General features: G+C 43.2%; 1 protein-coding gene across 1 annotated transcript; it reads right to left on the bottom strand.

Moving 5' to 3' along the window:
• Positions 1–14,455: 14,455 nt before the first annotated feature.
• On the bottom strand, positions 14,456–33,604 carry upk3b (uroplakin 3b). Its single transcript, XM_072242874.1, has 6 exons — positions 33,432–33,604; positions 27,832–27,993; positions 25,550–25,778; positions 21,292–21,380; positions 19,159–19,285; positions 14,456–17,411 (listed from the first exon to the last, which is right to left on the bottom strand). Exons 1-6 carry the CDS (start codon positions 33,490–33,492, stop codon positions 17,288–17,290), a joined length of 792 nt encoding a protein of 263 aa, XP_072098975.1. The 5' UTR covers positions 33,493–33,604; the 3' UTR covers positions 14,456–17,287.
• Between the last annotated feature and the right edge of the window lie 38,485 nt (positions 33,605–72,089).

Here is a 72,089-nt window from a genome sequence, read left to right on the forward strand (position 1 = left end):
AGTGGCCTGGAATTATTACATGATGAGGAAGATGCATCAAACTAGTGGAAGGAGCTTTGTTTGTAGGCCCCTCTCTGTAAAATTCTAACACACACAAGGACAAAATATTTGTGCACAAAATAAAAGATGGAAGCAAGAGCAGGCTGCTAGACTGTTCTGTCATGGGTTTTGGTTAATCTATGGAACTGAATCCATATCTTCCAATTTGCTTAATATTCGGGAATCAATAAATCTGTGTTTTCATTAAACACAATGTCTAAACCTTCGCAATTTTTAGAATTCTAAAGATCTGCCACCCTCAGCAAGAAGAAACGTCTCTTCATTTCAGTCTGCTCCTTGTTCTGAGACCATATTCCTTGGTTCTGGGTTAGTCAAGTCACTGATTAACTGGACTCACACTTGTTCCTCAAACACACTTTACTTACTTGTGCACGGCTCCTGTCATCAACTGTTCTGAAGCTTGAACGAAGAAATGCCATTTTTACACAGAATTATGGATATGGATATTAGCCAGTGGGTAACCTTGTGGGTGGTCAAATTCCTTATTTATATGATCAATCCAAAAGAAGATGGTGCCGGTGAACAATGCTACTGTAGACGACGTTCTCCAGGTGGTCCACAAAACTCTTCCTTTCACTTCTTTTGCATCTTCTTCTTCTTTTGAATGTGGTTCTCGTACTGTTGGAGCCTGTGATCTGCAGCTTGATGGCACGCTTTCGGGCTGACTGAGCGATTTGTTGATTTGCTGTCTCCAACGTTTCAGGAGTCGAGCAGCCTTGAAGACAAGAAGTTTAGAGACGGGGCACGAGCCCAAGATTGACCCCATTTCTCACTGATCCCACCGCTTAAAGCGTCGAGGAAGACTGAAAACCTCGAGGTGAGTGTTCAAGCCGAGCAAGTCTTCATCGCATCTCCCAGCCTCTCACTCAATGCTGCCTGAGGAAGATGTCTGTATGTGACAGACTCTTTCTCGCTGCTCCTGAGGGAAGGGTCCTGTGTTTGTATGGTCTCTCTCCCTCGATGCTGTCGGAGGATGGTGCCAAATTTCTGGGTCTCCAGTTTGTAGATTTGACTATAGCTCCTGGTCTCTCGTTCTTCTGTTGCTATTTTGCTATTTTAGGCAACTTTGAATCAGGGCGGCCTGCCGATAATGAACACTGAGGTGAACTGAATATGGACTCTTTTGATTTCGTGTTGTATTTTCTGTGTTTTTACTTGTTCTTTCTTGTTATTTTTGCGCGATTTTTTTGCACGAGGGGGATGTTGATGTTTTTGTTGCCGTTTGTGTGATTGCTTTTTGTTCATGGGGGGATTAATGTTTTTGTTTCTTTGAATAGGATGCATGGTTTTCTTTGTTTTGTGGCTGTCTGTGGGAAGATGAATCTCAGGGTTGTGTACTGCATACATACTTTGATAGTAAATTCAATCACCTGTCAAACCACAATAACGCAACTGTTAATTATCAATAAAAACTACAAGCTAACAACCAATGATACTTTGAAGTTAGCAAAGTAATTTGCCCCTTAGTTGTTATGTACCTTACATCTTTCAATTACATCCTTACTTTGTCTCCGTTTGCCAAATGGCTGTGTTTCCTCGTTGTGCAAAGGGAAGCCATGTTAAACGACCTTTCTTGCCTGGGCAGAATGCACACTACAGTATCTGTAAACTATTCTTGCCTGGACGTTGTCTTAGCCTTTGCCTTGTTGCAAATTCCACACTCAGTCAAGGGCAACATTCACTTCTCCATCCAACCTATCGAGTCTTTTATGAATTTAGTAAGTTAAAAAGATGTCTCCTCTCCTACTTCTAAAGCTAAAGGACAAAGGCCTAGTCCACTCAATCTCCATTCATACAGCAAAGCCACCATCCTGCTCCCAGACTAGTGAACCCTGGCAGCACTGACCCTATGGCAAGGAGGCAGAAGCATACACAATATTCCAGGTGTGGTCTCACCAAGGTCTAATGTAATTGTAGGAAGATAACAATACTCAGATCGCTTTGAAACAAAAGCTAACATACCATCTGTTTTCCTAAATGCTACCTGTACCTTCATGTTGATTTCAACGTGTGCAAAACTACCCAGGTCTATTTGAATATCCAATGTGTCACGACCTAAAAATGATTGTTTTCTGTTCTGTGCACCAAAGTGGAAAGCTGACATTCTCCCTCATCATATCATCTGCCATGTTCTTGCACACTCACTCAGCGTGCCTACAACCACTTTGAGGCTCTTTACAGCACACTTCCTACTTACAACCTCAGCCGGTTTTGTATCATCAGTAAACTTGCTGCCCTCAGCCAAACCATTGATATAGGTTATGAATAGCCAATGCCCAAACAGAGATCTGTGCAGTACCCCAGTATTTCTACTAATATTTATTCTACTATTATCCATTATCGATGGTGCTCTCACCCACAACTCTTCCATTTCCCATACATCCGCGCTTACCCTATCTTCCTGCCGCCTCTTAGAGTTCCTCATGTCCTTACCTACCACCCCATCAGCCTCCACATCCAACACATCATCTTCTGCAACTTCTGCCATCTCCAGATGGAACCCACCACTAGCTATATCTTTAACTCGCCACCAAGAACCGCCTCCCCCACCGCTTTCTGCAGGGCTCACTCCCTCCGCTGTTCCCTTGTCCGTTCTTGTCACCCCACCAGTCTCCCTCCCAGTACTTAACGACACAAGTGGCCCAAGTGCTACACCTGCCTGTACACCTCCTCCCTCATCTTTAGATGGTGCCCCAAGCAGTCCTTCCAGGTGAGGCAACATTTCGCCTGTGAGTCTGCTGGGGTCGTCGAGTGTGTCCAGTGCTCCCGATGCAACCTTCCCTACGTTGATGAGACCCATCGTAAGTTGGGGGACCGCTTCGTCGAGCACCTCCGCACCACCCACCACAAGTGGAACTTTCTGGTGGCCACACATTTTAATTCCTGTTCCCATTCCCGTTCTGACATATCAATCCATGACCTCCTCTTGTGCCAAGATGAGGCCACCTTTTGTAGGGAGGAGCAACGCTCTATATTCCATCTGGGTAGCCTCTAACCTGACGGCATGAATATAGACTTCTACTTCCAATAAGCAAATTCGCCCCCCTACCCATTCTCCACACTGACCTTTTACCTCTTCTCACCTGCCTATTACTTCCCCTGAGTCCTCTCCTTCTTCCCCTTCCCCTATGATCCTGTCCCTTCTCCTACTAGATTTCTTCTTCTCCCACCCTTGATCTTTCCCAACTACATGGCTTCATCTATTTCTTTCCCACCTCCCCCCACCTTTTTATGCTGGCAGCTTCCCCCTTCCTTCTCATTCCTGAAGAAGGGTCTCGGCCCAAAACGCCGAGTGTTTTTTTCATTTCCATAGATGCTGCCTGACCGACTGATTTCCTCCAGCATTTTGTGTGTGTTGCTTATTTCCTTGATTTTTAAATTCTCTCTAGATTTGTGCTTGCCTGGTTACTTCCTACATGTTTTTTGTTCTTTGTTCCATGAATCAGATGTAAGTTAGCAGTTTAATTCCTCTGCCATCTCTCGATTCCCCAGTATCCATTCTCGTGTTTGTCAGTAAGGGACCCAGAGTTGTCGTTGTTAGTCTTTTCATTTTTATTAACCTAGAGAAGCTGTTACCATTGGTTTTCACATTCCTTTATCTTTCACAGTGGAACCTTTCTTCCATCCTTGGAGGGGAGGAGAAGATGGCGACGCGATGCAGCATGCTTGGCTGCTCCGAAATGATATCGTATTTCTTAAGTTGGTACCGTGCACAATCCTGATTTGATGGAGACAGACGTGAGAAGCACGGAGGAACATCTGGAGAAACTTCTGAAATGCCCTGTTTGCTGCCGCTGCTACTGTGCGATCGAGAATCTCCGGAGGGGAAGGCCCCAAATCCTCGGCTTTGCCTATTGCCTATTGCCGGGCCCGGGGTCGAAGCGCTTGGCAGAGATGGTGCTCGGTGCTCGGTGTCGGAGGGCTGGTCGGAGGCTCGAAGTTTTCAGATGGACTCAAGAGTTGGCTGTGGTCGGGTGCTTCCAGGGTGCTGCATCGGCAAGTTTGCGGCGCTGGAGGTTCATGGCAGGGAGAGTTTCTCCCTTCTACCGTCTGCGTGAGATGATGGGACTTTTGAGAGACTTTGAGACTTTTTTTTACCGTGCCCATGGTCTGTTCTTTATCAAATTACGGTATTGCTTTGCACTGTTGTAACTATATGTTATAATTATGTGGTTTTTGTCAGTTTTTTTAGTCTTGGTTTCTGTGATATCATACTGGAGGAAAATTGTATCATTTCTTAATGCATGCATTACTAAATGACAATAAAAGGGGACTGCGTGTCCTCATAATCTAGTCTAATCTAAACTAATCCTTGGCACACAAAGTGCTCTTATCTCCCCCCGCCCCTGCCTTTGAGAGTTCTGGCAGGATTTCAGGGACTCACCATGAGAAGAGACCCAGAGAGTGATCAGTTTGGACCTGAAGAGTTGGATTGCGGGAATGAGTCCAATCAGTTGGGAGGAGGGCATCGAGTCATGAATGGCTGCTGGATTTGGGTTGACACCAGAGGTAGATTTGGAACTGGGTTGAGATCTGAGATGGGGGGCAAGTTCTCAGTGAGAGGTATAAGACATAAATGAGACCTAGAAGTCTGCCACCTCAGAGGCCAGTGTCTGTGTGAATGACGTGTGTTGAATGTGAGGAATGCACACTCTCAAGAAGTGGCCTCCACATTACCATTGGCACCATTGCACAGGTCTGGGTGGGTATGTGTGTGTGAGCCCTGTGCATGGAAGATCCAAAAACAGATTACCAGAGGAATTATTTAGGAAGTAGGCAGCATGTACACAACCTCCTTTTCACCACTAATTTCAGATAGAATATGACCGAACAGTGCACGTAAATAACAAGTTGCACTATGGGTTTTCTAGGCCTGTGACTGGTAAGGACGAGGTTAAGTTTTCCTGACAACCTTCAACCAGAAATGATATATACTCTGATAGTCTTAAAACTTAAGCATGCTATTCAAGCAGCAGCATTGCTAAAGAACTTTGAAATCAGAGGAAAACAGAACAAATACTCGGAATCAGAATCAGATTATTATTATCAATGACAACCACCAGCACAGCCCGCTTCTCCTTCCTTCTCCGCTTCCAAGTCAGGAACTTTATTGATTTGCTGAAATGGTGCAGGAGCATTACACACAATATACTACAGATTACAACAAGAAATATAATAAATAAATATATCATGCAAACAGAGAGCAAAATAGTCAGGCAATATTCAGAGATTTATAGACCGTTCAGAAATCTGATGGCAGAGGGGACAAGAAACTACTGTAACACACATCAAAGTTGCTGGTGAACGCAGCAGGCCAGGCAGCAGTCAGGTTAGTCCTGACGAAGGGTCTCGGCCTGAAACGTCGACTGTACCTCTTCCTAGAGATGCTGCCTTGGCCTGCTGCGTTCACCAGCAACTTTGATGTGTGTTGCTTGAATTTCCAGCATCTGCAGAATTCCTCATGTTTGTGTTTTTAAAAGAACGACTGTATTTTACCTTTCAGGGTTTCTGTGTCTTCTTTCTGATGCTCGTATTGAGAAGGGGACTTCTGAAGAAGTACAGTGTCACTGGGAATATTTCTCTGCTCCAAAGGTGTGGTGATGAATCTGTGTCACTCCCTGACTGTACTTCTTTGTTGCTTGCTTGGTATGAATGGAATCTTGTAAAAAGCCTTTGAAGTTGAGTAAAGAGTAAAATGAGGTGTTTTGTTTCATCAGCTACCTTGGGCACCTTCACCGAACATTTAAAGGCTCTCAGTTTTTATAATTACTCTCCTTTCCCGCTTTGCTTCTTTGCCCATTGTCAAAGCATCAGACCTCTGGTAGCTAAACAATGCCCTTTCCCACTCTCACACACAAACAATGAATCATTTCTGTCTCAATAATAACGCTTTAACCTCAGCCAAATAATTATGGAGTCATGCCCAAATAATGCAGCAGCCAGAAGACACTGAGCAATCTGTACAAGTGTGGTTCGATTAGGGAATTCAGTGGTGAAGGGATGCAAGTACTGCCTTGTGCATTAAGCACAACAAATGGTTAATCTAGGATCAGTATCAGGCAGTAAGTAACTACATTCTCCTACTTCCATGCAAGTTAACAAAGTTCTATTAAAGTTTATATGAGACTGAAACATGCACACAGGCAATATAGACCAATTCACATTCAGTAGGTGAACCAAATCTAGCAGGTACTCAATTAATGAGCAGTTAATATTATTAAATATTTAAAGTTTCAATGTCCTGGGCTATGTGTTAAATTTGCACTTCCAGGTTTAGAGAGTCAGCTCCAGAAAATGCAATAAGAATACATTTACTGCATTAAAAGAACAGTAATAACTACAGTTAAGATAAGAATGGTGGAGTATGGTAATCATGCATTAATTAGAATATTAAAGTTCAAAGTACATTTATTATCAAATTATGTATACTTTATGCAAACTTGAGTTTCAGCTCCTAACAGGCAGCCACAAAACCAGCAATCACTGATCAGGGTTCAAATCTCCCTGCATTCTATAAGGAGTTTGTACATTCTCCCTGTGAGTACATGGGTTTCTTCCGGGTACCCTGGTTTCCTCCCACATTCCAAGGATGTACAGTTAGGGTTAGTGAGTTGTGAGCACGCTATGTTGGCACCGGATGCATGGTAGATTTGCGTGCTGCCCCCAGCACAACCCTTGCTGATTTGACTTGACGTAAGCAGCATAAGTCTCTGTATGTTGCAATGTTTCGATGTACAGTACACGTGATTGATAAAATTGCTCTTTAAATCACTTTAAATCAGTTCACTGCATTCAAAAACTGCATACCAAGTTCAAGAACAGCTACTTCCCTTCAGCCATTCAGTTCTTGAACCAACCTGCACAATCCTAATCACTGCCTCAGTGTAACAACACCATGATGACTTTTCACTACAGTAGATTTTGTTTTATTTTATTTGTGTCCTTTCTTGTATAATTTTGCATAAATTTATGTCAAATTTATGTTTTTTTGTGAATTATGCAAATCAGGAAGTGTATGGCCAAGCACTCTCATTGGAGAAATAGAAATGTAGACGGTTTTCTAATTGGAGAGCAAATTCAAAAATCTGAGGTGCAAAGGGACTTGAGGGTTCTTGTGCAGGATTCCCTGAAGGTTAACTTGCAGGTTGAGTCGGTGGTGAGGAAGACAAATGCAATGTTAGCATTCATTACAAGAGGACCAGAATATAAAAGCAAGGATGAAATGAAATAAAGCTCGGGCGAGGCTTCATTTGGAGTATTGAGAGCAGCTTTGGGCGGCTTATCCAAGAAGGAATGTTCTGATGTTGTAGAGGGTTCAAAGGCTTCTGGGATTGAAAGGTTTGCGTATGAGGAACGCTTGATTGTTCTGGGGCTCTACTCACTGGAATTAAGAAGAATGAGGGGCGACCTCATTGAAACCTATCAAATGTTGAAAAGCCTCAATAGAGTGAATGTGGAGATGGTGTGGGAGTCTAAGACCAGAGGACGCAGCCTCAGAATAGAGGGGCATCTTTTAGATTGGAGTTGTGGGGGAATTCTTTTAGTTAGAGTTGTGAATCTGGTGACTGTGGGGACCAAGCCATTGGGTATATTTAAGGTAGAAGTTGGTAGATTCTTGACTAGTCAGGGCATGAAGGGATATGGGGAGAAGGCAGGAGACTGGGGCTGTTGGGAAAATAGACCAGCCATGGTGAAATGGCAGAGCAGACACTGCTTCTATATCTTATGGTCTTATGGTATCTGACGCTACATGCCTGTGTAGCTGCTGCAAGTCGGGTTTTCATTGTATCTGTGCATACATGTACTGGTGCACATGACAATGAACTTGACTTTGACTGTGGCATGTCCAGATCCCTCGGGGAGCACATTCCCATGGTTCTCCATTGCTCCTACATCGGATCATGAGCAACACTTCCTCTGCAGCTCGCACTGGGGACGCTCCGTGAAGAACTGGGTCGTGGGACTGCACTGCTGGGTTATGTGCTCAGAATGGAGAGAACTTGTTACACAGTTCCGATGCCCGACCACCTAACCCGGGTGCGAGGTTGGATCGCTCCGAGCACCAAGCTGATTTGATGAAATAGAGGATGGCTTCGGGCTGTGCCGTGGCCTGGGACCCCGAGCGTGGCACTACCCAAGGGTGCTTTGACAATTCAAGTTTAAATGCCGGCCCAGATAGACCGGAAAACCCAAGTGTGGGGGCGAGGGTGGGGTGATTTTGCTCACTCTCCCGCGATGTTCTTTCCTCTCTCTTGTGGTTGTCTCTGCCAGTTACGCAGTGTTTTTGGGTGTCCTAACCCTCCTACAATAACAGGACCATGCAGTGATTCTCCCTTCCCTCTAGTCCACAGATGGGTCATGCTGGGATAGCTGAGGGTACTTCAATGGAATGTGAAGTGATATGGCCAGGTTATCAGGGAGCCAAACATTGGCAGATAAAACCATAATAGCTTAGGCACTGGCAATAAGATTTTAGGCAGAGGCTAGGTACAACTGGAATGGCGCTGAACTCTCCTCAAGACTGTGGAACAGTGGTTACCATTATTTCATTCCCCGTCATTGCTTCACCAGAGCTGCAGCTGTGGCCCAGTGAGCCCTAGGCTTCTTGAAGTGCCTGAACCCTACCAGGCCAGCAGACAGGCCCGATTAGGCCTCACGCCCCACTCGGTCAGCAGATGGCGCGGTAGTACAACGCTTTACAGCACCAGATCCCACCAGTGCCCGTAAGGAGCGTTCACCTTCTCCCTGTGACTGCGTGCGTTTCCTCGCGGTGTCCCAGTTTCCTCCCTCAGTCCAAAGTCACACTGGTAACTGATTTAACTGATTGTTGTAAATTGTCCCGTGATTAGACGAGGGTTAAGTCCAGAGTTGCTGGGCAGTGTGGCTAGAGGAGCCAGTGGGGTCTGTTCTGCACTGTATCTCAATAAATTGTCATAGTCATATTCATAGTCATAGTCATAGTCATAGTCATACTTCATTGATCCCAAGGGAAATTGGTTTTCATTACAGTTGCACCATAAATAATTAAGTAGTAATAAAACCATAAATAGTTAAATAGTAATATGTAAATTATGCCAGTAAATTATGAAATAAGTCCAGGATCAGCCTATTGGCTCAGGGTGTCTGACCCTCCAAGGGAGGAGTTGTAAAGTTTGATGTCCACAGGCAGGAATGACTTCCTATGACGCTCTGTGCTGCATCTCAGTGGAATGAGTCTCTGGCTGAATGTACTCCTGTGCCCACCCGGTACATTATGTAGTGGATGGGAGACATTGTCCAAGATGGCATGCAACTTGGACAGCATATAAATACATAATGCTGAAGGAACTCATGCAGGTACATGAAGTTTATGGGACCTATCTGCTCCACTGGCAAATCTGTCTCCACCACAAACTTGAGATTGTATTTATTGATAGCTGTTACCCTGCCTTAACAAAACATACTTCAGATACTCTAGTTGCAGATCCCCTGCAGTCAGCGGGCTTGCAGCAGCACCAGTGACAATATTGTCCATGGTGTCTTCATCTGACAAGGAAGCCACCCATGTCCAACCAATAGCTCCTGCAGCAGGTGTCCGGGAGGTTCTAATGAACATTCCCAGTTCTACGTCTTTGCTTTGCACTCTTGGTACTCGGAAGGTCCCCAGTGGGACTCGTCTACACCTTTGACCCCTACAGCAAAGGGAAACTGGGACTTATTTTAATAGAAAGAAAGGCTAATATTTAGCTTAAATAGGAACAGTTTGAAAGGTAATAGTGGTCAAAGGGACTAGGTGTCTTTGGACACATATCACCGAAAATGAACAACTGCTGCAGCAGGAAATTAAGAGGGAAAACATTGTGTTGTGGTTTATTGCAAGAGGACTGGAGTTGAGCAGGTTTCAAACTCATGGGAGTACACATCTTGGACAAACTCTTATGGTCCCAGTACACATCCTACACAATCAGAAACGGTCACAATGATCTCTATATTCCGAAGAGGCTGAAGTGAGCTGGACTAGGCACATCTAACCTCACATCCTTCTACAGATGTGGAGTTGGGGGCATCCTACGAAGGTGCATCACTGCATGGTACGGGAACTGCACTGTGGCAGACCGCAAGGCTCTATGTTGGGCGCCCAAGACAGCCCAACACATCACCAGCACCAGCCTACCCGCCATCAAGGACATCTGTGCAGAAAGGTGCCAGGAAAGGGGCACTAATATCATGAAAGATCCCACCACCCTGCTCATTGACTGTTTGTCCCACTCTCATCAGGGAGGCGGCTACGTAGCATCCACGCCAGGACCACCAAACTCAAAAACAGTTACTTTCCCCAAGCAGTAAGCCTGATCAACACCTCCACCCCACCCCAACCACCACTGCTTTATCATTTCCTGTCAGTCACCTTATGTACAGGCACTCCTGTGCCTAGCGTCACCTTATAGACATACAATCGATTTATGTATATATGCTATCTTATGTATTTATATTTATTGTGTTTTTCACTATTATGTTCTTTTTTCTTGTTGTGTATTTTCTGGCGCTGCATCAGATCTGGAGAAACACTTATTTCATTTTCTTTTACTCTTGTGTACTGGAAATAACACTAACTAATCCTGTAGAGTGGAAGTATCTTGTTCTGATAGTGTTGGGCCATGTTAAGACCTTATCAACAGGTTCAGCCTTCCTCTGTAAGGAAGGACAAATGATGGTTCTGCCTCATTGTCCTACTCTTACCTCTACCTCTCCTGGTTATTCCACTGTTGTTAAGTTAATGTTTCCTTTTGTACTACTTCAGACTGTAATACTTCATTAAACGTACTGCAGACTACAGCGAGTGGTCCACTCAGTAGAGAAGATCATTGACTGTCAACTACTGACATTAAAAGAGCTGAAAAAATGGCAGCTGACTCTGCCCGCCTTAGCAGTCACCTATTCATAGAAACGTAGAAACATAGAAAATAGGTGTAGAAGTAGGCCATTCGGCCCTTCGAGCCTGCACCGCCATTCAGTATGATCATGGCTGATCATCCAACTCAGAACCCTGTACTAGCCTTCCCTCCATACCCCCGATCCCTTTAGCCACAAGGGCCATATCTAACTCCCTCTTAAATATAGCCAATGAACTGGCCTCAACTGTTTCCTGTGGCAGAGAATTCCACAGATTCATCACTCTCTGTGTGATGAAGTTTTTCCTAATCTCAGTCCTAAAAGGCTTCCCCTTTATCCTCAAACTGTGACCCCTCGCTCTGGACTTCCCCAACATCGGGAACAATCTTCATGCATCTAGACTGTCCAATCCCTTTAGGATTTTATACGTTTCAATAAGATCCCCCCTCAATCTTCTAAATTCCAATGAGTATAAGCCTAGTCGATCCTGTCTTTCATCATATGAAAGTCCTGTCATCCCAGGAATCAATCTGGTGAACCTTCTTTGTACTCCCTCTATGGCAAGAATGTCTTTCCTCAGATTAGGGGACCAAAACTGCACACAAATATTCTCCAAATTCTTGAAACATCAGGGAGATGTTACAAGCCTATCACCACCAGGACCACACCTCAACTCCAAACCTTCTTTCCAGAAGCTATCCAGCTTCTCGATAAAACTCACTCAGGTAAAATCCCCTAACTGTCCCTGCACAGCATTCACTAAATGGTCAATCCTGTTCTCCTTGTTCTGTTGATAATTATTTAATCTACTCATATGTTCACAATTATTTAAGTTTGATTATTGGCAATTGTGCTAATTGTTGGTTGCTTTTGTGTTATCTGTTATGGTATTGTCCTCTGTTTTATGCTTGGCACTGAACCACAATCAATTCTGGTATGTTTCATATACTGGCAATAATGTATTTCAGATTCTTATCTTTGCACCATTATTTGGATTTGTGTTCATCACTGTATTTATTGTTGTATTTATTATTACCATTGTTGTATATTTTATATTTGTAATATTTGAGTAATCTTACATAAATATTGCTTGATTAAACATTCTTGTTTGCCTAAATAATTATTATGTGTTATATGTTAATTGCATACATCATCACAATACTATGTGATACGGGAGAGCCTCGTTTAAAGTAAACTCGAAGTTGGATCTGCATTCCTGACTCCCACATCTCCGTTTGAAATAGTTTAATGTTTTGAAGTTACAAAACATAACCAAGTATACTGTTTATGACCTGAGCTTCATGCGAACAAGGAATTTCATTATCTCCTGGCATACACGACAGTAACCAAATCTAATCTGAATAGAGGAAGTGAAACTAATGTTCACCAGCTTTATTCCTGGAGTGGTGTGTTGAGAAATTAGGCAACCAGCATCCATACTCTCTTGAATTACAGAGTGTAAATTCTCTGGAAAAAAAAAGAATATCTTGTGAGTCTTGGCAGGGTAAATGCAGGGTTACATTTCTTCTGGCTAGGATGTCCAGATCTAGGAACTGGTTGTTCCGGACAAAGATGAGAATGAAAATCTCTACGCAGAGAGTAGTAAATCTTTGGAATTCTCTGCTCAGGAGGGTTGTGGAGGCTCAGTTCTGGAGTATATTCAAGAATTTGGAAGCAGCATGGCATCAAGGTTTAGTAGAGGACCTTATTTATTGATAGAAAGGGAATATAGGACAATGGCCTACTCAAGAACTTCTATAGATGTACTGTGGAGAGCATTCTGACAGGCTGCATCACTGTCTAGTATGGAAGGGCTACTGCGCAGGACCGAAAGAAGCTGCAGAAGGTTGTAAATCTAGTCGGCTCCTTCTTGGGTACTAGTCTACAAAGTACCCAGGACATCTTCAGGGAGCGGTGTCTCAGAACGGCAGCGTCCGTTATTAAGAATCTCCAGCACCCAGGCCATGCCCTTTCCTCACTGTTACCATCAAGTAGGAGATACAGAAGCCTGAAGGCACACACTCAGCGATTCAGGAACAGCTTCTTCCCCTCTGCCATCCGATTCCTAAATGGACATTGAAGCTTTGGACACTATCTCACTTTTTTTTAATATACAGTATTCCTGTTTTTGCATGTTTTTAAAAATCTATTCAACATGCATAATTGATTTACTCATTTATTTATTATTATTATTAAATTTTATCATTATTTTTCTCTGCTAGATTATGTATTGCATTGAACTGCGGCTACTAAGTTAATTTCACATCACATGCCGGTGACAATAAGCCTGATTCTGATTCTCTTTCTATTTCTTATGTTCTCGTGCTCTTATCTACAGTATAAGCTCCATCTTTGTCATCCTCTCTCTGCATGGTATCCTGAACTCACTCCTTGATGACCGGCTTATATTTTATCATGTTCTCTGGATGTCAACTGCTTTCAAAGGAATTTGGTTCTATGTATGTATAAGGCCTCGGCAGAGTGGATGTGGAGAGGCTGCTTCCTGTGGTGGGGGAGTCTAAGGCCGGAGGACGGAGCCTCAGAGTAGAGGGGTGTCCTTTTAGATGAGGAGGAATTCCTTTAGCTGGAGCATGGTGAATCTGTGGAATTCATTGCCGCAGGTGGCTGTGGAGGCCAGGTCATTGGGTGTATTTAAGGCAGATATTGATAGATTCTTGATTAGTCATGGCATGAAGGGATACGGGGATAAGGCAGGAGATTTGGGCTGAGAGGGAAAATGGATCAGCCAAGATAAAATGGCGAAGTGGATTCGATGGGCCAATTGGCCTAATTCTGCTCATATAGCGTATGGTTATGGTTATTTAGCTTTTATCATTTTGGACAGCACATTTTAGTTTTATTCCTTCATTACATCTCTTTTTTGCTTTTCATAATCACCTGCTGAATTTGAGGAAATGAAAATACCTAATTTCTGATTTAATTGAACATAAAATGGTTTCTCTCATTGAAATCGGCAAATGCCTCCACTGTGTGTATGCCAACAGTATATTGAAAATCTAGCATTGCCACCTTCTCATTTCTGTCATCCCTCTACGGTTATATGGGGCCTGGGAGCTCAGGGACGTTTGCAATAAGAACCCTCTAAAATAAATTGGGTCAACAGGGAAAAAAATATTTTGAATGTTTTTTTCATATTAGTTGTACAATAAACATAGTTCAAAGATTGTCAGTCAAGACTTCTATTGTTACAGTATATAATGAAGCATTGTTCTGCTTGTAATTGGAATGGTCGTGAGTCAGATGTTGGGTGGGAGTGATTGATAACAAGAGGCCAATTAATGAAACTCCAAGACCATATTCAACTGGTTCATCTGAGTAATATCAACAACACAAGAGCGAGTCAAATTGGGAAAAGACTAATTTGAATAGAATAGCTCTGATAAAAAGTATTTCTTTATTCCCTTACCTTACAATGTGTGGGTTGTTAGGCAAAATTATTGTGGAGTGCTTCCTTTATTATAGTTCAAAGATAATATTCACACATAATTTTAAGTTGTTCTTTTATTATTTTATGTTAGGAATTAGTTTACATTTTACATATACAATACCCCCCACAGTGTTAAGAATGAACAAAAGAATCCTGGTAACATAATAATATACAAAAGTATTGCATAAAATATCATGCAGAATAAATGTTACTTTATAGAACTGGGCAGGTTTTCTTAGCACATCAATCTGCCACATATCTGAGATTGGGATCTTCCATTGTTACTGTATTGTGCAAGCTCACAGAACAAATCTATTTTTTTTTTTAAATGTTGTTAGCTTCAGGAAGAACTGTGATACTGCCAGTAGGCAGCAACTTCCCTGTATTTGTGTTCAAAGCGCTCTCAAAGTCACAAGTCATATTGTGTTTCAGAAACTCCTATAGTGTTGCAATTCTAATCAACGTTATATTAACAACAAGTTCTTTCAGCAGACTTCTGTACCACTACAGCTTTCCCCTTCAGCCAATAGTCATGCTTATCATTCTGCAATCCATGAATTCTCTCTGTCTCCATTGAGCCTCTGATAAACCTCAACAGTTTCGCCTTTACCTGCTGCTAACATCATGTTTAACCTTTAGGCATGTTTCTCCATGTCCCTTCCTGGGTGCACATTTTGTTCCTCAGGTCACCATACCTCTACCCACTTGTAACATATCCCGGTCTTGAGGAAGATTCCAGTGATTCCAAAATCTGCAGTTTTTGGGGATTTTCCTACTCTTGTCCTAAGGATGGTAATGCTCTTCACAAAGCTACTGAAGGGTGGATTGTCTGAAATGTCACAAGGCATGTGATTGTACACTCTGGTGTTCCAAAGTTTACTCTTTGGATCCTCAGTACACCTGAATACAGTGCTTCTCAATGCAAACCAACCATTCAGCATTCCCACCTCTTTTCTGTTCAATACTTCAACATTCATTCCATTGTTTCTGCAGTTTCTCCTCTCTGGGCTTTCTACCTTGACTTCATAAATATTGCCTGAACAAGAGTTGATTTATCTGCCTTTCCCTGTCCTCTACTGCTCTTGAAGTAAAGGTATCTAAGCTGCAGACATTTGCTGCTTCACTGTAGGAAGAAGCTGGGCTGGATTATCTCTCCTTTCTAACTCAATCTACCTTATGGGAAAACAGTGAATGCTTAATACTCTGTGTGTTAGCACATCATCTTCAACAACTGTAATAACACCGTGAATGTAATGCTGGGTGTATTATGTTTAGAATTCTTTGGATATCCAATCACAATTAGAAAGGTTTGAATTCTTGAAGTCATTAGCTTGTTAGACCCATCTATAAAAATCCAGATAGAGATGGTGCCAGATTAATAATGTGCTCATGATTGAAACGTATGGAGTTAAGCACCTTAACCTATTCTCACATAATAGTATCATTCATAGGTTCATTGACATTAGGTAGCAAAGGCGAGGCTGTGAAATGAGAAATGCCTCTCGCCTGCCATATATTTCACTCTTAGTCTCTTCCTATCTGAAAGATTCTCAAACAAATCTCCACAATATCCACTTGGTTTTGAATCTTTCTTTATTCATGTAGTGCCTTGCTGGCAGCAAAAAGAAAAAATGTTCAAAATTGTACAAGTTTTAAGAGTCTCCCTGGCAGTGGGGAAAAATTTCCATCTGGAAATTTAGAGATATGGTCAGCTCTCCATTCTAGCACAAAGTTGTGTGTGATTAGGCTAAGCAGTTGTGTTTTCATCTCAATACTGACTCAGTTACGTGATGGAAGTGGAAAGTCCGGTGTGAGATTGATACAACATTACTTTGACCTAGCAGCATACTGATCAAAGAGCTTCATAGTGGAAAAGAGTGTCAATTGCTTAGAAAATATTTAAAAAAAATTGAGAGAGAGTCGGGCAGCAACGAGGAAGTAGAAGTTCATCTATTGGACTGCAATGAGTTCCCAATCCACAAGAAAACTCTAATGGAACTGAACCCATTCCTTGGCACAGCGATCCAGATAACAGGCACTGGATGAAGTGGAAGGCTTATCAGAAACACGTTGGCCAACTGTTGGATAAGGAAAGGCAGATGCCCAAGTACACAGGAACACCTTAATGGAACAGCGATTCAGGAACAGCTTCTTCCCCTCTGCTATCCATTTCCCAAATGGACATTGAACCCATGAACACTACCTCACTTTTTTTAGTATATATTATTTCTGTTTTTGCACGATTTTTAATCTACTCAATATGCATATACTGTAATTTATTTATTTACTTACTTTTTTTTCTACTTCTATCTTATGTATTGCATTGAACTGCTGCTGCTAAGTAACAAATTGATGACACACGCTGGTGATAATAAACCTGATTCCGATTCTGAAAGGCCAAGAACTGGGCAGCGACGTTATTGCTCTGCGAACCAATGTCAGATCAGGCAATAGTAATACATTAAATCAAACTTTTTTGGAATCTTTGGGACAAAATAGGCTTCATATAGATTCTATAACAGTGGAAAGGTTTCCCTTTGCTGTAAGGTTTAGGATGATGTGTGCAGCCAGCGTATCAGGCAGTGCTGGAGTGTACAAGTGTAGGAGGTTTAAAACAGTCGTTCGTCAACTTAAATACAAAACATTTTTCTATCACTTTGCATGCATATTTTCACGTTGAGAAAGGAGACCTCTGTTATCTAAAAGGGAGAGAAACTGACCATGGGATTATCCACAGTTAACGTCTGGATCATCAGCATGTGGGACACTTCATTGTTCCAAACACCAGCACAGCAAAGTTACCTGGGATATTCTGCTGTGTGATCAGAGAGTGGGTGAGGTTCTCAGGGGGAGGAAGGCTGCTGGATTCATGTAGATATAGTCAGTATTAGCATCGTTCTCATTGCTTTAGAAGTTCCCTTTTGCAGTGATGATGTTTCCTTTGTTTTGCAAGCTGTGGGTGTTGTATCGGCGAAGGGAGCCAAATGTGGTTATAGGTTCAGAGAAGTTGCTTGAGGTGGACGGTCTGCAACTGTAATGTAAAGGAAAATGTACAAAAGTCAATATCTATTGATACATAATGTGGAACAGATTAAATGAAGTGAATATGAAACCATCATCTGAGAAAAATAAATTAGGCTAATTTTATCTTTTTTAAATTCTTTCTCAAGATGTTGCACTCCCACCAATATCCCAGATTGCAAATACTTAAACTAAGTAACCGCTTTGTGTGTAGTTGAGTAGCCATGTGTGATCTCAGGCATACATGGCAAGAGATCCTTTGCCCTTCCACTTGAGGGGAAGCGGTGTGACACTTCACAGCAGATTCCATTGTCACCCCAACGTGATGACAGGTGGATTTTGGAAAAGCTTTGCTCTCTAGCACCCAGTTCTGAAGCAGGATCTTCAAACGGAAACGTTAACTCTGTTCCTCTTTCCGCAGATGCTACCTGACCAGCTGAGTCCTTCCAGCATTTTCTGTTTTTAGTTCCAGTCTCTGCCCCTCAGTTTTACGCATGGCAACGCATTAGCTGACTGAGTTTGGAGGGATTTGTGAGGGAACTATGCAGTGAGTAGCTCAACGGTGTCTGTGACAAGGAATTGTACTCAACCTACTGCTGTTAATTGGTTATGTATGTGATACAATCTCAGTGAAAATGGACCTCCAGGGTTGCCTTAAAATCCTTGGGAAATTAAGGCAGGGCACTATTACAAGCAAACACATGAAAAGAATCCTAAGAGCTTGCAAAACTATTGATGTTTATTTGATTTTTCTGAACTATCATTTCTCATCAATTACAAAAATATAGATGTAAGTAGGGAAAAAATGGTTCAGAAGCGTAATACTAGTGAAAATCTGAAGTAATGACCGGGTGTGCTGGAACCACTCAGCCTCACAGGTGCACCAATGGAGAGAGCAACACGCACAAAATGTTGGAGGAACTCAGCAGGCCAGGCAGCATCTACGGAAAAAGAGTAACAGTCGACGTTTCTGGCTGAGACCCTCTGGCAGAACGAAGGATTTCCAGCATCTGCAGATTTTTTCTTGCCAGTGGAGAGTATTGCTTTAGGTCTATAATCTCATGCAAGGCTATCGACACCTAATTGCCCACCATTGAGAACATCTACCATAAACGCCACCTGGGCAGGGCGAAAAGCATTATCAGGGATGCATCTCACCCTAACCATGGACTTTTTACTCTCCTCCCATCCGGTAGGCGCTACAGGAGCCTCCGCTCCCGCACCAGCAGGCACAGGAAGAGCTTCTTCCCTGAGGCTGAACCTCTCATCACAGCGCTAAGCAGTATTGCATCCGTATTTTACCGTCTCAGTACTTCTATATTTGTGTGCTGTAGCACCTTTTTGTTCACAATTATTTTGTAAATAACACTATTCTTTGCATTTCTGGTCAGATGCTAAATGCATTTCATTGGCTTTGTATCTGTACTCGGCACAATGACAATAAAATTGAATCTAATCTAATCTAATCTAATCTAATCTAATGAGAGCTCCGGAGTGGAGAAGCCAGTTTGCAGTTAATTTAGCGTGGGACGGTACAAGGGTGGGAGCACATTGACTAAACTCCTGAAGAAGCTGCCAACACCTGAGGCGAAGGTAATAAAAGCTCCTCCTTTCAGGGGAAGTAGTGAGGTAGGATTGGGTTGGGGAGGGAAGGCAGATTATCTTCTGTAGAAAAGAACCTAATGTTCCCAGAGCCTATAGCTGCCAAAACCTCCCATTTCAAGAGCATGACTGAAGCCCCAGAAAGTTTAACTTACCAAGCCATGGCGAGCAAAGTGATAAACAATAACAGCAGCAAAAACAGCAGGATAGAGAGTATGGTTGTTATGACAACCATGCCTCCACTGCGCCTTGTCGAGGTGTTGAGGTTATTGTAATCCACAGCTGAAGGTAAAAAACAAGACTAAAGTTAAAAAAAAATACTTGGCATCCACTTCCACCTCTCCCACAAATGTCAAACACAAAGCAGAAATAGCAACTGGCTGACGATACAATTAGTTTGAGAAAACAAGAACCTGGCAAGCCCTTGTACAGAAGCTGATGAACCCTTTCTGTTTTTATTCCAAATGTTTCCAGCTTTTTCTTTTTGTATATTTTGCATACAGTGAAGTCAACATCAGACATTTTCCAAACTGATCTCAACTTGCGGCTATAGAGGTTTCATCTAAAATGTCATTTAAAAAGAACAGGGATACTTTTTGAAAGGGAAATACAAGAAGTTTTTCAGGAGAAAGTGAAACTACAAAAGAGTTCCCAGCACTGGAAATCAATGGTTTCTGCATTGGAACTTGTAACAGATCCATGGATAAGAAATGTACCCTGTCAACAAGATTGCTCGGAACTTCTCAGTGTTGTGACTAACTTTCTGCAAGTTTCTACTGACGCCAGCAGGAAAGTGCAGTATTTAGTACAGCTGCTTCACAACTCCGGTGACCCAAGTCTGATTCTAGTCTTTAGGATCTGATTTCACTGGAGAATGTGCATTGTAGATTCGCCAGCATGTTTCCCGGAGAGGGGGAGAGGGGGAGAGTGGGAGAGTGGGAGAGTCTGGGCTTGTTTTGACTGGAGTGAAGGAGGCTGAGAGGTGACCTGGTAGAAGTACATGAGATCAAGAGGGGCAAACATGAGGAAAACTGCAGATGCTGGAAATTCAAGCAACACCCACAAAAATTGCTGGTGAACGCAGCAGGCTAGGCAGCGTCTATAGGAAGAGGTACAGTCGACGTTTTGGGTTGAGACCCTTCGTCAGGACTAACTGAAAGAAGAGGCTGCCCTCCCCCTTTCTTTCTCCCTAGGCCTCCCGTCCCACGATCCTCTCCCTTCTCCAGCCTCATATCCCTTTTGCCAATCAACTTTCCAGCTCTTGGCTCCATCCCTCCCCCTCCTGTCTTCTCCTATCATTTTGGATCTCCCCCTCCCACTTTCAAATCTCTTACTCACTCTTCCTTCAGTTAGTCCTGACGAAAGGTCTTGGCCCGAAACATCGACTGTACCTCTTCCTAGAGATGCTGCCTGGCCTGCTGCGTTCACCAGCAATTTTTGAGATCAAGAGGGGCATGGGGTAGTAAAAATCTTTTTCCCATGGCAGGGGAGTTACAGGTAAGAGAGCACAGGTTTAAGGTGAGAGGAAGGAATTTCAGTGGGGATCTGGTGGGGGCAAGTTTTTTTTTTTTGTTTTTACACAGAGGGTAAATGCTATTTGAAACACGTTCCCAGAGGAGGTGGTGCAATCTGATGCCAAGAGGCTTTTAGAAAGACACTTCAATTGGCAAGGCATAGAAGGATACGGACCTATTCCAGGCAAATGAGAGGATGTGGAAGGGTGTAACAGAGGTAATGGGCTGAAGGATCTGTTTTTGTGCTGTACGGCCCTCTGACGCTGTGACTCCAGTGTTGTCTGCACAGAGGCTGGAGACACACTAAGGGCCTCCCCTGGTTTCTCTGGTGGACAAAAAACTTCCAACAAAGATATTCAACTGCAGAGAATCCGTGAAGTGGACATGACTTATTGTATTTATTAAGATACATTGCGGAATAGGCCCCTCTGTCTCTTAGAGCCGTACCGCATAGCAATCCCCCGATTTAATCCTCGCCTAATCACGGGACAATTAATAATGACCAATTAACCTACCAACCAGTACACTTTTGTGCACAGAGAGAACGTATAAACGCCTTACGGGCAGCGGTGGGAATTGACCCCAGGTTTCCTGTACTGTAACGCGTTCTACTAGCCACAACACCACCGTGTTGCATACGGGTCAATATCAGGGTTTATTTGGGAGCCTCAGTGCCCAAGTGACATATAACTTCTTGACTCCCTATTCCAGCTATACAATCAGTAGTATTGGTGTACAAATATAATCAGTCTCTGCAAGGTCATTAACACTTACCATCCAGGAGCTTGATACTGGCGGACCACTTTGTCATTGCAACAACATTGTCCGTGTTTCTAAATGGATGCCTCAAAATATAACGCACTCTGAAAACAAGAAGAAAAATTAAAAATTAGTATTGAATTTGGCCTCCACATCACAACTTGGTTAATCTAATCAGCTGCAAAGTCTAGGATGCTAATAGTATTCAGTAGGTCAGGCAGCATCTATGGAGAGAGGTTTCCAGTCAAGGATCCTTTTTCAGAATTGGAAAAAAAAAGAGTAGACAAGCTTGTTTAAAGGTACAGAGAGGGTAAGGGCTGGAGGGAGAGAGGGAACGTTTGGAACGAGGTGCAGACCAAAGTTGTCAAGGTGATAATTACTTTTTTTTAAAAAAAAACAGCATTTGGGAGAAAATGAAACCTGAAGTGTAAAATAGAAATGAAGAATTACTGCCACAGGTGTTGAAAAAAAAAAGGGTTTACCTGAAATATTAAGAATGTCAGCTCTTGGACATCTCCTATCTCCCACTGCAGCATGACACCACCACAGAACATCAGGCGATTGACTCCCAGACACCTACCAACCTCATTCCTTCCGAGGATTATCCCTCTACAGTCCCCAGCCTCATGCTATGCATCTGTCTTCTGGCTCTTCCCTGGAATCACAATCAGGATTTTCCTGGTGGACCCATCATTTCATAATGCTCTCACCCATAGAACTTACAGGACTTACTATAATTGTCCTTACATTCACAATGTTTCTGATGCCTACACCATTTCCAGATTCTTGTTCCCAACAGGTTCACTTTACAATCGTACAATCCATCCACACGGTCAACCCCAATCAGATTAGTTCTTCCCTGAACAGAGGCTGAACAAGTCCCCTCCTTCACCTGGTTGAACCTGTACAACCACCTTCAAGTCCACTCACTCCTTCCGATCAAAGGTATAGCTTTGGGCATTCCTATGGACCCAATATATGCCCTTCCCTTTGCTGTATATGTGGAACAGTCCTAGCTTCTGTTTTCATTACCCTCCTTCCTCAGTTGTTCTGGATTATTGATGACTGATTCTTGCAATCATGTAAAATCAAGAATTTAATTTACTTTCCTACTAGTTTCCAACTTGCCCTGACAGTCACAAGATCCATATTTGACTCCTTCCTTCCCGTTCTTGGCATCTCAGAGTCAGGGGAATAGGGTAGCTACCAATATCCACCGTTAATCCACAGCTATCTCAGCACACCTCTCAGCCTACATGCTGTAAGAATGCCATTTTATTCTCCCAACTCCTTCCCACTTTGTACCTGATCCAGTAACCAGTACCTCTGAGATGTCTTCCTTTTCCCTTAACCAGGACCTTTTCCCCCATCACAGTTGAAAGGAATCGCAGAGTACCACCCCTCCCAGCCAAGGTAGGATAGGATTCCCCTCCTCCTCTAGCATGCCACCAGATTTTTGTCTGTAATTTCCACCAGTTTCAAATTGGATTGTGCCACCAAATTCATCTTCCACTCCACTCTTCTCCCCTTTCAGCCTCCACATCTTCCTCCTTCTGCACCTCCTTGGTTCACTCTTCCATCTCCGCCTAGCCCTCACTCTACCCTAGCACTTTCTCAAGCTGCCCCTCTTCCTTCCCCACTTTTGTGAACATAAAACAGTCCTTGCTGGTGAAGCAGCAATTCACTTACACTTCTCCGAATCTTGTGTTCTGCATTCAGTGCTCCTAATATGATCTCCTGTGCACTGGAGAAGCCAAGTGCAGATTGGATGATTGTAGAACATCTCTATTCAATCTGCCAAGTGACCCCAAGCTTCCGGTGTTGGGTCACATTAATTCTCTGTCCCACTCTCGTTCTGTCCTCTCTATCTTAAGCATCCTATATTGCTCCAATGATGCCCAGTATAAACCTATATAAAAGTACCTGATCTTTAACCGGGCGCAGTGAAACCCTTAGACTTAATAGGGAGTTAAACAATTTTAAGTAAGTTCTTCTTTATTTCACATGGTGAGTACATTTTATTTCACCGATTTGCTCCATTTCATGTTGCCTCTGTAACATTTGTTCCACTGTTGGCTTTTAAACTATTGGCTTACAATTAGTCTTCACGCCATCACAGATATCCTCTCTACCCTTGTCCCTCCATTGCTACTTAAAACAAATCTGTTTCCTTACTTTTCCTGTTCTGATGATGGATCCCTGACCAGAAATGTCAACTCAAGTTTCTCTCCTCACTGATGCTGCCAGACCTGCTGAGCATTTCCAGCACACCATGGTTTTGTCTCGGATTTCCAGCATCTGCAGTGCTTTTCCCCAACATAAGTAGGTTCTCTAGCAAGCAGCAGACTTTAACCAGAAACCGCAGGTCCTGAGCTTACAGTGCAATCAGCCCCAGTTGTTTGTTCAATCAGCAACTGTTTGTTTCGGGAGGACATGCAGCTGGAATGTTTCGTGCTGTAGACCCTACAAGGCACTAGAATTGACCACAGAGTTACCTGGCTTCATTGCTGGTAGATGCCAAACACACCTGCACAAAATTGAGACAAGGCACTGAATACTGAACTGTAAAATCCCAATGCATCTTGCCCCTCCTCCCCCAACTTATTTCCCCACTCTCCCCAGACCACCTTCCTGTGACTGCAAGATTTCTCAAGGTTTTGTCAAATGAAATAAACCTCGCCCGTTTTGCTTAGGTTTGTGGTCATCAAAATTACCAAGATCGTTTTAAGTTCAAAGTTGATGCAACACTTTGTCCAATAGCTGAGACCATTTTTTAAATATATCCACTCATGGTATATGGATTTCACCATTAAAATCAGCACTTACTGTGTATCCCTGAATTCCCCTCTTAACTGAATAGCTTGTAACTCTTAAAAGAAATTCCATGATTTTACAGAACTAGTGGATTGCTATAAACACACAGCCAGATCATTTATATTCTTAAGGGAAGAAAAGTTTTTATCCTTAACTAATCTATGGATGTATGTGGTCCTCTCGTATGATAAGATAGACTCTTGATCTCACAATCTACCTCATTATGATCTTTTACCTTACTGTCTACCTGAACTTCAGTTTCTCTGTAATTGCTGCATTTTATTCTGCATTGATTTAACTGTACCACCTCAATGCACTAATGGTTTTAAATTTGTGAGCAGTCCTTACATTCCACAATTCTTATGACCCACACAGCCAACACACTTTTCGTCCCTCTTCCCTCCGGGAGAAGGCTCAGGAGCTTGAAGACTCGTACGGCCAGATTTGGGAACAGCTTCTTTCCAACTCTGATAAGACTGCTGAACGGATCCTGACCTGGATCTGGGCCGAACCCTCCAAATATCCGGACCTGCCTCTCAGTTATTTTGCACTACCTTACTTTCCATTTTTCTGTTTTCTATTTATGATTTATAATTTAAATTTTTAATATTTACTATCGATTTGTAATCCAGGGAGCGGGAAGTGCAGAATCAAATATCACTGATGATTGTACATCCTAGTATCAATTGTTTGGCGACAATAAGTATAAAGTACACTGCACAAGATTTTCACTGTACCTCAATACACGGGACAATAATAAACCAATTCCAATATGGCCTTGGATCACAAGACCATTTCAGATGAAGTTAACAGTCAACCCAGCCAGAAGTTTCATGGTCAACATTGTTCCAGATCAAAAGTCTAGGACCTTGGATTAACCACTATAATGCCAATTACTATCTGCTTCCATGTCCAGCAAATTGTCCTTTTTGAGCCATGTCAAGTTGCAACAGAATAAAGGCCTTTATACTTAGTCTGGTCTATAAAACGACAATTGGTTGATGTTGATGATCACTGCTCTAACTTCCGCTAAGGCCCCACCTCTCCCTCGTACCCCATCTGTTACTTATTTTTATGCACACATTCTTTCTCTCACTCTCCTTTTTCTCCCTCTGTCCCTCTGAATATACCTCTTGCCCATCCTCTGGGTCCTCCCCCCTTGTCTTTCTTCCCAGACCTCCTGTCCCGTGATCCTCTCGTATCCCCTTTTGCCAATCACCTGTCCAGCTCTTGGCTCCATCCCTCCCCTTCCTGTCTTCTCCTATCATTTTGGATCTCCCCCTCCCCCTCCAACTTTCAAATCCCTTACTCACTCTTCCTTCAGTTAGTCCTGACGAAGGGTCTTGGCCTGAAACGTCGACTGTACCTCTTCCTAGAGATGCTGCCTGGCCTGCTGCGTTCACCAGCAACTTTGATGTGTGTTAATTGGTTGATGTACCTCTTTCATGATATATCTTACCTGAAAGTCGAACCAGTAGTTAAGGGCTTGTTGCAGTTGTCAGAAGTACAAGATGTTTCATTTCCAACTCGAATGACGTAGAGCATAGTAGTATTAGACATATCCATAGGACATCGATACTGATCTCTCGCAGTCTTTACAGTCAGGTAAAAACCATTCTTCGCAAAATCTTTGGACATGTAATCAGCAGGATTCACATGTGAATTATTCCTGTCAAAGCCTAAATTCGCTGTGTTTGAGAGTGAACAAAGTTGTCGGTCAGTTCGAGGCTTCTTAAATTCAGGATGCAAGCTATCATCAGAACTGCTGAAATCAACTAGGTGTTATGATATGAAACACTGCTATTCATTACATTCTTCCACTCACAGTAACCATTTGCAATTTATTCCAGGGTCTAGATCAGGGGTTCCCAACCTTCTTTATGCCACGGATGAATACCAATAAGCAAGGGGTCCGTGGATCCCAAGTTGGGAACCCATGGTCTAAATAGAATAGTGAATTAGAAGAAGCTGTGAGTACACATTGAAAAAAAATTAACACTATCAATTGATGTTGATAGTGTTAATGGATTGCCCAATCTATTTTTGGGGGGTTATTTCTAGAGGGGTAGAATTGGAAAACAGGCAGATTCATATTAAATGTTTAGAACCTTCTTTGGATCACATTTGAATGTATTGTGATCAGTTTTAGTCTCCACAAGAAAAACTAGATGGTAAAACTCTGTAGACAGTCTGAGAAGCATTTGTTGGAATGCAACCAGTAGACCTTTGGACCATAAAACAGAGGTTGAATTAGGCTATTTGGCCCATCAAGTCTACATTCTCCTATCTTCTCACTTTAACATTTGACACCCTTCATAATCAAGAACCTATGAACCTATACTTTAAATATACCCGTTGGGTTGACTTGGCCTCCACAGCCATCTGTGGCAATGAATTCCACAGATTCACCAACCTCTAAATAAATTCCTTCTCATCACTGTTCTAAAGGGACATTCTTCTTTTTCTGAGGCTGTGTCCTCTAGTCTTAGACTGCCAGACAAGAGGTAACATCCTTTCCACGTCCACTCTATCTAGGCCTTTCAATATTTGGTAGATTTCAATAAGACCTCACCAATCCACCCCCATTCCTCTAAACTCCAGCAAGTACAGGCCCCGAGCCATCAAATGCTTCCCATATGTTAACCTTTTCATTCCCAGGATCATTCTCCTAAACATCGTCTGGACCTCTACAATGTCAGCAAATATGGGGACCAAAACAGCTCGCAATTCTCCAAATGTAGTCTGACCAATACCTCATAAACCCTCAGCATTACATCCTTGCTTTTATATTCTAGTCCTCTGGAAATGAGAGACGTACTCATTCTCTAGGAAAAGAGAAGAACATCGATGACATAAAAGAGATTTTGAAAATTTTACAATGGATTTGATCAGACAGACAAGTGTTTTCAAATATAGGGGAATCTATAAATATAAGTCAGTAAGAGTTCTGGAAGCACTTCCTTGCCCTCGAGCTGGTTACATTGATTTGTTGAGGTGAATAGTATGGATGAGCTTAGAGGCAAGCTACAAGAGAGAAAGGAACAGTAGAAGATGCAGATAGTGTTTTAGATGAAGTAGACAATATGGTGTCATAAAAATGTTAACTCAATTGAGCTGAATGCTGTGAATTCTATGCAATTCTTGACCTAACTACAAATCTAAGTAGCATAGTTCTATAATCAGGTACAATGGACATGTTATCCAATGGCAAAAATAATACTCACTCTGCAACAAAAATACAATTTCTCCACTGTCCAGTGAACACCAAAGTTAACTTTTAACACCAAACCAACTGTGCATCAAACTGTTTTTCTTATACAGGCTGGAAAATTAGAGCCCTGGCTGCAATTCTCAGCTCTCACTCTGGTGCTGGCTGACTGTCGGATTTACTGGAATCGTGCATTTGAAATTTGTACAACTGGTGAATACTACAGGTGGAAATAACTCAGGTTAAGCAAGCCTTAAACATTCGGGGGATAACTGCAAAATGACATTTCAAGACGGAAATTTTGTGGAGTTGGACTGAGATTCTGGCATCCTTTGATTCTGTAACAGTGAGGATTAAAGTGCGAATCAGAACCCTGTGAACACCTTTCCCAATACCTTGCGAAGCATAGATCCTTAAGGCTAGTAAAGCTTATGAAGAATTTTCATCAGCTGTAAGTAAAAATCTTACAACTAACCAGAATGTATAATCACTTCTAAAGAAAAAAATATAAGGCCTAACAACAAGATACTTACTTATTGCGTTATCGACAACCAACCAAATCTCACAGAAGTTGCAGGAAGGAGCAATTTGATCAAATACACAGAGTGGTTGTTGAAACGCAGCTGTTGTCTGAGTGATTTTTCCTTCCGCGGGAGCTTGCAATAATTCAGGGACATAATCTACCAGCTGTGGAACTGAAATTTTAAAAAGAAACTAATTTAATACTAAATATTCAGATGCATTCTATCAGGCTAAAAGCGGTCAGTGAGTTTTTTAGTCTCAGTCCATCTAAACCAAATTAAAATTCCCAATGGCATATCATCTCAGCAAACGTATTTCCTCTCCAGTGCTATATTTAAATATACCCTTACAGTACATTCTCTGAGAAAGTTGCAGTTGGAAATTTTCAAAGTAACTAATATATTGTAGCAGCGAAAACAGATTTGATTACCCATTTTTCCAAATTAACACCTCAGCATTCCCACCTAGCACATATTTTCCTGTTTCCCTTTTGCTTATCCCTTTCGCTCCTGATGCAGGTCACTCTTGGATAATGAATGGTTCTGTTTTTAAAGATATTCATAAGTGGATGTTGTTCATAGGTCAATATAGTAACCATAACTCTATAACATTGTAATAATTGGCTTCAAATGCACATAAGACAGATAAGAAAGAAGAGTAACCAAACCTGGAAAGAGAGAGGAAATTAATTCTGCTATTCATAGGAGCAAATGCATGTACCTATGTACAGTATTAGTGTTTCCATAGTTCTAAGTTCTAGAATGAAGACACTCACAAACAACAAACCAGACAAACTAGGCAGTTGGTAACACTAAAGTGATCACATAAAAAGCAGTTGATATTAATAAGGAAATTGAAAAGGAGAAGTTGATGGATCTACAAGCCAATAAATGTCCTGCAATGGAAGTCCTTAAAATTTTACAAGTTCTAAAAGATATGGAAGGATAATATTTGTATTGGTTGGTGATTTCCAAAATTCCTCAGATCCTGGAACAGTCCTAGTGGATTGAAAGGTGACAAATGTAACAACACTAATTAGGAAAAGGAGACATAGATCTGAAAGTCGATTAACTTATTGGAAAATTGCTAAAATGTATTATAAAGGGCACTGCAAAGCAATAATATGACAAATTGTGCTGGAGCCAGTTCACACCCTGCATACACCCTTTGCATGAGCCTCATGGTTCATTTAACACTTACAACTGTGGGGCTTCCAAAACTCTCCTGGAATTTCTGCCCTGACCTTCCCACAAAGGTGACGGCTCTGGGAACAGCAACTAAAAAGATTTCACAGTGGTTGCATTAAAATCAAAGAATAACAAGATCTTAGGATCAAGAAGATTCCAACTTCCAAGCAGCAGAAACCAAAATCCCTCCCAGGGGCTTCTTAATGTCAATGGCCATTCCATCATTTCTTAATGTCTCTAATGATGAGACACATTTAGGAAAAAAGGAAGAACATGTAAATAATCTTAAAAAGAGATAACAAAACAAGTTTGAACACTAATAAGCTCGCAAAATTGCATTAAACATGTAAAGTATTTAAAGGCACTATTAATAACTTAAATACAATTTAAAGAAAACTATACAAATGAATGGAGCAGCACCAGATCTACCAGTTATTCTTGATTTAAGATAAAGGGCAGATACAAAGTGACCTTGTTCCTCAGTTGAGATCACTAGGACATGTACCTGGATTCATTACACAGGTGGGAAGCTCTGCAACCTTTCAGCTCACATATTCAGCTAATCCCCTGAGTACATTATCCATTATGATAAGGCAGAGTCATAATGGTTTTATGAAAACGAATTGAATTTTCTAAGGATGTAATCAGAAATGTAGATAAAATAAAAGCAAATAGTTAATGTGACATATTTGATCAGAACTAGCCGTCAGAAGACCATGAGGGAGTTTTTTTTGGGGGGAGAGGGTGACTTAGTTCCTGCAGCTTAAGGTTTGGAAGATGTTGCTGCACAAAATAAAAGCTCAGAATATGGGAATACCACATTAGTATTTACAAAGCAGGAAAAAAAAGCAAATGTACGAATAAATGTGTCTTTTTGAGATTAGTGGGCAGGGATGGTAAACGACCAGTGTTGTGTCCTCAGCTATTCAAAACGTATGATCTTGAATGTTTGTGGATGTCACATTCAAACTGCTTGGCAGCTTTGTCAGATGATTCAGCCTAGGGGTCTGGATTAACCCACTTTCTGTGGGATTCAGGCATAGAACGCCCTGAATTGCCAGACAGATTGGAGCCAGCTGTGGGGTCATTTTGCCACGGAAGCCTCACTCAGGGGTTGGGAGAAGGTTTGCTAAGCAGAAGGGAGGTGACCATGGAAGGCTCATTGGAATTCCGTAACTACTACGGGGGTGGCTTCAGCAATGTAAAATGGAAACAAATTCTTGTACAATAACACATGTAGAGCAGGAATCCTTAGCTCTTCTACAAGGCTGCAGAACCTTTCACACTTGCCAAGAAAATTGGTTCACTTCCCTTGCTCAGCTCTCCCAACACAGCCCTTCCTCAATCCAATATTGAGTTTTATGACAATTTGGATTATATGACAATTCTTGAATGGGGTTTGAACCCAAGGCTTAAAAGAAGAGGCCTTACCAACTTGCCATTGTTGATTCAGCAGCAGATAGCAGAGGGGGGAACACATTCGCTCAGTGGCCATTTTATCTGGTCTCTCCTGTACCTAATAAAATGGCTGCTGGGTGTATGCTCCTGGTCTTCTGCTGCTGTTTGGGAACGTCCACTTCAAGGTTCAATGTGTTGCAAACTCAGAGATTCCCTTCTGCACGCACACTTATAATGTGTGGTTATTGAGTTGCTGCCACCTTCCTGTCAGCTTGAGCCATTTTTCCCTGATCCCTCTCACTAACAAGGTGTTTTCACCCACAGGATTGCCGTTCAATGAATTTTTTTAAAATTGTTTTTTTGCACCATTCTCTATAAACGCTATAGACTGTTGCGTGTGAAAATCCCAGGAGATCAGAAATCTCTGAGATACTCAAACCTCCCCCATCCGGCACCAGCAATCATTCCATGGTCAATGTCACTTGGATCACATTTTGGTCTGAATAACTACTGAACCTCTTGGCCTGTAGTTGATGCATTGAGTAGCTGTAACACGACTGGCTGATCAGATATTTGCATTAACAAGCAGGTGTACAGGTGAAGAAAGTGGCCCGAGTGCACAGTGCTCCAGAGGTGCGATCACTCATAGATGATACCCACCCAAAGCTCCATTACTCTCTCAGCTGAAAACCACTTTGATAAAGAGCAGAGGGATTGTCTGATCAACACTTACCCCACAACCAGGTGGGCTGAAACAAATTGTCTGTTCATTAATCCACATTGTTTATGGGGCCTTCAATAGCACTTTGAGATGTATTATAGCTCTGAAAGGCACGATACAATGAATCCACACATGGAGAAAAACGAAAATGGGAAACCATAGATAAGGAAGAAATATGGAGTTCATTAGAGCTGTGGCTACCAAAATCTGTACTATAACAACTGTAGTACATTTCCTCACGCTTGAGTTCAATAAGGGAAATAAACATGTATGGTTTGTCTGGTTTTGGTCAACCATAAACAATTCACTATCTACAATGGCCCAATGGTTAAATTCCTAGTTGATGGATGCAGACTATCTCCCAATCTCATAAGAATTTAGGCTTCAATTGGTTACTAAATTCTGCAGCTGTAAATACTGCCAGATGTCATAAGGAATGATAATTGCTCATCAACACCAAAACCCTTTGCCTCTGACCACAAGTACCCTGCTCACACAAGCTGCAAACCAGTTCTGAGGGTTTGTCAGCACTGCCGCCATACATGTTCCCCTTTAGTTCACGACTTTCTTCCAAGATCGAGTAAGAGCTAGTAATAAAAGAGCCAAAGTCATGAAGGTAACTGCCTTGAAGGTCACTCAAACATATTTATCCAAGGGATTTTACAACTGCCCATCACTTTTCAAACTCTCTCCTGACTGATTCAGGAGTTCAAACTTCTACTACCTCACCCAAAATCTACTCCCAATACCAATCACACTTCACAGCGTTACAATCCTAAGGCATGAATTCGTTTGCTGCCCCCCAGCACTATCTCATCAATCCTGTTGCAAAATGAACTTGACTTTGAATCACAACATTCTTTCTTTATAGTCATGGTTTCAGCTGAAATATTGCTCTGATTTCACCTCTTCTGCTGCAGAACCTTACACAATACCATCAGAACACGCTGGAGGAACTCAGCAGGTCAGGCAGCATCCGTGGAAATGAGCAGTCAACGTTTCAGGCCGAAGCCCTTTGTCCTGATGAAGGGTTCCAGCCCGAAACGTTGACCGATCGTTTCCACGGATGCTGCCCGACCTGCTGAGTTCCTCCAGCATGTTGTGAGTGTTGCTTTGACCCCAGCATCTGCAGAGTATTTTGTGTTTACAATACCACCAGTTTAGCTCTCATTCACTCTCCTTCAATGTTCCATTTTCCCTCACTTAATGTTCAAAGTAAATTTTGTAATCAGAGTGCACATGTGACATTACATACAACCCTGAAATTCTTTTTCCTGCGGGCATACTCTGCAAATCTATAGAATAGTAACTCTAACTGGATCAATAAAAGATCAGAAGACAAGTCAATTATAAAGAATTGGCCACTTTCTTCACCTGTACTGTGAGGAAGTGGAACATGAGGTCTGGCACGGTGGAATCTAGGAAGCTAACTTGTTTGGTGTCAATAGAGGATGTTCTTAGGCTAGGGGCTGGCTGAGTTAATAATATTTGATATCAGAGATCTATAATTCCTCAAGTAAAAAGAGAAAACGTAGACTGGGAGCTCTTCCACCTCTCCACAGATGTTGCTGAGAGTTTCTGGCATTTTATATTTTATTTCAACAATTTCTGTTTCATTTTGCCTCCACGATTCCTCGCACCGATACCGTGGTCAGCCACCGGAAAGTTCTTTACACCGAACTTTTACTGTAACCAGTCTGCCGGCCGGTCAGGGAAGGTAAATTACGAAGCTAGAACAGTCCTTTGTTCTGCACTGAGCGTTACAAATCAAGTCGGCAGCTGACCACGCCTGTCTCCGATTCACTCGGAAGGACTTAAAGTCATGGAAAGCAGAACATTTATTTCAATTATACTAAAGTTGCAATTATAAATATGCCCTTACACAGCACCGCAGCTAAACCCTGCTGGCTAACATCCACAAAATACAACAGATATAACAATAATATCACAAGTAAACGAGTGGACGCGAACCAATCTGGAAATTCTAATCGGGAAACGTCAACCCCGTACTTCCCCATGCACCTGCACCGATAATGTGGAAACTTCAGATTTGAAACATTTAAAAAAAATCCCTGAAAACAATTTGCCAACTTGTGCAACTTTCTGGAAAAGTTCTCTCCTTTAGTTAGCAGCAGAAATCTACACTGCAATTACAGCAATCTAGGAACCAGTGCAAAACGGAATTCCCCAAGTATTTTTGATGTCTGTCGGCACCCCGGGTAACAGCGAGTGGCTAAGCCTGGCCATTCGTTGGAAATGAGCCTTAAAATGGAATCGCTGTAGGAAAGAAAAACACTTTATTTACCTCCATATCCAGCACCACACATAGCACAGAGAAACACCAAGTATGTAAGCGACTTCATCATTGGCTGGGGACCTGAGTCCTTTACTGGTCGGGATGCTTGCTGGGCTCACCGTTGCTCGGGTAATCCTTTCTGCCCCTGTGCGGTTTGAACAGATACTTTTCACTCTGGAAATTGTGGCCGAACGAGTTTATGAGTAGCGTCTTCCGAAAGGCGTGGTAGGTCTAACAACAATTAACCTAAACAAAAGCCATACCTACGTCAGTCCGGACCCGAGCAACGCAAAGTTCAGGGTTTGGTGTCTTTATTTATGGTTCGCCGTATCTATGCTTCACGCTGTTGTAATTGATAGTTATCAGTTATCTTAAAAAGTTGATTGAATCACGTCTGCCCTTAGCCAGAAGCAAAATGCCACCAAAGATGTTGAAAATCTGGAATAGGAAGTGCAAAAGGTGTTTACCAGCTATCCTTCACAGCCACTGCCTACTCTGCTCCTTCCAATAGTTTTTTTTTCATTTGTAAGGTACTGCCTGGTCAGTAGCTACATAAAGATCTAACTGTATTGAATAAATAAGGCATAATCTGGCTGCCATCTTTCTTCAAGGACAGGATGGAGAGATTGGGAGCCACCAGAACCCTACCTACCAGGCTGATTAGTCTACTTGCTAGTTTCAATCCATCACACTACCAGAATGGCCATCCTTTCAAAATGAAAGGGGCATTTTCAACCCATTGGGGTAGTCATCAATTCATATAGAATGGGGCAGTCTGACACGTCCGTCCCTATTAATCCCACCTTCCAACACTAAGCCAAAGGCATTCAATGCCTGAGCAACGCAAATGCTCATCTAGGCACCTCTTCAGTGCAGTCAGTGACTCTGCTTCCATTAGTGACCCTAGCAATGGACTCCAGGCACTCACCTGTATCTGGGTGAGAAAGGTCCCAGTCAGATCCCCTCCTCTGTTTTGCCCTCAGTCTATGTCCTCTACCTTCCTTTTCCTCTGATAAGGGTGAAAGAGTCCTGCATCTACCCCAGCTACATCCCTCATAGTATATAGTTCAGCCAAGTCCCCCGTTAACCTCCTTCACTCCATGGGGCACAGACCTAGTTTAATCAGTATTTCCTCATAACTAAAATGCTCTGTCTGAGACCACACCTTGGTGGATCTCCTTTGCTCCTTCTCCAGTGCTGTTATATTGTTGCTGGTTTACACAGAACATAGAATAGTGATCAGAGCTACATACAGTCCTCTAGCGGAGACATGCCCAAGTGTTTTATAACCTCATTGCTCTTGTATTTGATGCTCAATCTAATGAAGGTCAGGATCCCAAATACCTTCTCATCCTGTATACTCATGTGTCCTGATGAAGGGTCTTGGCCCGAAATGTTGACTGTACTCTTTTCCACAGATGCTGCCTGGCCAGCTGAGTTCCTCTAGCATTTTGTGTGTGTTGCTTTGATTTCCAACATCAGCAGGTTTTCTCTCACTTGTGAGAGAGCTTCAGGTTGGAAGAGACAAAGCAGGGCAGGGTGGTCTCCAGCTCCTGATTCCCTCTCTCAGTCTGCCCATTAAATTGGGGGTGAAAACCTGACAAAAGGCCGGCTACAGCTCCCGAAAAAGAACAGAATGCCGTTCAGAAACAGGATGTGATCTGAGGTACTCGATCAGACACGATGCCCTGAGGGAATCCGTGCAGCCTGAACACACACTAAACCATGAGGCTGGCAGTTTCATGGCTGCCGGTGGCTTGGAGAGAGCAGTGAAGTGGGCTACTTTAGAGAACCAGTCTATATCTATCAGATTGGTATAGTGTTCCCAACTGATGGAGGCAGACCAATGATAAAATCCACTGAGACGTAGGACCAAGGATGGTGAGGAACAGGCAAGGAGCAGAGCAGACCAGAAAGGTGTTGACATATTGGCTTGTTCTGGGAACAAGTGGGACAGGCAGAGATAAAGTTGTGGACATCTTCGGACATAGACAGCACCAAGAAAGAGATAGCTTTTTAGAGCAGTTTGTCATTGAACCTACTAGGGGATCAGCTATACTGGATTGGGTGTTATGTAATGAACCAGAGGTGATTAGGGAGCTTAAGGTAAAAGAACCCTCAGGAACCAGTGATCACAATACAATTGTATTCAACTTGAAATTTGACAGGGAGAAAGTAAAGTCTGATGTAGCAGTTTTTCAGTGGAGTAAGGGAAATTACAGTGGTATGAGAAAGGAACTGGCCAAAGTAAACTGGAAGGAGCTGCTGGCAGTGATGTCAGCAGAGTAGCAATGGCATGGGTTTCTGGGTAAAATGAGGAAGGTGCAGGACATGTATATTCCAAAAAGGAAGAAATACTCAAATGGTAAAATAGTACAACTGTGGCTGACAAGGGAAGTCAAAGCTATTGTAAAAGCAAAAGAAAGAGCATACAACAAAGCAAAAATTAGTGGGAAGGTAGAGGATTGGGTAGTTTTTAAAAACCTACAGAGAGCAACTAAAAAAATCATTAGAAAGGAAAAGATGAAATATGAAAGCAAGCTAGCAAATAATATCAAAGTGGATAATAGAAGTTTTATCAAGTATGTTAAAAATAAAAGAGAAATGAGAGTGGATCTAGGACTGCCAGTAAATGAGGCAAGAGAAATAATAAAGGGGGACAAGGTGATAGCTGATGAAATAAATGAGTATTTTGCATCAGTCTTCATTGTGGAAGACACTAGCAGAATGCCTGATGATGTAGTGTGCGAAGGAAGAAAAGTGGATTCAGTTCCTGTTACAAGAGAGAAGGTGCTCAAAAAGCTGGAGGACCTAAAGGTACATAAGTCACCTGGATCAGATGAACTGCACCTGAGGGTTCTGAAAGAGGTAGTGTTAGAGATTGCGGTGGCATTAGAAATGATCTTTCAAAAATCATTGGACTCTGGTATGGTGCCAGAGGACTGGAACATTGTAAATGTTACTCCACTCTTTAAGAAAAGAGGGAGGCAGCAGAAAATAAATTATAGACCAGTTAGCCTGACCTCAGTGGTTGGGAAGATATTAGAGTTGATCGTTAAGGATGAGGTGACGGAGTATTTGGTGATACAGGACAAGATAGTGCAAAGTCAGCCTGGTTTCCTTCAGGGAAAATCCTGCCTGATGAACCTGTTGGAATTCTTTGAGGAGATTACAAGTAGGATAGATAAAGGGGATACAGTGGATGTTGTATATCTGCACTTTCAGAAGGCCTTTGACGAGGTGCCACACATAAGACTGCTTACCAAGTTCAGAGTCCATGGTATTACAGGAAAGTTAATAACATGGTTAGAACATTGGCTAATGGTAGGAGGTAGCAAGTGAGAATAAAAGGATCCTTTTCTGGTTGGCTGCCAGTGACTAGTTGTGGTCAGCAGGGGTTGGTTTTGGGACCATTTCTTTTTATGCTGTATATAAATGATTTAAATGATGGAATAGGTTGCTTTGTTGCCAAGTTTGCAGATGATACGAAGATTGGTGCAGGTAGTGTTGAGGAAACAGCTAGAATGCAGAAGGACCTAGACAGATTAGGAGAATGGGCAAGAAAGTGGCAAATGAAATACAATGTTGGAAATACATGGTCATGCACTTTGGTAGTAGAAATAAATGTGTGGACTATTTTCTAAATGGGAACAAAATCCAGGAATCTGAGATGCAGAGGGACTTAGGAGTCCTTGTGCAGAACACCCTGAAGGTTAACTTGCAGGTTGAGTCGGTGGTGAGGAAGTCAAATGCCACGTTAGCATTCATTTCAAGAAGTCTACAATACAAGAGCAAGGATGTGATGCTGAGGCGTTACAAGGCACTGATGAGGCCTCACCTTGAGTACTGTTAACAGTTTTGGGCCCCTCATCTTAGAGGAGATGTGCTGGCATTGGAGAGGGTCCAGAGGAGGTTCACAAGGATGATTCCAGGAGTGAAAGGGTTATCATACGAAGAATGTTCGATGGCTCTGGGTCTGTACCCACTGGAATTCAGAAGGAAGAGAGTGATCTCATTGAAACCTTTTGAATGTTGATAGGCCTAGACTGAGTAGATTCGGATAGGATGTTTGCCATGGTGGGAAAATCTAAGACAAGAGAGCACAGCCTCAGGATAGAAGGGTGCCCTTTCAAAACAGAGATGTGGAGAAATTTCTTTAGGCAAAGGGTGATGAATTTGTGGACTTTGTTGCCACATGCAGCTGTAGAGGCCAGGTCATTGGGTGTATTAAGGCAGAACTTGATAGGTTCTTGATTGGAGATGGCATTAAAGGTAACAAGGAGAAGGCCGGGAACTGGTGTTGAGGCGGAGATAGAAAAAATTATCAGCCATGATTGAATGGTGGAGCAGACTCATTGGGCTAGATGACCTAATTCTGCTCTTATGTCTTATGGTCCATGGTCTAAAATCGTCTCTTTACAGATTCCAAGGTCTGTTGAATTTTCTGGATGACCTACCAGATGGGAAGAGTTACCCCACTCCAACACTCTGGTGCACACAATGGCAGGGACAAAAAACTGGTTGGGAGGTCGCCCACCAAGGCCTGGATCTGATTTTTGGGCATCCTTCATCTCTGCTTCTACTCTCCATATCACCGGAACAGGTATGCACAAGTGATGAAGTATGGGTTCTGGATTGGAATTGTCCTCGGATATGTCAGGCTGGTTGGAGAGAGCATTGGCCATGGTATTCTTGCTGCCAGGATGGTAATTACTTAACTTACAACCTGTTACACCGCTGGCATTTAGGGCAGCAATGAAAGCCATCCAACTCTGTCATACACAACTATAAAAGGATTCTTCATCACTGTTTCCGTAACAATTTTTTTTGACCGGTCAGAGTTGTTAGCCCTGAGCTGAACCCTTGAACCTTGAGGACCGGTGGACCAGTCTTGGTCTGATCTCTAACCTTTGACCTGTTTGACATGGGTGACCTTACCAGGAGCCAAAACACAAAGCCCTGACTCCAGCCAACATAGCTCTCCGAGTCATTGAGATACACAAGCCTCCAAACCCTATGGCAAGTTTGTGGTCATCTTGGAGGGCCAGGATGGTAGGTGAGGGTGGAATTAAACTGGGCGAAGAAGGGAGCCCAAAGGACTTGAAGGGAGTTGAGTCTCTTGGCATCCTGAATGTAGGAGAGGTTCTTGTGTTCTGTCCATACCAGAAAAGTGTTCTCTGCCTCATCCAGCCAGCATTGCTATGCCTCCAGGGCCTCCTTGTCTGCCAGAAGTTCTCAATTCCCAGCATCTAGTTACACTCTACAGTCGTCAAGTGATGAGAAAGAAAAGCACAGGGCTGTAGACGATTACCTACAGAAGAACAGTGGGAGGGTACAGTTCAAAAGCCGACATCTGAGGCATCAACCTCGACGATGAGTGGAAAGGATGGGTCTGGCTGTTGCAGTGCTGGGGTTGCTTTAACTCTGAGAATGCTTGGTCTGTTTCACTTGTTCAGAGGAATCCTGCAGAGATTTTCTCGTTGAGTGTATTTATTGGAGCCGCGATGGAACTGAAGTTTCTGATGGAAATTTGGAAGCCCCTTGTTTGAGCGTAGATGGTTTGGGCCACGCTGTGACTGCCTGAACTTCACATGGGTCCATTTGAACACTGTGAGGATGTAGACCAAGAACAACACTGGCTCTTTGTGGAACTCACATTGCTTTGGCCTGGCATAAAGGTTGTACTTAAGGAGCCATGTGAGAACCCTTCAGGCCTGCTGGACATGTTTCTACCCAGAGTGGGAATAGATAAGAATGTCATCCAAATACACAAAAACAAACTGATTCAACATGTCCCGGTGCACATCGTTGACCAGGGCTAGTAAAATAACAGGGCATTGGCAAGACCAAATGGCAACATGAGGTACTCATAATGGTCAGTGGAGGAGCTGAATGCTGTCTTCCACTCATCCCCCTTCTCAGATGAGAACCAGGTAGTAAGCATTATGCAAATCTAGCTCAGAGAATATGGTCGCTTCCTGGCGATATTCAAAAGCAGAGGCAAGCAGGGGAAAAGGGTAGCACTTCTTCTCCATGGTGTTGTTGAGGGGCCGATAATCAATGCAGTCATCCTTCTTGCTCGCAAAAAAAAATCCCACCTCTTCTGGCGAGGTTGGCAGATGGATAAATGAGAGAGAAAAGAGCTAGCCCTGTATAGGGCTAAAAGTGAGTAAGAGGTCAGTGGTCGGTCTGGTGACAGGGCGTTGGCCTTCTTTTTACTGAGGACCTCAAGAAGGTCAGCATATTCAGCTGGAATACCAGACAGGTCCGCACTAGCAATTGGCACAGGAGGGGATAAGGGCTTGAACTGGACCCATCAGACAGGCATGGCATGCCGGTCCTTACTCTTGAAGTGCCTTTCGGGAACCACTTGATCCGTGGGTTGTGTTGAGATAGCTAAGGAAGTCCAAGCACCAGCAGCAGTTCAGGTGAATCAATAAGACAGAAGGAGAGCTGTTCCCTGTGGTTACCCTCTCGCACGGGTTGGAGGGGTACTGTGGAAAGATGAATCCCACCCATGGCCAAAAGCTGACTATCCAGGGCCTTGACATCAATATTCTCTCCCAATTGTTGAGTAGGAACTCCCTATTTTTGAGCCAGGACATGTCCCTGAGATCCCCGGCTGCTCAGTAATGCTTGAAGCTCATGGGCCTGGGACCCCCACAACAGGGAGTCTGTGAGCATTACTTGATTAGGGGAAGATGCTTGCAGGGTGAATCAACTTACCAGAATGACCCTTCTTGCTGACGGGTATCATCTTTTACATAAGAACATAAGAAATAGGAGCAGGTGTAGGCCATCTGGCCCATCGAGCCTTCCCCGCCATTCAATAAGATCATGGCCGATCTGTCCGTAAACTCAGCTCCATCTACCTGCCTTTTCCCCATCACCCTTAATTCCCTTACTATGTAAAAACCTATCTAACTGTATCTTAAATATATTTAGTGCGGAAGCCTCAACTGCTTCCCTGGGCAGAGAATTCCACAGATTCACCACTCTCTGGGAAACACAGTTTCTCCTCAACTCCATCCTAAATCTTCACCCCTGAACCTTGAGGCAATGTCCCCTTTTATTGGGTGCTTGGGACATAAGACCATAAGACTATAAGATATTGGACAAAATTAGGCCATTTGGCCCAAGGAGGTTGCTCTGCAATTCATCATAGTTGATCCATTTCCCTCTTAACCCCATTCTCCAGCCATCACCCCTGAACCTTTCATGCCCTGAATTATTAAGAAACTATCAGCCTGTGCCTTAAATACACTCAATGACTTGGCCCCCACAGCCACCTGAGGTGAAGTATTCCACAGATTCATCACGCTCTTGCTAAAGAAATGCTTCCTCATCTCCATTCTAAATGGATGTTCCTCCATTCTGACTTTGTGCCCTCTAGAGGAAATGCCCTTTTCACATCCACTCTATTTATGCCTTGTGACATTCGATAGGTTTCCATGAGATACCCCTTCATACTTCTAAATTCCATTGAATACAGGCCTGGAGCCATCAGCTGCTCCTCATGTAATAAGCCTTTCAATCCGGAATAATTTTCGAGGCCAAAACAGCTCACAATACTCCAAGTGAGGCCTCACCGGTACCTTATAAAGCCTCAGCATTACACCCTTGTTTTTATATTCTAATCTTCTCGAAATGAATGCTAACATTGCATTTGCCTTCCTCACCACTGACTCAACCTGCAAATTAACCTTTGGGGAATCTTGCACAATGACTCCCAAGTCCCCTTGCACCTTAGATTTTTGAATTTTCTCTCCATTTAAAAAAAAACGTCTATGCTTTTAGTTCTTCTACCAAAGTGCATGCCATCTGCCACTCCTCTCCCAATTCTCCTATCTGTCTAAGTCATTCTGGGGCCTCTCTACTTCCTCACCTGGTCCACATGACTTATCTGCCTTCAGACATTTCAGTTTCCCTAGCTCCTTCTCCCTAGAATAGTAACTTCACACACTTCTGCCCCCTGACATTCTTGAACTTGCAGCCTACTGCTAATGTCTTCCACAGTGAAGACTGATGCGAAAAAACTTATTCAGTTCGTCTGCCATTTCCTTGTCCCCCATTACCAACCTTTCAGTATCATTTTCTAGCAGTCCAATATCCACTCTTGCCTTTCGTTTACACTTTATGTATCTGAAGAAGCTTTTGGAAGAAGCTCTTTAATTTTATTGGCTAGTTTACATTTGGATTCCATCTTTTCCTTCTTAATGACATTTTTAGTTGCCTTCTATTGGTTTTTAAAAGCTTCCCAATCCTCTAACTTCCCGTTCATTTTTGCTCTATTATATACCCTCATTTTTGCTTTTATGTTGGTTTTGACTTCCCTTGTCATCCTATTTTTAGAATACTTCTTCTTTGAATCCCACACCTTCTGTATTGCTGCCAGAAACTCCAGCCATTACAGTTCTGCTGTCATCCCTGTTAGTGTCTCCCTCTAATCAACTTAGGCCAACCCCTCTCTCACGCTTCTGCAATTCTCTTTACTCCATTGTAACACCATACATCTGACTTTAGCTTCTCCCTCTCAAATTGCATTGTGAATTCTATCATATAATGAGCGCTGTCTCCTAAGAGTTCCTTTACCTTAAGCTCCCTTATCAAATCCGGTTCATTGCACAACATGCAATCCAGAGTAGCTGATCCGCTAGTGCAGGGGTCCCCAACCTTTCTTGCACTGCAGTCCGGTTTGACATTGACAATATTCTTGCGGACCGGACTTGCGCGGGCACCTGTGTGCACATGCGTGACATGCGCATGCAATGTGCGCATGTGTGTATGTGCCAATCTTTTTCCCCCACAAATCGGTTTTGCTTTCATCTTCCCGACTACACTGTACATACATTATTTCCACTTTATATAGGCTGTGTATTTATCATATCATTCCTGCTTTTACTATATGTTAGTGTTATTTTCGGTTTTATGTGTTATTTGGTATGATTTGGTAGATTTTTTTTGGGTCTGGGAATGCTCAAGAATTTTTCCCATATTAATTAACGGTAATTCCTTCTTCGCTTCACGCCATTTCAGCATGAAAGGTTTCATAGGAACGCTCTACCTTAGCGGGGGAAATACAGAAAAAAACAATTTAGCCCAATATACGGGATGTCCTGGCAAATACGAGACAGTTAGCAACCCTATGTTCAAGTTCAACAGTGCATGACAGGGAATGAGGAAAAGTACAGCTGACTCATATCGTTTCCTCACAACCCGGTAGCACATGCTCTGCGGCCTGATACCAGTCTGCGGCCTGGTGGTTGGGGACCGCTGCCCTAGTGGGCTCAACCACAAGCAGCTCTAAAAAGCCATCTCGTAAGCATTCTATAAATTCTCTCTCTCGAGGTCCAGATTCAGCACCAACCTGATTTTCCCAATCTACCTGCATATTGACTGTCGTAACATTGCCCTTTTGACGTGCATTTTCTATCTCCCATTATAATTTGTACACACATCTTGGCTGCTGTTCAGAGGCCTGTAATAAACTCCTGTCAGGGTCTTTTTACTCTTGCAGTTCCTTAACTCCTCATCTTCCAATCCCATTTCACCTCTTTCTAAGGAGTTGGTTTTGTTTTTTATCAATAGAACTATGTCATCCCCTCTGCCTTCCTGCCTGTCCTTTACAATTTGTATCCCTGGGGTGGTAAGCTCCCAACTATAATATTCTTTCAGCCACGACTAAATGATGCCCACAACTTTATATCTGCCAATTTCTAACCGTGCTGCAAGATCATCTACCTTATTTCATATGCCGCGTACATTCAAATATAACACCTTCAGTCCCATTCCCATCACCCTTTTCAATCTTGTCTCCCTGTTCCACTGCAGCTCATTCCACTGACTCAAATTCTATCCTATCATCTGCCTGTCCTTCCTGACAGTCTCACTACATGCTATCTGTGCCTACATGCCAACTGCCCTATCCACAGCCCTATCAGTCAGTTTCCCATCCCCCTCCAAAAAATTAGTTTAAACTCTCCCCAACAGTTCTACCAAACTTGTCCATTAGGATATTTGTTCCCTTGGGTTGAGGTGTAACCTGTCTCTTTTGTGCAGTTGATACCTCCCCCAGAAGAGATACCAAAGATCCAGAAACCTGAAACCTTGTCCTTTGCACCTGTTCCTGAACCTTGCATTCATCTGCAAAATGATACTTCTCTTACCCTCACTAGTGCGTGGTACAGGTAGCAATCCAGAGGCTAACACCCTGGAGGTCTTGCTTTTCAGCTTTTTACAGAGCTCCCTACATTCTCTCTTCAGGACTTCCTCCCTTTTCCTACCTATATCATTGGTGCCAATATGTACCAAAACTTCTGGCTTCTCACCATCCCCCTTTAGAACACTGTGGACTCAATCCGAGATGTCCCTGATCCTGGCACCAGGGAGGAAACATACTATTCAGGTGGCTCCACATCCACAGGATCTCATGTCTGCTCCTAAATCTGTGAAATCGCCTCTCACTGCAGTCCTCTTCTCCCTTTCCTTTTGAGCCACAGCATAAGTGCCAGAGACACGACTGCTGCAGCCTCCTCTCACACTCATTTCTCTTGTTTTATAACTTAAAAACATTAAAATTGATTCAGAGGAAGACACAGGAGTCTGAAGTGCGGGTTTAACTTTGTGTTTACTTTAAGCAAGGTGCACACAAATCGCGTGGTAACATGATGACGTATGCAATTCACCTATTTATACAGACAACACATAATTATTTAAATGAACCAGAATCCTTAATCAACCTATGTGTGTATGTAGACACATACACACACACACACACACAAGATTAGTCAAGTATTATTGAAATATTAAATAGACAACATTCTTCCCTGCTTGGCAATAAACTCCAACTCAATAGAGAACGCATCTCAGCTATATACACGGTATACTAAATAATACAACTACTTAACAGACATCCACAGCATAGTAAATTTTGAATTGTCTCATTCTTTTGGGACAGCATCTTTCTTGGTGAGGGAGATGTTCACTCTGCTTGGCAAGTGAGACTTGAGGCTGTGAAACAGTCCAGGTTCTGGAGCCTCCTCTGTAGTGGTTGTACTCGTTGACTCTGAGACCGCAGGAAATGGTTCTGATAGCAGCAGCCAACTTTCTTCTTAACAATTGACTCTGCTCTCCTCAACTGATCAATATGTCATCTCCAGATGATATCAGACACAGTCTCCACTGTGCAGGAGAGTGGCACAATTCTGTCCTTAATCCTTCCGAGTACCTATTTTTGATCACCTCTGTAGTCCCTCGCCAGGACTGCTTGTCGAGGAGTGAAAGGAGACTCCTTGATTGACGAGCCTTCAATTTGACTCCCCAGTTTGTCCTGCATCCTCCTTCTGAGATTGGGTTTGGGGAGATCGAACTGTGAAGGCAAGGGACAACCCAGGAACAGCATAGCTGGTGAGTTGCTGTTTGTGCAATGTGCTGCGTTACGATATGAAAGGAAGAAATTGGCAAGCTTCTAGTTCAGTGTTTGTGTAGTGTGTTCTGCTGACATTACTCGCAGAGCATTTTTTAGGCTCTCGACAAACCTTTCTACCGAGCCATTTGTGGCTGGGTGGTTCAGTGCAGATGTAATATGTCTCATTCCATTCATTTTCAGGAATGACTGAAACCTTTCTCCCACAAACTGTGGTCCATTGTCACTGACTAAGTGTTCTGGAACATGAGTCCTTGTGAAGAGGCTTCCCAATACATCAACAGTGTGCGAGGCTGTAGTGAGGCTATTGGGAACACTTCTGGCCACTTTGTAGCTGCGTCCACTACTGGCAAGAAACTTGTGCCCATGAATGATGCAGCAAGATCCACACAAACCCCTCTGCCAGGTCAATGGAGGCCACTTCCAGAGATGGAGAGGCATTGCTCTTGGCATCTTCTGGGCATGTTGGTATCCTATACAGTGCATGGCAATCTCTCACACTACCAATCTATCCCAGGCCACCAGACAAAGCTTTGAGCCAATGCTTCCCTTCTAACCACACCTAGATGATTGGCATGTAGCTCCTCCAACACTTTAGCTCTCAACACAACAGGAATTCTGCAGATGCTGGAAATTCAAGCAACACACATCAAAGTTGCTGGTGAATGCAGCAGGCCAGGCAGCATCTCTAGGAAGAGGTACAATCGATGTTTCAGGCCGAGACCCTTCGTCAGGACTAACTGAAGGGAGAGTTACACATTTTAATTCCACATCCCATTCCCATTCTGACATGTCTATCCACGGCCTCCTCTACCGTAAAGATGAAACCACGCTCAGGTTGGAGGAACAACACCTTATATTCCATCTGGGTAGCCTCCAACCTGATGACTTCTCTAACTTCCGCTAATGCCCCACCTCCCCCTCGTACCCCATCTGTTACTTATTTTTATACACACATTCTTTCTCTCACTCTCCTTTTTCTCCCTCTGTCCCTCTGACTATACCCCTTGCCCATCCTCTGGGTCCCCCCCCCCTTGTCTTTCTTCCCAGACCTCCTGTCCCATGATCCTCTCATATCCCCTTTGCCAATCACCCGTCCAGCTCTTGGCTCCATCCCTCCCCCTCCTGTCTTCTCCTATCATTTTGGATCTCCCCTTCCCCCTCCCACTTTCAAATCTCTTACTAACTCTTCCTTCAGTTAGTCCTGACGAAGGGTCTCAGCTCGAAACGTCGACTGTACCTCTTCCCAGAGATGCTGCCTGGCCTGCTGCATTCACCAGCAACTTTGATGTGTGCTACTTTAGCTCTCAGCTTGGATGGTACAACGACTCTCAATCCCCCTCATAAGGCAATCTCCGTCAAGGATAAGTTCATCTTGCTGCTGGTAAAAATGTGCAAACTGGAGTTTATGGTGCACATTCCAGCCATTTTGTGTGGCCATTTAGAACTGAGACAGTGTGAGGTCTTTTCTGGTTTCCCTTTGGATCATCTCTAACATAATAGGGAAAGTTCCGATCTGTGTTAGGGAGAATATGTTAAGAGGGGTGTCTTTTGAGTAAATTTTTATGGTACTTCCTTTATCCAAGGGTAAATGGGGCAATTCATCAGCATTTCCATGAGCGGCTGTCCTCTTGAATTCAATCTTGTAATCGGGTCCTCCAAGAAACAGAGCCCATCTCTGCATTCGTGCTGTTGCTGTCAGTAGAACACCCTTCTGTGGATTGAAAATGGACACTAGTGGTTGATGATCAGTAATGAGGGTAAACTCTCTCCCACACAAGTACTGGTTGAAACGTTTTACACCCCAAACCAGACTTAAATCCTCTCTGTCAATCTGTGCATCATTTTTCGCTGCAGCAGTAAGGGAGCATGATGCAAAGGCTATTGGACAATCACTTCATTCACTCATAACAGGTGACATGACTGCATATACTATAAGGCAAGGTGTCAGAGGCAAGGTTCTCTGGTCAATGTGGATCAAAATGTGGAGTACAGTGTCTGGCATCACCATTTCCTTTACGTTTTTGAAAAGCCACCTCATACTGCTTTGTCTATTGCCATTTCTTCCTGATCTGCTGTAATGAGTTCAAGGGGTTAAGCACAGTAGCCAGGTTTGGCAGGAACCTGTTATAGTAATTGACAAATCCTATAAAGGACCACAACTGGTGACACATCATTTGGCCTTGGGGTATTCACCACTGCTTGAATTTTCTCAGCACACCTGTGTAATCCTTGTGCATGTCACAACTATCATTCCCACAGGGGTTATCTTTTCTCCAGAATAAGTCCTTAGTTGAATATCTGCAGGTTTCAGTTTAGTATCTTTGGAATGCCAAACCAGTGTTCAATTCCATTTTAATTAATTTGGCGTACACTACTGGTGTAAGCCATATTGCTTTCCTGTTGTTAGTTTTCACTTTGTAAAACTCAAGACTATCCAGTCCTGTGTCTCTCTCATCATTATCAGGTTTTTCATCAACAATGAATGCACTTTTTGAAACTACAACTTGACTTTTTAGTTTTTTTACTTCCTTGAACAGTCCATTTATTGTTGTCTGCCTGATATGCTCTTTGAATGTGTCCTACTTTGTTGCATTTTCTGCAAGTTTCACCGTTAAACCTTCATTAGGTTGGTGCATGTGAGCCCCTGCCACAGTGGTAACACAATTTGTTTGGCCAGGCTGGTTTCTGTTCAGATGTTGCCATTTTGTTCACACTCACTTTCGTTGCTGACTGCAATTCATTTGTGTCTCTGACTGCAGTTTCCATTGAAATAGTGATTTCAACTGCTCCTTTAAATGTGAGCTGTGCTTCAGTGAGGAGCCATTTTTAAATGATTTCTTATGGTATTCCACAAACTAAATGATCTCTTAGTGTATCATTAAGCCTATTAACGAACTGACAATACTCAGACAATCTCTTCAATTCAGCAACGTACACTGAAATGGGCTCCCCTTCTTTTTGATTTCACTTATGAAACCTAAAGCATTCTGCAATCAACAATGGCTTTGGTTCCCAATGTTCCTGCGTTACTTTTTCAATACAGCAAAGCTCATTTCTGCTGGTTTGGTTGAAACAGTCAAACTTCGAAGCAAACTCTGAGCCTTTAAGCCCAACGAACTTCACAAAATTGGTAATTGTTTCTCATTTGCTTCAAAATACTGTTGAATCCCAACGCTGCCTGTAAAGAGTTTGTACATTTTCCACATGACCTCATGGGTTTCCTCCAGGTGCTCCAGTTTCCTCCTACATTCCAAAAACATACCAGTTGGTAGGTTAAATGGACGTTGCAAAAGTATTAACCTGTGAAGATGTTAACAATATGCCAGTAAGTGTAGAGAAAAAAAAAGTTGTTTTAAGTGACTTAGAGATCTTAGAAAGTGAGCTCCTGCTTCAGCTGAAAGTTAATAAATCTCCAGGGCCAGACAACAATATATCCAAGGGTACTTACAGAGGTCTGTGATAATATTTACAAACCCCTAACATGTATTTTTCAAAAGTCAGTAAAGACTGGTGAAGTTCATAAGCGCTAGAAATAGGGTAACATTGTCCCGGTATATAAGAAGGGTGACCCTGGTAATTATAGACCAGTAAGCTTAGCGTGTATCGTAGGTAGGATAATGGAAACATTAATAAAGAATGAAATGGAAAAGCAGCTGATAAGAACAGGCATGTTAGCAGTATGCCTGTATGAGTTTAGAAAGGGGAAATCATGTTTTACTAATATGCTGGAGTTCTATCAAGAGGCCACTAAAATTTATGATGACAATAGAGTGGTTGATATCATTTACTTGGACTTTCAGAAGGCTTTTGACAAAGTACCCCACAAGGGGTTAATAATCAAATTACAGGAGGTAGAGATTCAGGGTAAGGTGTGTGAATGGGTGCAGAATTGGCACAGAAACAGAAAACAAAGATTTATGGTGAGAGGATCATTTTCACACCTAGAAGATGTTAAAAGTGGGGTTTCACAGGGATCAGTTTTAGGGCCAGTGCTGTTTTTTAATTTACATTAATGATTTGGATAAGCACATAACAAATAAACTAGTAAAGTTTGCAGATGATACCAAATTAACAGATGGTTTATAACATTCAGGCAGCAAAATCAATACGGTTAAGTCTAAACAAAATCCAGATGTGGGCAGATCAATGGCAGGTGAAACTTCATGTAAGTAAATGTAAAATATTACAAATAGGAAGTAGAGATATTAAATATAAATATACAACGGGAGGTCTTGAGTTAGAAAGTGCATTGTTTAAGAAGAATTTGGGTGTCTTGATTGACTCATCACTACCAACATCTAGACAACGTATAGAAGCGATTATGAAGGCCAATAGAATGTTGGGCTATATAATGCACTCAGTGAAGTTCAAGTCTAGAGATGTTCTCCTTAAGCTGCATAATGCACTTGTGAGGCCACACCTTGAGCACTGTGTACGATGTTGGTTTCCATATTTTGTGAGGGATGTGAAGACACTGGGGAGCGTTCAGAGAAGGGTGATGAGACTCATTCCAGGTCTGCTGGGTATGAGCTATGAAGAAAGATTGAAAGAATTAAATCTTTTTAGCCTAAGTAGATGTAGATAAGAGGAGGCTGAAAGTCTCCCAAAATCATTACGGGTACAAGGAAGGTGCATGCCAGTTGCAACTTCAGAATTAATCCATCATCAAAGACACAGGGCCATAGGTGGAGACTAGATAAAGGGGGATTTCAGACTCACATCAGGAGGCATTTCTTTACACAGCGAGTTGTGGACACATGGAAAAAACTACCTAGTTGTGTAGCTGAGAGTAACATCTTAGAGCCTTTCAAATCTAAACTTGATAGCCATGAATAGGAATTTGGCAAGCTTTGATGGGCTGAATGGCCTGTTCTTATCAAAAACTTTCTAATATTCTAATTGTAAATTGTCCCATGATTTGGCTAGGATAAAATTCGGGGGGGGGGGTGGGGGTTACCAGGTGGCATGTCTCAAAGGGCCTGAAGAGCTGATTCCGCACTGTATCTCAATCAATCGATCAATAATCCAATTGTTCGTTGTGTAATCAAACGTGCCAATCTTTCCAATGTAGCCAGCTATTTCTGCTTTCTTTAATAATCACTATCAGCCGGTACTCACTCTTTATGAACCCATGGATCCTTCCTTTCTTTTGATGAACTCTTTAACTCTTCCTTCTTCGGACTCAGTTTTTAAAAATTTTGATTGCGTCTTCCCTTCCGAAGAACATGTACTGCGCTGTCCGTTTGGAAACGCAACATTCTCTGCAGGGGCCGGGCTGCGATTTTTACTCATCATTGCTCTTGCTGCTTTTTTGTTTAGTTTGAACGTCTCACTGCGCTTCAAAACGGTTTACTTTAAGTGAGGCGTGTACGTATCGTGTGGTAGTGTGATGATGAACACAATCCTCGTGTTTACACATATAAACTGTGATGAATTATTTAAATGAACAAGAAAGCTTAATCAATCAATACATATACAAGATTACTCAAATAATTATTGAAATATTAAACACACAACATTCTCCCCATACCCAGCAGAATCCAAAGCTGTATACTTATTATTGAGGAAGCAGCCTATTTCCTTTCCCTCTCCTGACAGTCACCCAGGTACCTGTTTCCTGCAACCTAGAGGGTAACCTCTTCTCTGCAGCTCCGATCTACCACCTTTTCAGAATGGCAGGGGGTGACTAGTGGGGTACCGCAAGGCTCAGTGCTGGGACCCCTGTTGTTTACAATATATATTAATGACTTGGATGAGGGAATTAAATGCAGCATCTCCAAGTTTGCGGATGACACGAAGCTGGGCGGCAGTGTTAACTGTGAGGAGGATGCTAAGAGGATGCAGGGTGACTTGGATAGGTTAGGTGAGTGGGCAAATTCATGGCAGACTCAATTTAATGTGGATAAATGTGAAGTTATCCACTTTGGTGACAAGAACAGGAAAAAAGATTATTATCCGAATGGTGGTCGATTAGGAAAAGGGGAGGTGCAGCAAGACCTGGGTGTCATTTTACACCAGTCATTGAAAGTGGGCATGCAGATACAGCAGGTGGTGAAAAAGGCGAATGGTATGCTGGCATTCATAGCGAGAGGATTCGAGTACAGGAGCAGGGAGGTACTACTGCAGTTGTACAAGGCCTTGGTGAGACCACACCTAGACTATTGTGTGCAGTTTTGGTCCCCTAATCTGAGGAAAGACATTCTTGCCATTGAGGGAGTACAAAGAAGGTTCACCAGATTGATTCCTGGGATGACAGGACTTTCATATGATGAAAGACTGGATCGGCTAGGCTTATACTCTCTGGAATTTAGAAGATTGAGGGGGGATCTTATTAAAATGTATAAAATTTTAAAGGGATTGGACAGGCTAGATGCAGGAAGATTGTTCCCGATGTTGGGGAATTCCAGAATGAGGGGGTCACAGTCTGAGGATAAAGGGGAAGCCTTTTAGGACCAAGATGAGGAAAAACTTCTTCACACAGAGAGTGGTGAATCTGTGGAATTCTCTGCCACAGGAAACAGTTGAGGCCAGTTCATTGGCTATACTTAAGAGGGAGTTAGATAAGGCCTTTGTGGCTAAGGGGATCAGGGGGTATGGAGAGAAGGCAGGTACAGGGTTCTGAGTTGGATGATCAGCCATGATCGTACTGAATGGCGGTGCAGGCTCGAAGGGCCGAATGGCCTACTCCTGCACCTATTTTCTATGTTTCTATGTTTCTATCACCTCCTCAGTCTCCTGTATGAGCCAAAAGTCATCAAGGTGCAGCTCTGGTTCCCTAACACGCTTTCTGAGAAGCTGGTGCACCTGGTGCAGATGTGGTTAGCCGGGAGGGTGAAGGTCTCCCAAAGTTCCCCATCTCACACAAAGAGCACAACACCACCCCAAAGCCATTCTCACTGCACCATCAAAGTACTAAAATAGGAGGAACGAAGAAGAAGACAAATGCCCAGAAGTGTCCTAGAGAGCCACCGTGAAGACAGCAACCTGTTCTTCTGCACTGATCTCATTCCTCCTGAGATAGGTGCATGCCTCACACTTTTATGGGCTCCTCTGCAGACTGTGTACTGGGTGATGACAGAGATGGCAAAGACAAGCGGTGATCTAAAGAGTCGGAAGCTCGGGGTAATCTCCCTCTGCACCATTCGATTGCTCGGTTGTTTATTTGAATGGCCAGATTTATCAGATTATCCAAGCTGTCCTGTTTATTGTGCACTGCGATCTCGTGCTGGAATCCTGCGCTTAGCCCATGCTGGAAAGAAGTGATGAGGGATCTCTCGTTGCACCCCATCTCATCTGAAAGGGTATGGAACTTTACTGTGTAGTTCCTCTGTCACATGGGTAGTTGGCTTATCTGCCTGTCAAAAGCTGCCCCCACCTTGTGAGTCATTGATTAGTCCATTTAAAAGTAGCGACCACTCTTTCCCATTGGCTGGCTCGCGCACCACGGCACAAATTTCCATTTCTGGGCACCTCAGGGGTAGCACGTGCAGGGGAGGCTTAGACTACATCCACACGGGACGGGATAATTTTGAAAATGCTGGTTTTGCGTAAAAACGATAGGCGTCCACACCAGGCGTTTTTGAAAATACCTCCGTCCACATTAAAACGGGTATTTGGGCGAATCTCCTCCTACTGGGCATGCACAGGACACATCTACAGAAAACAAGCGAAGAGGAAACGGTATACTTGGTGCACATTTGTCCAGTTACAGACTAGAAAAACTTAAAAGGAAGTTGCCAAACGACGGACAGCTGATGGCTCTCGCGCAGGAGGACTTAAAACTAAAAAAACAAATGGAGCGTATGGAGGCAACCAACAGGGAGTTCACAGACAGTATGACCCGGCTGACGATGAACATTGAAAAACTGACTAACTCTGTTGCAGAGGGATTTGCAATAATGAGGAATATGATGGCTCCCCCCTGTACTTTTCACCGCCACAATACCAGCCTCACAGCCACTACAATAGCTACACATACGGACACACAGATCCCTAGGTGGCCCCACCAACATCTTCCCCACTCCCACAGAGGGCTCACCCTGGAAACATTTCCTACAACCATAGTCTCTTCACTGATGAGGGGGACAACAGGTTTTTTAAAACCTCCGGTTACCCCGTACACACTACAATGCCCAACCAGCGTTTTCAGATTTAAACACTCTGGAGAGCGTTTTAGAAAAGTTCCATTTTCGGGGAAGGAAAACGCCGTTTCAGTGTGGACGGAGGGTCACAACGAAGAGAAAAAGCTTCGGTTACAGATTTATCCGGTCTAGTGTGGGCGTAGCCTTAGTCTCTCTCTTTCCTTTGTCCTCAGGGCATGCTTCACAGAACCATCAGGAAGGTATGCTCCAGAAGAGCACTTTTAGCTAAGTATCTCTTTGTTGAATATTTAGTTTTGTGATTCGTGTAACTTGGGGGCAATGTTCCCTCTCAGATGTGAGTGCATGTACATTCACACATCTTTTGCTACTAGCGCACAAAGGAATTTGAACTGTGCACAAAAGGTTGTCACCCTCTACTTCGCTGGCATGGTAAATATATTTCACGATCATACACAATCACATTTCCTCTTCTGGTTTCTGACGCAGGCAATGTTGACAACACGGAGTTTGCGATGATTTTAGAACTGGCTTATTTATTCTGTTTTTAATTGAAGAAATTGTTGATTCACCCTGTCAAATTCCAAAGAAGCAAAGGGCATGAAGCGCAAAAGAAAGGCTAGTTCATTTAAAGGGAGTGGCTTAATGAAACAGCAGAAACTGCTACACCAAAAGCTCATGAGGTCAGGCACGTACTGCTACGAAAAGCTGTACAATACAGAAACTGGTGTTATCTGCATGTGTTGTCGCAATGCAAAAATTGCTGGAGAATCTGCTAGTGGGAAGAAGTGGGGTGATATTTGGCAACTTGACTTTTTAAAGCATCGTTTAGCAAGAAAATCACATATAGGTGGTGTGCAAATGCTCGGGTGAGAAAAAACCTTCATTACCCGCAACGGGTCTGCTACGTGAGAGTGCAGATGAATAAGAACGAAAACAATCAATGTTCTTATTGACAATGTTTTGTTAGCTGTTAAAATGAATACCTCTTGATTTAAAATTCAATGTGCAGATGTTGTCACTGAGCAAAACATTGCACAGCACAAAATTTTTGTGCAGACCAGTCGTTACAAATTAGAGGGAGCATTGCTTGGGGGACTTAAGTGCTTGTTCAAATCTTTTACGGTATATAAATAAATGATTAAGTCAGTGTTTTCTGTCTCACTCACCAAACCTGTAAACCTGCTTCCACTCTACATTTGGCACTGCGAGCAGGGTTTGCTGTTTGAGCAGAAAATGTATTTCTTTAGAAAGTTATCTAAGAGATGACACCCCCCCCCAACCCCCGTATGAACAATGCTGAGTCCCGAGGTGGCCTGATAACTGTGTGGGGTTTGGAAGTCTCACCAACCTACTGATGGTTTACAGGATGTTGGTAGATTGGTCAGACCACATAGATTTCACCAGGGTTGAAAATGGAAACCACATCATGCCCATACTTAAAGCATTGGGATTTCCCAGGAGAAGGGTGGTACTTGAGCTGTTATGGTCATGAATACTGTACCTTATTTCTGATGAGCCAGGGAACATCACTCACCTGGCTGATCACATCTGAGAGTTGGTGTATAAGATTAAAAGGGTGACCAGCTCATTGGGTGTTACACTCCAGGGTGAGGCTGGTGGCCTTTTGGGATGAAGTGAGGCTGGTGGACTACTGTAGTACACTCGGGGCAGGGGGGGGAGGGCGGTGACTGACTGTTGAGTTTACAGTACTGGGTATTGTGCTTCTGTGTTTCATATGTAGCTTAGTAGGAAGTTCACGAGGGTCATACTGGTTTGAGGATCAATTTGTGGTGGTGCCACGACTTTCGAGGGGTGATGCGTCATGTGGAGGTTGGCTTATTTGCTGATCAAAAGCCGCTTCCGGCATGTCGGTCATTGATCGGTCCGTTTAAGAGTTGCTGCTGCTCTTTCCCATTGGTTGCCTTGCACGCCACGGCATCACTCCCCGGTTCCGGGCACCTCAGGGGCACGTGCGGGAGGCTTGGTCTCTCTCTTTCCCTTCTCACCAGGGCATACTTTAAAGAAGGTATGCTCGAGATGCACACTTTTGGCTAAGTATCTGTTTGTTGAATGTCTAGTTTTGTAGTTTGTGTAACTTGGGAGATTTAAATGTTTGGTCGAATCTTTTACTGTCTGTCAGTAAATAATTAATATGCTTATTGGTAGTCAGTGTTTTCTGTCTCGCTCACCCTCGCTCTTCCTTTCCCCTGTTACAGATCCAGGAATTGGTGGGCAGCCTCCCGACCCCACATGAGAAGATCAAACACCCTCTTTCACTCGACTACAAATTGCTGGAAAGACTGTGCTGCGGGGGAACTTTGTTCTTGTAGAGAATTGAACAGGCTGAGTAGGGGTCCATTTGAGAGATTCACCACATAAACCAGTTTATGTGCATCATCACCAGACTGACCTGGCTGGGTTTGGAAAGTCAGCTCACGTGGGGTAATAAAGCTCCTGCGGTCGTCGGGGTCACCGGAGTATCTGCTTGGTGGGGGTCTGAAAGTTGCCAAGGGAATTGGGGCATTAGTGGCAGGGGCTGATGAGACTGCTGTAGGGAGGATGTGGGATGTGCTGATGCTGGGAGTGGGACTGTCCCGGCAGAAGGCAGCTGAATAGCAGCAGTGACAGCAGTAATGGCTGCCACCAGATTCTGTTGGTCTGTTGTGAGTTGCTGGCACTTGTTCTTCCTGCTTGGACTAGTCTTGCTGCACTCAGAGCAGTTGCCTGACCGCATGACCAATTTCTGCCGACCCAACCTCCACTGACCAACAAACTTCAGCTTGGATTGGGCTAGCCGCTCTGAGAGTAGATGTCGCATTGCATAAGCCACGTCTGCCAAAACAGCTTCCACTGACTTTAACTTCTCTCCTACCCGACCCAATGAAATTCAGGGCTGAGGTCATCTGCTCTCTCTGTGCTGGGGCCGCTTGATGCCTCAGTCTTGCTGACACAATATTCAGTGATGGCCCAAGTGCAGAGAGAGAGACACAGGATCGCAATGAAACGTTTACCGAGTTTTAGTAAGAACTGTACAGAACAAGAGGAAAATGATAAACAGGAAAATGCTAACTAAAACTCTCAAGCTAAAAACTAACACCGTCACTGCCGCTCAGAAGCAATAACGTAAAACTAAATTAATACTGATTCTTCACAACAACCTAAATTGTAATCTTCTTTCCTAGTGTGCAGACTAAGATAAGCAGGGAGAGCTGCTGCCACCGTGCATTGGTCAAGGCCTGACAAGACTGAAACGAAGGAATGTGAATTCTTACGAGAGTGATTGCTGCTCCCTTTCAGCTGCCCGCCTGCGAGGGTGCCCAGACTCAATGGCAGAGTCCATGGTTGTGACAAATCTTTTGCACATATTAAGGCCAGAAGTGAGGGTGTTCACTAGGGAGAGAATAGATCCCCTTAAAGGATCAGTGTGATTGTTTATGTATGGAGCTATAGGAGATGTGGTAAGATCATAAAATAATACATCTCATCTATGTTGAGCATGAAAAAGGTTGTGGAAGCTAGCAAATAGTGACGTCTTCAAACATAAAAATCTTGTGTGGCGCCTATAGTGCATACCTTCGACAAGAACGAAGTTGATGGAAATGACCTAGTGTAACAAACTGGAGAAAACGTTAAACTAGTGGAATGGAAGTCAAGATCAATAGCATTGTATGTAGGCTATGCTTCAGATTTAACGCTAGGTTGGAGAGGCACTGTCCACAGTTAAACAGAGAGGGCAAATTGAATACAAAAAGGTGGCGATTACAATTATTTTGCTCACGAACAAAAGGGATTCTGCAGATGCTGGAAATCCAGAGTAACACACACAAAATGCTGGAAGCACTCAGCAGGTCAGGCAGCATCTGTGGAGAGGATAAAAGAGCCGACGTTTTGGGCCAAGACCCTTCATCAGGACTTATTTTGTTCAATTGGATGTTGAAGACTGTCATGCTGTTCCTCGGTTTACATCAGGGTGCTCAATTTGCTGTGCTGTAATAGTAATGATTGTCAGGATCAGAATCAGATTCTAATCCTGAATTCAGCATTAATGATTATTGATATAAATGTTAAACATGACTGAAAGTGCAGTGAAGAACAAACGTGAGAGATATTCAACTTACATCCTAACCAACACCCAACCGTAACCAGCTCCTTAGCCACAGGCAAGGTTACACACCTATCAGCATCAAATTAGAAAACAAAGAAAAATACACTGATTGGGGAACAAATGCCCTTCCCAACTCAATTTACCCAGGTTAAGTTACCATAAATAATTACAAGCTGATTAAAAAACACTTCCTGGAATTCAAAAACAAATGGTAGATTTGAGAAATCTGAAATTAAAACCAAATAGTTTCTTGTCCATAGATGCTGTCTGACCTACTGAGTATCTCCAACATTTTCTGTTTTTATTATAGAAGTAACACTTCCCACCAGTTTCAAAATACAGTACGATCAGTATAAACAAAACTGTTTTTATCTGATTTATCCATAGAAATCATCATTTTACATTACAGAATTAGTTGTATCTTCCAATCTTAGACAAATATGTGTGGCTCTCATTAAATTCAAAAGGTCACATCCTTAAACCTCTGCTTTGATTCATGTTCAAAGCTTGCTTGGTTTCTTTGGGTGTGGTGGAACAGCTCTGGGTGGCTGTGCATGATAGAGCTATCATCGCAAAGGACAAGGGAATAAGCAGAAAGCAGTCTTATGGCAGAGAAATTTGCCTCTTCTACATTTTGTGCGGAAGACTATAAGCAGGGGTCATATTTCAAAAGTAGATGGGCACCCATTTAATAGATGGAGATTTTTTTTTCTCTCTCAGAGAGCTTGTTTTGGAACTTTTTTCCTCAAAGACAATAGAAGCAAACTCTTTGATATTTTTAGTCTCAGGGAACTATAGAGATAAACAGCACAGGGTAGAGACTGGAGAACCTTGGGGAAACCCACACAGTCACATGAAGTACGTGCAAACTCCACACAGACAACACCCAAGGTTAGGATCAAACCCAAGTCCCTGGACCTGTGAAGCAGCGGGTCTAGCAGCTGTGCTGCTAAGCTAATCCATTTTTAGAGCCAAGGTAGATACAGTAGTTTCTTGATAAGGAAAATACTGATTACTGGAGAAGATGGTGGCGTGACACAGCGCTCAGCAGCCACTCCGGTGAATGATAACTGTAATCTGTCAAGTAGGGTGCCGTGCAGCCTATGACAGACGTGACAGCACGGAGGAACATCTGGAAAAACTTCTGAAATGCCTGCTTCGCTGCTGCTGCTACTGTGTGATCCAGAATCTCCGGAGAAGAAGGCCCTGAGTCCTCGGCTTTGCTTGTTGCTCGGCGACCGGGGCGAGGGCGAAGCGCTCGGCAGAGGATGGTGCTCGGGAGGTTGTATCGGAGGGGCTGGTCGGAGGCTCGAAGTTTTTGGACAGACTCGGAGTCGGCTGTGGTCGGGTGCTTCCAATGCATCGGCAGTTGTCGGTGCCTGGAGGTTTATGGCAGGGAGAGTTTCTCCCTTTTGCCACCTGCTATCAGGGACTATCGGGAGTCGATCGAAACTTTGAGACTTTTTTTTACCGTGCCCATGGTCTGCTCTTTATCAAATATGCACTGCTGTAACTATATGTTTATAATTATGTGGTTTTGTCAGTGTTAGTCTTTGGTTTGTCCTGTTTTTTTGTGATATCACTCTGGAGGAACATTGTGTCATTTCCTAATGCACGCATTTCTAAATGACAATAAACGAGGACTGAGTATCCTCATAATCTAATCTAATCTAATCTGTTTATTGAAATACAGTGGGGCATAGGCCCTTCTGGCCCTTTGAAGCACACCACCCAGCAATCGCCTGATTTAATCCTAGCCTAATCACAAGACAATTTACAAGAACCAATTAACCTACCAACTGGTACATCTTTGGACTGTGGAAGGAAACTAGAACAACTGGAGAAGATCCACATAGCCACGGGGAGAACATAGAAACTCCTCAGAGGCAATAGTGGGAATTGAACCCGGGTCACTGGCACTGTAAGGCTTTGTGCAAACCAATATGTTAACATGCCACCTTGTCTCTCAGAGGGGAAATGCTAGAAACTATTAACAATCCTAATAAAATGGGGTGCTTAGAAACACTTAAGTTAAACAGACAAACATGATATGTGTCTGTGAGAGAGAATTGAATTGACTTTATTACTTACGTCCTTCATATATATGAGTAAAAATCTTTACGTTACGTCTCCGTCTAAATGTGCAATGTGCAAGTTATAGTAATTTGTAATAAATAGTATGTACAACAGGACAGTCAATATAACATAGAGATACAATTGTGTCTGCATGAATTAATCAGTCTGATGGTCTGGTGGAAGAAGCTGTCCTGGAGCCTGTTGGTCCTGGCTTTCATGCTGTGGTACCGTTTCCTGGATGGTAGCAGCTGGAATAGCTTGTGGCTGGGGTGACTCGGGTCCCCAATGATCATTCCGGCCCTTTTTACACACCTGTCTCTATAAATGTCCTGAATAGTGGGAAATTCACATCTACAGATGTGCTGGGCTGTCCGCACCACTTTCTGCAGAGTCCTGCGATTGAGGGAAGTACAGTTCCCATACCAGGTAGTGATGCAGCCAGTCAGGATGCTCTTAATTGTGCCCCTGTAGAAAGTCTTAGGATTTGGGGCCCAAGCCAAACTTCTTCAACCATCTGAGGTGAAAGAGGTGCTGTTGTGTCTGTTTCACCACACAGCTAGTATGTACAGACCATGTGAGATCCTCGGTGATGTGTATGCCAAAGAACTTAAAGCTGTTCACCCTCTCAACCCCAGATCCATTGATGTCAATAGGGGTGAGCCTGTCTTTATTCCTCCTGTAATCCACAACCAGCTCCTTTGCTTTTGCGACATTGAAGAAAAGGTTGTTTTCTTGGCACCACTGTGTCAGGGTGATGCCTTCTTGTCTGTAGGCTGCCTCGTTATTATTTGAGATTAGGCCAACCAAAATAGTTAAAAAGTTAAAGTCTGTCCTGAGCCTTGTGGCCTATCAGGCCGGTGCTTATGTTAGTTTCTGTGGCGTGAAGCGACTGAGAGTACGAGACTTCCCCCCCACGGATAGGGTGCCAGTCTATCGCGAGGATAACCCCCAGCATTTTGCCGGTACCCATTTTCAGGTGGGTGGACTGGAGCAGTGTGTGGTTAAGTGCCTTGCTCAAAGACACAACATGCTGCCTTGGCCGAGACTCGAACCCACGACCTTCAGATCGTGAGCCCAACGCCCTAACCACTTGGTCACGCGCCACACAAAATAGTATCATCAGCAAATTTAATTAGCAGGGAGCTGTGGGTGGAGGCACAGTCATGGGTATGCAGAGAGTAAAGGAGGGGGCTTAGGACACAGCCCTGAGGGGCACCTGTATTGAGGGTCAGAGGGGCAGAGGTGAGGGAGCCCACTCTTGCCACCTGCCGGCAATCTGGCAGGGTGAAGTCCAAGATCTTTAAGCTTCTTGTCGAGCCAGGAGCGTGTGCGGTGGTCCGAAAACAGCATTCTCACATAAGCACCATTCTTCTCCACGTATGTAAGGACAGTGTGAAGAGCTGTGGCTATTGCGTCATCTGTTGATCCGTTGTGTCGGTAGGTGAATTGTAGGGGGTCCAGTTTGGGTGGTAGCATGCTGCAGATGTAGTCCTTGACCAGCCTCTCAAAGCATTTGCTTATTATTGAGGTGAGTGCGACAGGACGCCAGTCGTTCAGACATGGTCTTTTTTGGTTCAGTAACAGTGGTGGATGTTTTGATGCAGGAGGGCACTCTACACTGGGAGAGGGAGCAATTAAAAGTGTCTGTAAACACACTTGCCCGTTGTGCCACACACACTCTGAGTACCCGCCCTGGGACGCCGTCCAGTCCCGCAGCCTGGCGGCTGTCCACTCAGCCTCAGAGATGACCAAGGTGCTGGTCACTTCATGTCTCATCAGTTTAATCAAGTGGGGGATCGGAAGCAATGGGAACGCTCTGTGACCCAGCAAAGACTCTGAGGCTGAAAGTCCTGATTCGATGTTTTTCAGAAAATACGAAATAGGATTAATATTAGGAGATTCTTGGTGCCCTTGGACATGAGTCACCAAAGGCAAATTGTAAAACCTAACAGAATATTATTGTTTACTTACTTGGGAAATAAACTCGAAAGGGGAGGGGTTATTCTTCAGTTTTATAGCATGAGACTATGTGTACAGAATTGGTCTCCTTATTGAAGGAAAGATGCAAACAGAAGGAAGGAAGCAGTTCACAAAGTTTTACTTGATGGATACTTGGAAAGGGCAGGTTGTTCATTGAGGAAAGTTTAGAGCATCCAGATGTGTTCCTGCTGGAATTTAGAAGAATGAGGATTTACAGGCAGCGGTGGGAATGGAAGTTGGGTCACCTGTACCGTAAAGCGTGTGCTAACCTGTATGCATGTGTGGAATGTGGGGTTAATTTCTCAAGTGGAAAGAGGAAATGTACTGAATAAAGTACAGGTACATTTGTAACAGTCTTTTCCTCAGGATAGGTGAGTCCAAAGCTAGGGGGACGCAGATTAGGGTGAGAGGTGAAGGGATTAAAATGGACTTGAGGGGCAAATTCTTCAGACAGAGTGTGGCAAGTATATGGAGCCAGAAGAAGTGGCTGAGGCTGGTATAATACCATCATTTAAGAAGAACTTGGGTGGGTGCATGGATAGGAAGTGGGGAATATCTGGGTGGACGCCATGGGCCAAAGGACCTATAACCACATCGTATTGCTCCATGCCGCCCTCTCATCAGGGCTCATATACAACTTAGCTTGTCGGCTAACTCTCCTCATGACTCAGTGATGAGATGGCCACCTTCCACCCGTCTAAAATCCATACGATTTGGAGTTCAACCAAACGGGGAAGTAGTGACTGCTGGGTAATTACAGCCCCATGTAAAGTTATCATTCACCAGAAATATAACAGATCATACACCAGCATAAATTTATGAAGGAAATATATTTACTAATATGTCAACTTCAACGGTTCACAGAGAATAAAAGAAAAATAAAAGGGTCCATTACAGTTAAACCAGTCCAAATGTGCACGTAAACACTGGAGCTCGTCTCTGGAGTAGTCAGGATGCTTTGCTTTGATTACTCATGTGCTCAACCCATGTACTGCGTGAAGGACACTAGCCACAGTTCGAACTTCCCTCGAAGGCCACCTTGAATGAACTGGCTAACTCAGGACTATTGACACTTCCTCCTTTGAACCATGCATCTGCACAAAGTAATTCTTAAAACAGGGTCTGCTCTTCGGATGGGGTCCTCCAAGTATCTTCCCTTGTGCTCCGCTCCGCAGCTCCTGCCAAGAGATCCCAAACTGGGCAACTGTCCTTCAGAAATCCGATCCCGCCCAGCTCCCACAAACCGTGGTCTGTTGTCACTGACCAAGTGTTCTGAAACACCAGTACTGAGAAAAGGCTTCTCAACGCATCAACAGTGCGTGAGCCTGTAGTGGAGGCTATTGGGAACACTTCCGGCCCATTCGTAGCCACATTCACTACTACAAAGAAATTTGTGCCCAAGAATGGGCCGGCAAAATCCACATGAATCCTCTGCCAGGGCAATGCAGGCCATTCCCAGGGATGGAGAGGCCCTGCTCTTGGCCTCATTAGGGCTTGTTGGCATTCTGTTCAGTGTATGGCAAGCTGCCCGACCTGCTGATCTATCCCAGGCTACCAGACAAAGAGTTCCGTCAACTCTTTCATTTTAACCATGCCTAGACGATCATCATGTACCTGAGAGAGTGGGGGGGCTTTTCTGGTTTCTCCTTGCAATCGTCATAGCAGGGAGACTTTCTATTTGCCCCAGGGAGAATATGTCAAGAGGAATGTTTTTTAGTAAATTTTTCCGCTACTTCCTTTTCCAAGGGTAAACGGGTCAACTCATCAGCATTTCCATGATTAGCCATCCTCTTGAATTCAATCTTGTAATTGTGTCTTGCAAGAAACAGAGCCCATCTCTGCATTTGTGCTGCTGCTGTTAGTGGAACACCCTTCTGTGGATTGAAAATGGACACAAGTGGCTGCTGATCAGAAACGAGGGTAAACTCTCTCCCACACAAGAGCCGGTCGAAACGTTTTACACCCCAAACCAGACTTAGAGCCTCTCTGTCATTCTCTGTGTAATTTTTCCCTGTGTGAGTACTGTGTCTGATGTTACCATTTCCTTTACTTTATTGAAAGCCATCTCACACTGCTTTGTCCATTGCCATTTCCTCCCAATCTGCAGTAATGAGTTCAAGGGATCAAGCACAGTAGCTAGATTTGGAAGGAACCTTTTTTAGTAATTGACAAATCCTAAAAAGAATCTTAACTGTGACACATCCTTTGGCCTTGGGCTATTCACCGCTGCTTGAATTTTCTCAGCACGCTTGCGTAATCCTTGTGCGTCAGTTGTGTGGCCACAGTAAGTGATGCTTAGTTTAAAGAATTCACATTTGTTGCATCATGCTCTGAGCCCATAATCTTCTAATCTTTTTAACACTATCTTAAGACTTCAGGGATGTCCCTTGTCATCCTTACCAGTAACAACAATGTCATCTAGGTAACACTGAGTGCCTGGGCAGCCTTGCAGCTCCTGGTCCATAGCTTTCTGCTGGAGTGCAGGTGCAGATGCTACTCCAAAAATAAGCAATAGAGCCCTTTGTGAGTGTCAATGGTGAGAAACACATAGCAACCTTCTTCCATCCCCATCCGCAAGTGGGCCTCTGTTAAGTCCACCTGCGGAAGTGCTTTCCTCCAGAAAGGTTTGCAAAGATCCTCTATCCTGGGCTTAGGATAGTGATCTACATTACAGGGGATGTGGCATGCAAATGGTGGATGGATCTCCAAGCAAGCTGTAGTTGTCACAGTCAATCACATCCCCACGGTCCTGATCCTTCTGTTTTTACCACATACAAGCCCAATGTGGCTTGTTAGTTGTTGTATTTCATAGTTACGAATGTCATTCCCATCGGAGTTATATTTTCTCCAGTATGAGTTAAATATCTGCAGACTTCAGTTTGGTATATTTGAAATGCCATTCAAACTCATTTTGTGGAATGACTGGAACAGTTGAGATAGTGTCCAATTCCATTTTACTTAATTTACCGTTCACTTCTGGTATAAGCTATATTACTTGTCTATTTTTTATGTATATATTCTTTGTCATGCTGCAAAACGTTGAGCTGCTAAACTGTGTTTCATTGCTCCACAACAATGACAATAAAGATCTTCTTCTTCTTCTTCTTCTATTGTTAATTTTCACACTCTAAATCTCAAGGCTACTCAGTCCTGTGTCATTCTCAACATTATCAGATTATTCATCAACTGTATGCAGCTTAGTGTTCTTTTTGAAACTGCAACTTGACATTCTAGCTTTTTCTCTTCCCTGAGCGGTCAAATTATTTTTGTCTGTCCAAAATGCTCTTTGTACATGTCCAACTTTCTGCATTTTCTGTAAGTTTCACCCTTAAATCTGCATTGGTCTGGTGTATCAGAGCCTCTGCCACAGATTTAATTTATCAAGTGTATTTTGAAACATACAGTGAAATGCATTGTTAGCATTAACAACAACCACCACATCCCAGGATGTGATGGGGGCAGCCCATAAATATCACCACACATTCTGGCACCAACATAGCACACCCACAATATTCCACAGAACAGCACGAGCAACAACAACAACAAAACAAAGCAAACAAAAAAACAACAGCAAAAGCAAGTAACTTCCCTATCCCTCCCTCTCACCAGCCTTCGTGATTCGTGCCTGTACTTGGGACTCATTGCCCATACAAACTTTCAACCCAGGACCAGTCTCAGTCTGCAAATCGCTGGTGACTTCAGTGCCTGCGATCTGACTTCCGGGATCACTGACCTTCAACTGCAGAGTGCATCTACCTGGACTCAAACTCCTGCACAGACCCATCATTTGATACCCCTGACCTCTAACTCCCTCTCACCCTTGACCCTAAATACTAACCTGAACACTAACTCACCTCACTGTCACAAAATTCCCATGAACAATTAAATGTGAGCCATGGCACCGCCAGACATCACACCTCAATGCCATGTTGACCAATCGGTAAATGGGGAAATGGTGAGGAAGTAATAGTAGGACCTCTTGTAAATCACAATACAATTATGAACAGTCTAAATAAAAGGGAAATCCTGTTTGAAACTTATTAGAATTTATTGAGAATGTATGAGCAGGCTGGATCAAGGGGGACCAGTAGAGGTAGCGTATTTAGATTTCCAAAAGTTTACTCCATAAAGAAGGGCTCTTGGCAACAGGATAATATAGTAACAGGGATCTAGGATAACTAGGTCATCTTCAGACTGATGAGCTGTAACGCATCCATTGCCAGTTGTGCTGGGTCTCAACTGTATTCTGTTTCAATTGCTTAAGTAAAGAGTCCAGTATATTGCAGTCAAATTTGCTAAGGGGACAAAATTAGAAGTGAAGAGGACACAAAGGTTCTACAAAGCAATATGGATAGGTTAAGTAGGTGGGCAAAAGTTTGGTAGAATGAGCTTAAAGTCAAGAAGTGTGAAGAACGAAGAATAGGAAAGCAGAATATTGTTTGAATGGAGACAGCTTACTGACTGTTGCTTTACAATAAGATCTGAACCTTCATGGAACACACAAAGTTAGCATGCAGGGTCTGAATGCATTTAAGAATGCAAGTGGAATGTTAGTCTCTATTGTAAAGGAAGTCTGGTGTAACAGTAAGGAACACTTGTCACAATAGTGAGATCACAGTTGAATGATTACATTCAGCTTTGGTCTCCTTATTCAAAGATCTACCTGCAATAAGGGTAGTTCAGAGAAGCTTTAGTGTGTTGATCCATGGAATGAAGGGGTTAACATATGAAGAACAGTTGAATAGGGTGGTTCCATCCAATCTCCAATGCTTAGAAGAATGGAAGATAATCACTGCAGCATTTAGGGAATCTAAGGCTACGTCCACACTACGCTGGATAATTTTGAAAACCGAGCTTTTTCTCTTCGTTTTGACCCTCTGTCCACACTAAAGCGGCGTTCTCATCCCCCAAAAACGGAGATTTTCAGAAACGGTCTCCAGAGTGAATAAACCTGAAAACACCTAATATCCGTTGTAGTGTTTACAGGGTAAACGGAGAGATTTAAAAACACTGTCATGACAACACCACAACAACAATGCTTTTTCTGCTTCTGCTTGGTACTGTGCAAGCACTGCCGGATGGCTGTTATAATGCGCAGTCGGTGTGAACGGCGTGAGAGTTAAATTGTAAAGTGAGCTTTTTTGACTATTTAAAACCACTGTCATGACGTGCCGGGACAGATGGCCGCAGCGCAGCATTTCGCTGTTTTCTTGAATGCAACCCCCCACATAACCGAACAACTTCAGAACAGACGGCAACGAGACTGAAACCAGAAGGGTTAGAAATGTACTCACCAAATACTTTGACCCATAGCTTACTGAATAAATAAGTATACTCACTTTGCCCTGTTTTCTGTCCTTGCTTGTATGAAGGTGGTTCACCTATTTATGCAAGTACTTCTCTGACAATAGATGTGTAACAGCCTAATGTAACATAGTATGGAAATACAAGATAACACTGATGCAGACGTTTTATACATTTAACAAGGTGCTTTATTAATGCAACAGAGTTAGTCAGTTTTTCAATGTTCGTCGTCAGCCGGGTGATACTGTCTGTGAACTCCCTGTCGGTTGCCTCCATATGCTCCAGTATTTGTTTTTTTCAGTTTTAAGTCCTCCTGCGTGAGAGCCAAGAGCAATTCCTTTTAGGTTTTTCTACTCTGTAACTGGACAAATACACACTAAGTATACTGTTTCCTCTTCGCTTGTTTTCTGTGTGTCCTGCACGTGCCCAGTAGAGGAGATTCACCCAAATATCCGTGTTAGTGTGGACAGAGATATTTTGAAAAACACTTAGTGTGCATGCCTGTTGTTTTTACTCAAAACCAACATTTTCAAAATTATCCGGCGTAGTGTGGACGTAGCCTAAAACAAGTTACAGAATAGAGGTTCATCTGTTTAACTTGGAGATGAGGAGGAACTCCAAAGATTGAAAAAAAATCTGCAGATGCTGGAAATCTAAAGCAAATAAGAAACAGAAAATGTTTGAAATACTCAGCAGGTCAGACTGCATCTGTAGGAAGAGAAAAAGAAGTTTCAGGTCGGAAACATTTCGTCAGAACTGAGAAGGAAACAAGCTTATAAAGCTAAGGGAGGGTGTGCCTCTAATTGGGTAAAATCAGCGTGACCATGGGGGCCAGCTGTAAGCAAGATTAATTGGTGAATGAATGAATGGGAGCCATAAGAGTGTGAAAACAGAGACAAAAGAAAATAGACAAGCAACTGAGAGAGCTCCAAATTGAAGAGCAGGAAGACTAATCTAGCAGGCTAAACTGGACTGCCCTTCACTGTCAGAGAGAGAAAAAGGAAAGAGAATACAAACTGAGCTAATAGCACAAATGGACGACTGAGGCAGGCTGAGAAGTTAAGTTATCCCGAAGCTGTAGAATTCAATATTGATTCCAGTCCAGATTCAGAGGAATTTCTTCTCAAGAATCTACCTAGGTATCTTAAGAGTGAAGAGTAATGAAGTATCATTGTCGTCGTTCTTATGAGCCATGTTGTATGACGTGGGTGATTATGGTCTTTCCATGACCGTGATTGCTTTTGGCAAGTTTTTCCACAGAAGTAGGTTGTCATTGCTTTCGTCTAGGCAGTGTCTTTACAAGACAGGTGACGCCAGCCATTATCAATACTCTATAGAGATTGCCTGCCTAGTTTCAGTGATCGCATAACCAGGACTTGTGATATGTACCAGCTACTCATAAGACCATCCACCATCTGCTCCCATGTCTTCACATGACCCTGATCAGGGGGGCTACACCTTGCCCAAGGGTGACCAACAGGCTAGCAGAGGGAAGGAGTGCCTTACACCCACTTTGGTAGAGATGTATCTCCACCCTGACACTCAAATTCAGAATCCCCATGCTGAAAAGATAATGTTCTTCAAAGCAACTGCTTAGTATCCAACTGCAATCCAAACCAACCCCTCAATAACAAACAATATCATTGAGCTCTTAAAGATAGCGGAATCAAAGGTTATGGGGATAAGGCAGGAACTGGATACTGATAGTGGATGATCAGCCATGATCACAGAGAATGGCGGTGCTGGCTCAAAGGGCCAAATGGCCTACTCCTGCACCTATTGTCTATTGTGTATTGAGCCTGGATTCACTGCATTCCCTGAGGTGCCTCTATCTTTACATGTCAATGTACTTGCATGTGGTGCAACACAATAGTGGCTACTCCATAATAAGTATTGTAAAGGATGTGGGAAACGAAACTTAGTGAAAAAATATCGTAAAGTGAATGGAATGCAAAAGAAGAAAACAAAACATTTTTGAGCAAACTATGCAAAAGCGCACAAGCATAAACTCAAGGCAGAACAAAAATTGTGTAAAATGAGGCTGAATGAAAAGGGTTCAGTGCCAATTCCCTTTCCTTTTAACAGTACCAGTGTGGTCTTTCACTGAGTTTCATTTCCTGTGCATGGTGCAATGTGCTGAATGTCATCTGGTAGACTTTCACCCAGATCCTTTAGAATACTGTCCTTATAGAGTAGCCACTATAATGTTGCACTGCATGCAGGTATGTTGACGTATGGGCTGTGGGCGAAAGCAGAATACCTCCAGCATATTCAACACCCTGTTAATTGAACAGCAACCAAAAGACACACAATAAAAACAAGAATTCTGAAACACAAACATTGAACACTAGAGATAGTTGGTGTTATGTGCAGAGAGAGAGAAATAGAGTTACTCTTTCAGGTTCATGACCAGAAAATTAATTTTAGGAGGAGCTTCATTTAGCGTGAGAAGATAGCGTGCTACGTAGGTCAATGCGTTGATTAACCAATGGTAGGAATGAATGAAGTACTGTCAGAGACAATGCATGTACTCTGCAGTAATCTGCTTACTGATATCCAACCTGTACTTACCCAAGACTACTCAGTTGTAGACCACATATCACCTCAGTCAAGCCATGGACTGAAGAGATGAACTCCAGAGTTTCTTCCTATGACGTCAAGACAACAATTGAGAGTGTGGCATCAAACTCTCCTGAAAAGCTGTAGACACTAAGAGGGTTATGCACCTCTTTGCTAAGAGGGCGTGGAGAAGTTAGCAAGGGACGCTGTCGCAGATCATCCTGAGCAGCTGCCTAACAGAGGACGCCGGTCCTGTAGCCTGCTCCCAGGAACACACACATACACACAGACATAGAGTGCTGCCAGAAGATCGTCAACTCGGTGAAAGACACCCCTTGGTCCACATGACGTTGGGTGGTCCTCCAGCCCAAGTGAGATATCCGTCAGGGGAATGCTTGCTACTGGCACATCCTGGGCTGCAGGAGTGCATGCATGCTGAGGGGTGCACTGGTGCAGTCAGTGCAAAGGCTTGGTGAGGAAGGACTGTAGCTGAGGGTCCTTCCATGCAAGTCATGGAGATGTTGAGTCTGGCAGGAAAGCCCCTGAAATAGCAGAAGGATGTGTCACCCTGGGAGAGCACATGAGTGGCAATGGTGCTATGTATGTAAAATGATGTGCTAACACTGCCATGTATAGACACAGCAAAAATGAATGCATTAACCAAATGAGACTAAGAATGTAAAGAGCTTTGTACTGAGTTTATTCCTTAGTGTGTATCTTCATTATGAATAAAGATTAGTTTTGAAATTAAAATCAGTGGAAATCAACAGGAAATCAGTCCAACTATTGAAGTCACGATACACATAGGAAGACGACTGAAGTCCTAGAGACTGGGAGCAATTTAGTTCAGTCTTTAGTTTATGCTTGTGCATTTCACATATAGTTAGGTCCTTCTTTCCACTGCATTCCCGGTTATTTTATGCAAGTCATCAGACAGGCAGAGCTACCTTAGCGAATGCGGTTGATTAGGTTTAAATAAAGATCATAAAACCATAAGGCATAGGAGCATAATAAGGCCATTCAGCCCATCAGTTCTGCTTCAACATTTGATCATGTCTGATATATTTTATCTCTCAACCACATTCTCCTGCCTTGTTCCCATAACCTTTGACACACTGACTAATCAAGAACGTATCAACCCCCACTTTAAATACACCCAAAACTTGCCCTTCACAGCTACCTGGGGCAACGAATTCCACAGATTCACCACCGTCTGGCTAAAGAAATTCCTTCTCAATTCTGTTCTAAAGGGAGGTCCTTCTATTCTGAAGCTGTGCCCTCCAGTCATAGACTGTCCCACTGTTGGAACATCCCCTGCACGTCCACTCTATCTAGGCCTTCCAATATTTGGTAGTTTTCAATGAGAACCACCCCTTCCCCCCCCCACCCACCTCCATTTTTCCAAATTCCAATGAGTACAAGCCCAACCAAACGCTCTTCTTACATTAACACTTTAATTCCCAGGATCACTCTTGAAGCCTCCTCTGGGACCTCTCTAATGCTAACACATTCTTTCTTAGATATGGGGCTGAAAACTGCTCAGAATACTCCAAGTGTAGTCTGACCAATGCCATGTAGGGTGTCAGCATTACGTCCTTGCTTTTATATTCAAGCTCTCTGGTAGTGACTGATAACATTGTGTAACACCCGGGGAAAGGTTTCCCTGCTAACGTAATGGTCTTTCTGTTGAAGCAGTGTTTGGGCTATGGTTAGAGATGTGGGCAGTCCAATGAGGGCAGTGTGTTTTCGTGCTGTGTGCCTGACATTGAGGTAATTTTGGTCTTGGTGTTCGGCGGAAGACGGAGAGGGAAGATGCCAGAAAGGAGAGGTTGTAGACACCAGAAAGGAGTGGACTTGAGTGGGGCCAAGAGTCGACAAAGCCTGGGGAAATCGATGGAGGACTAGCGGAAGGGAAACCAAGAGCTCCAACTTGTGCACATTAGACTGTTTCATTAAAATGGGCCCTTTGAGAAACCATAGAAACCATAGAAACTACAGCACAGAAACAGGCCTTTTGGCCCTTCTTGGCTGTGCCGAACCATTTTCTGCCTAGTCCCACTGACCTGCACACGGACCATATTCCTCCATACACCTCCCATCCATGTATCTGTCCAATTTATTCTTAAATGTTAAAAAAGAACCCACATTTACCACCTCATCTGGCAGCTCATTCCATACTCCCACCACTCTCTGTGTGAAGAAGCCCCCCCTAATGTTCCCTTTAAACTTTTCCCCCCTCACCCTTAACCCATGTCCTCTGGTTTTTTCCTCCCCTTGCCTTAGTGGAAAAAGCCTGCTTGCATTCACTCTATCTATACCCATCATAATTTTATATACATCTATCAAATCTCCCCTCATTCTTTTGGTTTTTCTTTACTAACTCTCTAGTCAAATTAAGAATTATAAAGCTAAATTGTTTAGTTGCACATGGTGTACTGTCTGTTATTTCACAGTACTGATTTGTGACGGGGAACACATCACACAGCATCCATACAAACAAGAAGTTTTTCACCTCATATTTCACACGTTTGCAGAGGCCAGAGATTGTCTTCCCTAGACTTAACACCGCCCGCCGAGCCTGAGGGATACAATTGCATTTGCCTTCCTCACTGCTGACTCGACCTGCAAGGTAACCATTAGGGAACCTACACTAGGACTGCCAAGTTCTTCTGCACTTCCGAATTCTGAATACACTCCCCAATGAGACAATACACCTTTATTCCCTCTACCAAACTGCATGACCATACACTTCGTGGCACGATAGTGTAACAGTTTACGCAACGCCTTATAATGCCCCCATCAGATCAGGCTTCAGTTCCTGCCACTGTCTATAAGGAGTTTGTGTGTTCTCCTGGTGACTACATGGGCTTCTTTCAGGTGCTCCCGGTTACTCCCATGTTCCAAGGACTTAGGGTTAGGGTTAGTGAGTTGTGGGCATGACTGCGCTGGTTGCCCCCAGCACAATCCTCACTGATTTGATTTGAAGCAAAAACAATGCATTTCACTGTATGTTTTGATGTATAAATAGAACTAACCTTTATTTACTTTTTTCTTCCCTGCACTCTATTCCATCTGCCAGTACTTTGCCTACTCTCCTAATCTGTCTAAGCCCT

The sequence above is a fragment of the Mobula birostris genome, chromosome 25 (assembly GCF_030028105.1).
Source record: "Mobula birostris isolate sMobBir1 chromosome 25, sMobBir1.hap1, whole genome shotgun sequence".
In the NCBI taxonomy this organism is placed as follows: Eukaryota; Metazoa; Chordata; class Chondrichthyes; order Myliobatiformes; family Myliobatidae; genus Mobula; species Mobula birostris.

Coding starts and splice junctions, on each gene's coding strand:
- upk3b (XM_072242874.1), bottom strand. CDS start 33,492: ATGATGAAGTCGCTTACATACTTGGTGTTTCTCTGTGCTATGTGTGGT. Junction 27,994..33,431: donor GTGTGGTGCTGGATATGGAG/GTAAATAAAGTG, acceptor TTAAAATTTCAG/TTCCACAGCTGGTAGATTAT. Junction 25,779..27,831: donor GGTTGTCGATAACGCAATAA/GTAAGTATCTTG, acceptor TCTCAAACACAG/CGAATTTAGGCTTTGACAGG.